Source organism: Cupressus sempervirens, chromosome 8 (assembly GCF_028749045.1).
Source record: "Cupressus sempervirens isolate cs-2001-9-10 chromosome 8, ASM2874904v1, whole genome shotgun sequence".
Taxonomy (NCBI): domain Eukaryota; kingdom Viridiplantae; phylum Streptophyta; class Pinopsida; order Cupressales; family Cupressaceae; genus Cupressus; species Cupressus sempervirens.
The window spans coordinates 147,736,106-147,808,194 of record NC_143125.1 but is presented as its reverse complement, the minus strand read 5'-3'; positions in this window follow the sequence as shown (position 1 = coordinate 147,808,194).

The window sequence follows — 72,089 nt, the reverse complement described above, 5'->3', positions numbered from 1 at the left end:
ACTTAGCTCCAACTAATTTTCTGCTTGGCTTGTACTAACTTTTCTTGGCACCTACTATCCACTTGGTCAAGCTTTGTAGACAAATTTTGTTTAACTTGTTCTTCTAAATTTTCTTAGTATAACCAACCTTTTTAACCTTAAGTAGGTTATCAATACATCATGTTATCATTGTCTTAGCTGATTCTTGTACTCCTTTCCATAACATAGCTCAACTTTTCCTCTAGGTTCTTTTGCTACATCTTGTGATCAAATCGTCTTCATCAATCAAATAAGTGATAGTACTTAAATCATATAAGTAGTTGTCTTACTATAAATTAGTAGGTTTGACATGAATAACAAAATAATGATGATTGAAACATATTGATCATACTTATATCAATCTATTCTAAATAGTCTCCTTCTTCAACAATCACCCTCAATCTATTCTCAACAATCTCCCTCTTTGGCATTGATGAAAAACCAAACCAGTCAACCAAATTGACTAGGTTAAAATAGTAAGACCAATAAAATAACAAAAGAAAATAATTCCTTGTATTGAAATCTCTCGCTCTATCAACAACTTTCATCTTCTGAATAGGTTACAAAATTTTGTTTTGTTATGTTCTGAACAATTAGACAATCAATCAATTCATCCTTATGACTCCCTATGAATTAATTCTTATATCTCCCTTTTATAGTAGCTCTCTCTTACTATATAGATCATTTCTCCCTCATACTGTATATTTGGATTTGACCTTCTTTGTTCAATAATCTCTTATATTTCTCTTGATCAATAATTGTCTCCCTCTTTCTTATATTTCCCTTGATCAATAACTATCTCCCTCTTTGACAACAATGCCAAAGACTTGTCATCTTAACATGTAGATATAAACTTTTTCAATTTCTCCTTCTTTCACCTTACTTGTGACTAATTTGTAGTTTCATCTCTTTGATTACTTTAGATAGTTCCTAAAGTAAGATCCATTACATCAATTTGTAAGATATGAAAATTAGCTTGCTTGATGTAGGGCACTCCTTTTGTTACTTAGATAGCCTTTGATAGGGGTATCACCCCTAGTTTACCTCTTAGATACTCACGAGCATCCTTAGGTAATGCTTTTGTGAAGATATCAACAATTGGTTCTTTTGTGTTGACATATTCCATCTTCACCTCTTTATCTTGAACTAATTCTCTCAAGTTATGATACTTGATTGTAATGTGCTTAGTCTTTGTGTACATCATGAGATTCTTTGATATATTTATAAATAAAGTGTAATTGGTTCTATGATCTCTTCCTTCATACCTTTAAGTAGTTGTTTGATCCATACAATGTTTATACAATTTACAGTAGCAGTAACATATTCTACTTCAGCAATAGATTGTGAAGTGTAGTTTTGTTTCTTGCTAGTCCATGTAACGAATCTCTTACCTAAGAAAAATGCTCCTCCACTGGTGCTCTTTCTGTCATCAATGTTTCCAACCCAATCAACATTAGTGTAGGATGTTAATTCAAAATTTTCATTTTTCTTGTAGTATAGACCATACTCTTCAGTTCCTTTTAGATATCTCATTATTCTTTTTATAGCCATCAGATGATTCTCCTTGGGATTAGTAAAGAATCTTGCAACTATCCCTACAGATAATGCAATGTCATGTCTACTATGTACTACATATTGTAATTTGCCAATCATAGACCTGCACAATGTTTGATAGACCTCAATTGAATCATCATTCTTTGACAATTTGTGTCATGTCACCATAAGTGTACTTATTGGTTTGGAATCTTCCAATCCAAAAGTTTTCAATATTTTCTTGACATACTTTGACTAAGTGATGTATATACCATATTTCATTTGATATACTTGCAAACCCACAAAAAATTTGATCTCTCCAAACATAGACATCTCAAATTCTAGCTTTATTTCATTTGCAAAAGCTTTAAATAAAGCTTCTTGACCTCCAAATATGATATGATGAACAAAAATAATAGATAACAAAATTCCTTTTCCTTTCTTTGCCTTCATGTATAGATTTTTGTTATCATCACTCCTTTCAAATCCAATCTTCAAAAGATACTTATGAAGTCTCCCATACCATGCTCCTGGTGCTTGTTTCAAACTATATAGAGCTTTATGTAATCTACATACCATGTTCTTATTGTGAACATCAACAAATCCTTCTGGCTATTCTATGTAAACTTCTTCCTCTAATATGTCATTCAGAAATGTAGATTTAACATCCATTTGATAAACTATGCAGAATAAGAAAGTAGAGTTCTTACTCTTTCCAATCTAGCAACAAGGCAAAATTTCTCTCCATACTCAATTCATTCTTCTTATGCATATCCTTTGCAAAATAATCTTGCCTTGTTCCTTATGACTTCACCATTTTCATCTAGCTTGTTTCTGAATACCCACTTGGTGCCAATCACATTTTTTCCCTTCTAGTCTAGGAACTAGAATGCATGTTTTATTTTTCTCAATTTGTTCAATATATTTTTCCATGACTTTACTCTAGTCCACATCTTCTAAGACATCTCTAACTGATTTATGTTCTTTCATGCTCAATAAACATGTATCATTTCTCAATTTGTTCCTTGTCATTGGTCTAGCATCTTTATCTCCAAGAATCTATGTAGCAGGATGATGTCTCTTGACATATTTTGACAATTTTGGTTCAGCTCTATTTTCTTCATTTGGTCTTTCAACTTCAAAGTTCTATGTACATCTCTTTCATGTATACTAATCTCAGAATTAGAATGCACTTCAACTTTATTCTGTAGCTTGATTCCTGAATGCAACTTGACATTCATAGTATGTGACTCAATAGTAACTGAAACTTGTTGGTTTGTAGCTTGATTTATAGCATCTTCCTTAGTAGGCATACTTTCATACAAGTATACAAATGATTTGTAATCTTCTGGCTCTTTCATAGGTTCAACCTCATATACTTTTGTATATTCATCAAAATTCACATTTACACTTTCCACTACTTTGTTAGTGTTAGTATTTAAACACTTATAAGCTTTACTTCTTATGGAATTTCTTAGGAATATACCTTCTTCACTTTTTGCATCTAGTTTACCATTTCTGAAGTCTTTGAGAATATAGCATTTGCTTCCAAATACTATAAAATATTTTACATTGGGTGATTATCCATACCATAGTTCAAAAGGTGTTGAATGAGTACCTTTCTTGACTTGTATATGGTTCAAGATATAGACAGTGGACATGTAGTTTTTCTTTCAAGTTGTTCTATGTCCTCATCATCTGTATCACTACCAGTGGACATGTACTTTTTCTTTTTCTTTTTCTTCTTCTCATCAGATTCCTTCAATGAAACCTTAGCTTTGAAAGCAGATTCAATATTCTCAAGTTTGTAATTATCAAAGTTAGATAGCTCAAAGGCAGTGAGCCTACCTACTAGTCCTTAGAGAGATAGATTATTCCCTAGTATGCGTTGCTAGTACCCTCTCTTATTGCATTAACAACTTCTTTTATCCTTGCAACATATTGACCAATATTTTCACCTTCCTCCATTCTCATATCATCAAACTTACCTCTAAGACTTTCAGCTTTGGCTCTTAAAACATTATTGTCTCCTCCATAGATGGTGGTTAGCGCATCCCACATTTTCTTCGCATTGTCAAGACTTTTGATATCATCAAATTTGACATAGCTTAGGGTAGAGGCAATCTCCAACATTTCCTGGTTGTGTTCTTTTTTATTTTTCATATCCTCAGCTATTGGGGCTCTAGCAGGATCAACATGCTCAATAATAATGGTAGATTGTACATGATCTCCAAGTCTTCCAAGGTGTAGCTTCATTAAAATTTTCCATGTAGGAAAGTTATCTCTATTAAGCTTGGCTACTTCTCTTTTTGACATCTTGATATTTGTCCTTCTAGTACCTTAAAACTAGTCCTCTTAGGTAGATGGCTCTAGATGGCTCTAATACCAATTTTTGGAATACTTTTAGAATAGCTGAGAGGGGGGGTGGGGGGGTGAATCAATTATCCAAGGTCTAAATGTTTATTGGGAATCTTTGTGCGAGATTTTTTATTTTTGTGTGAGGATCTAGAATCTTTGCACAAAGATTCTCTCCGGGTCATGTGAGAAATTTCCTGAGTGCGCAAAATTTTGTGCAGCACCTATTTCTTCATGTGGGCCATAAAACAATCTCGCGTGGGCTGCAAACAATTTTGCATAGCTTGAATAGACATTTTGCGCGAAATCCTATGATAGCAGTTTTAGTTTTTAGCATTATTTTTTGATCTTCAGCTTATGTGATTTTGCTAACGTACTTGTCTTAATCTGTTCTATGATTTCTTATAGCTTAATCATTGTTTGCAGGCGTATTGTCGAAGATTCCTTTTTAAAACCCACTTGAAAATAGACTGACAGTTTGCTTGCAAGACACTGTCAAAGATACGCTTGTCAAAGACAATATTTTCAAACCCACAAAACAATGTGTGTCTTCCTTTTCTATTTTCAAAATTAGTCTAATTAGGAGCTTGTGAACTTGCTAGGGTGAAAGACGGAAGAATAGGGGAATATGCTCTTCACTTCTTGGAGGTCATGACCAAGAGTGAATCAAAAACCTAGTTACTTTCGAAAGATGACATTCTGAAGAAGGCAAGCAGCTTGGTGGTTCTCCAACACTTATTCTCTTCTATGATAAGACAATGATTTCATTTTAGGGAATCAAAATCTTGAAGGAAGAATGAGTTTGGATTGATTAAGCCAAGTCGGTAATTAACTTGTCTTGTGTGTTTGGGTGAGGAAATAAGGTAGAGGATTATGGTCTTTCCCCTTGAGGAAAATCAGAAACTCGAACCCTTAGATCTAAACCACCAGTCCATGTCAATCCTTTAGAGGGCCTGTTGGAGTGATCCAACCTCCGAGAATGACCCAAGTGAGTACACTCCTTTCGTTAGAGATTCCAACTCACTATAATCAAGATGCTTTGTAGAGCGAAAGACTCCAAAGCCAGATTGATTTCTTCCCCTTAATTCTTGATATCACATATCAAGGGGAAGCTCTGTCTATGCACTGGTCAGCGCCGACCCCTAGCTTGTTAAGTAAGTAGTGTTTACTTTCAGATGTTGGTGTGGGCTGCTGGTCTCAACTCTACTTGTGAAGCCATTGGGAATAAATATGAACAGAAGCCAAGTTAAAACCTCCTAGTTAGAAGCTACCCGATTCACCTCCAAAAGGAGGCATAATCTTTGTGCAAGGAGGGAGAAGAATCTCTCCTGTAGAACTCACCATAGGCATGCTTCTAGACATTTGAAGGTGGTATACATGCTCATCCCCTACCACAAGGGCACTTGTTTAGTGTATACTATTGAGTCCTTTGAATATACTAAAAACACGGGCACCCTCTAGGAGGTGACACAATTGTGTGAGGTACACGCATGTGCATAAGATGTGGGATAAAGGTTTTTCCTTCTCTACCAATTTTTCTTTCTAGGGATAAAGCGTGTTTGTTATCGAGTCATCAACAAAGTCCAAACCATTTTACAACAAACAAACGTCAAGACTCCCCTATCCTGTTGATTTGCCTTGTCCTCGACAGGACTGCTTTCAACTATTGCTTGCTTCCCATTGTCTTCTTTGAACACTTTGCCTAAATTGCAAACTTAAAACTTTGTCCAAATGTCTTGCGAGGTCAATCTCACTGTCTGTCCAATTGAACTTGCCTCAAAAATCTGCCCAATCTGTCCAAAAAGTCTAAAAACCTTGTCAAAATCAGTTGCTATTGTAAAACTAGTCTGCCTTCTCGCACAAAATCATTTGGGTCTCATGCAAAATCATATGGTCCTCGCACAAAATTGTTTTGTTCTCACACGAAATTAAACTTCTGTCATGAGTCTTCGCATGACACTGTGAACTTTCTCACACGAAATTAAAACACTGTCATTGACCCTCGCACGATCCAGAAAACTTCTTCACGCGGCTTGTAAAACTTCTTTGCATGACCTGTAAAAGTTTCTCACGCGAGAATTTGTGTCAGCATTACCAATTTGGGTCTATTTTAGCTATCTGCAGCCTGCACACTATCTTTTTCTGTGTTTGTTTATTGCTCTCTATCTGCAAACAGTCCTAAAATAATGACACTTCACTTAGCTAAAGACTTGTGTCTTGTACTTTGACTGGTCTCGTCTCTTAAGTTACTTTTTGTCTTCGTTTCTTAATGCTTGTCACACTTTGTGTCGCATTTGTCATAATCTCTGGCTGTTCTAGCCTTTAAATCAGACCATTTGTGCCTTAGTGTACAACATTCTTGCTATTATCTTGTCCTTTTTGAGACTCAGTTTTAGTGTAGTCCTTGTCTAGGTTCTAGCTTCTTGTCCTTATCTATGACTATCACAACTAGAAGTGGCAATGTGTTTTATCCTCTTAGACTTAGACGTGGTTGTGCCAAGGGTCGTAATCATGACAAAGGTCACTTACCTTTCGTTACACAATCTATATCTAGTTTAGCTAGTGAGGCATCTTCACGATCCCCCTCACCTGCCAGGTCACCTCAAACTCAACAAACATTTTCCATAAACCTGCAACAAGTTAGAAATCCTTTGTACCAAGAGGATATCGAGACAGGAAGGGGTCCTGCATTACCAAACAAGATGTTTGATCTTTTTTTCAGAGGACCTTTTGAAACATGACACACTGAAACTAAACACATTCCTATAATGACTGATTGTGAACCTAAACATAGCAGTCATAGTCGACATCAAGAACCACCTAGGAATGACAAAGAGAAAGAGAAAGACTATGACACTGATGAGGAATAGGAAGAGGTGGAAATACTCCCTGAACACATAGCAAAATATCGAAGAGACAAAAGCTTCCAAAAGGTCATGGGAATCCTACTCAATGAAGAGAAAGAAAAGTACTTTCTCAAACTTGCCCAAGAGGGAGCAAAGTTACCTTCTCATTTCAATGTGGAAACCATTATCATGCCTAAAGAAGAAACTGAGACTTCTAAACTCCAAAAATAACTAAAAATTATGCAAGACCAATTGGCTCAGATTATGCATGAGAAAGAGAAACCCACAAAGACATACACATTGGATGCTCTTTGTCCATTTCCATTTGACAAAAGCATAAACATGTCACCTTTCCCACAACGTGTAGAATTACCCAAATATGACAAGTACTTTGGTACTACTGATCCCCAAGATTACTTGCAAGAATTTGGTGCTTTGTCTATGGATTTTATACACGATCAAACCTACCTCATGCATTTATTCCCTAGAAGCCTAGGTGGTCAAGCTTTGGAGTGGTTCTCACATTTACCTCCTGGTATCAAGACGTTTGATGAAATTGCCAATTTCTTTGTTTAGTAATATTCTCATAACATACAACACCCTGTCAATATTCGAGATCTATGCAACCTTAAATAGAAGGTTGGTGAACCTTTTCTCACATTCCTCCAAAGGTGGAGACAACTATACAGTAAGTATTCTTGTAAAATCCCAAAAACAAAGAAGCTTGACATTTTCACTGATAATCTCTTACCTAATTTTGGGTATAGAGTCCAACTTCAAGGTCCACGTACCTTTGAAGACATGATTACACAAGCTATCCATATCGAGGAATTTATGGTTAAGAAAGGTGAACTCACTCTTTAGAGAGACATAAAACATGGTTCCACTTCCAACAGGCATAAAACCAAACATGTCAATGAGAACCAAGAAATTGTACATGATGGAGTTGTTGACAATGTCACACCCAAACTTGCTAAAGCTGCATTTAATCTCACAGATGGCCTCAAAGTGGCCAAAAATGCTGAGAAACCTTCCCCTGACAATAAGATGTCTAGGAAAAAACCAAGAAACTCATGGGCAACATGCCCTAAGAGAGAACACACACCTTTGGGAGAACCCCTAGATGTGGTTTACAAAACATTGCTACAACACAAGCTTATTTCACCAATGGATAACCCTCATCCCTATGATCAACAACCATGTCCACCATGGTGGAATGAGACCTCATTCTATGAGTATCACCGAAACAAGGGACACAAAACTAGCAACTGTATAAACTTGCACCATAAAGTCCAATACATGATTGATGCTAGTGACCTTGTGGTAGATGGACATAGCAAAAACTCAGACCACAAGGAATTCAAAGAACCTTTTCCAGCTTATGAAAAAGGAGAGACTTCGCAACCACAACCCTACAACAAGGTCAACTATACATATCCAAATGATGACAATGTAATTCATATGGTTGAACCTATGGATTTTGAATATTGCAACGTTATTACCATTAAGGGGAAACAAGATAACGACAAACCCAAGACACCATTTGTCTTGAGGGGCCCTACTTCCAATGCAATGGATAATACACCCTTGCAACACTGTGCTAACATTGTTACTCGCTCTCGCACCAAGTTGGTGTTGAAAGGCCCTGCGCCTCCTACTTCAGATCCTGAACAACAAAAAAGACAAAGCCCTTGCCGGTTCATCCAGTAAAGGTGCAAAACCCACAACAAACTTGACCACAACCAGTTATAGTGTTCTCGATCAGCTAAAATGAACTAATGCTCAGATTTCCATCTTTGAGCTTCTTAAAATCTCACGTGTTCATAGGTAGATTCTCGACAAAGCCCTCGCTGAGGGAAATGTCCCTCAAGATCTTGATCTTAAGCAATTCCAATCCATGGTAGGTCACTTGACCTCACAATATCTTATGACCTTCTCCAAGGAGGATGACAACTCGCTGAATCACCCACCCAATCAACCTCTACACATTGAGGTTATGATCCACCAGACACATGTTCATCAGGTACTCATTAACAATGGCGTTAGCCTAAATATTATCTCTACTGCTCTTCTTAGAGAATTGAATTATTCTAAGGACTCTATTGATCCTCGACAAAAGATCACTATCAAAGCATATGATGAAGTGGAACGAAAGTCTCTAGGCCTTGTGGTTTTACCCATTCATGTCGGTCCTGTAGAGAGGGATGTCACCTGTCAGGTGCTTGACATTCCCTTGGCTTACAACATTTTGTTGGGATGGCCATGGATACATGAGATGTGCGCTGTGCCATCCACGTACCACCAATGCATGAAATTCCCATTTCATGGCTCCAAAGTTACTATTCCTGCCACTACTAGCTACACCTACAATATGCTCAAAGCTGCTAAAAATTTTGTCCCTGCTAACCGTGAGTCCATTGATTATCATGAAAATAAGCTAAAACAAATTGAGCAATCATTCAAAATAAAAGAAACTGGCATGGGAGAGTATCACATTGAACCAGTGTTGTCATTGACATCTCTCCCAAAGTCCCCTCGACATTATGGGAGACCTTTAGAGGTAAAGAAGCCATTCGTACTAACACCTTAGACCAAGTATAATGGCACTTTTTTCAAGGCTACAGTTCCCTTAGAAGATAAGAAGCCATTCGTACTAACACCTTAGACCAAGTATAATGGCACTTTTTTCAAGGCTACAGTTCCCTTAGAAGATGAAAATGAAAATAGAGCCATTGCTGCATGGCTTTACAAAGAAGAGGCTCCAGTGGACCTAATAGGACAAGCTCGAGAAATTACTCCTAAGAAGTATTGGCCTGGTCTTAGGCTTATGAAGCATTTTGGTTATAAGGGAACTGTCCCTATTGGGTGCAATAACAATGGTCTAATCGATCCTATCAAAGCAAAAGCTCGAAGCAATAGTGATACAATTGGCATGGGATTTAAGAAGGTTCCTTTTCATTTGGGATCAAACAAATTCATACCCATATCTGAGAATTCATCTGAAAATAAGTCACAAGTTGAATCAGATACTCAAGAGGAAATTCTTACCCTCATCCTATTCCTTTTGATCTCACTAAATTCTTTGCTAAGCCAGATGACTTTGTGCCACGTGTTAGTACTATAGATGATACTAGTGATTCTTCTGAGGACAATACTGAGCAACTCAAATATCATTCAAAAAAGGGAGAATCTAATCAGTCATGCTATGTTGAGTATTTGTGTAAGAACCCAGAGGATGAAGGTGACTATGTCCATATCACTGTTGGGGAGTTCTATAATCTCTCGCCATGTAGTACTGATTCTCATGAATATGAATTTGACTCTCTTATAGAAGCTACTACTGATAAAGACATTAACCAAGTGCATGTCTATGAAAACCAAATTGAAGTGGGTGAAACATCTAGGGTTAGGTCACGGGGGTCTGATCCAACTAGTGTCCTAGAGTTATCAATTGCTAATTTTTGTACTTCAAGGCATTTGAAAACACCTATGGACAAAGTCACTGTAGGTCTCCAATTGCTGGTCCATGCACTTAATGACTATACTATGAATGCAATTGAACCAGCCACTACTCTCTCACTCACACATCCCAAGTTTATAGACTGGAACCCCAATGCATCTAATGAAGTCCCCACATTCCAGAATGACTATGCTCTCGCCTGTTACCTAAACACTATCAAACCTGTAACATCTTCCACCAATGAGCAGAGCGTCAACATGATTGAGCTAACATCAAATATCTTAGTCACACAATTAAAAAGAAAAAATGTAAAAGGTCTGATGGTGAAAACCACATTGTGGCAGTGTCAGAACCCAAAAAAGTAAAAAAAAAAAACATGTATCCAAGGGTGAAAACCTCTCTGAGGCACCCATGGATGAGATATTTGATGTCCTTCCCAATCACTTTCAGGAGAGATCATTAGTGTTAATAGAGCCGACGCAGCCAATTAACCTGGGCACAGAAGAACATCCTCATATGATACATCTAGCGTAGTCACTGTCACCTAAAGAGAAGGAACAATTCATTGCCTTTTTCAAAGAAAAGAAAATAAATTTTTCTTGGACATACTCTGACGTGCCAGGATTGGATCCTGATCTTATTATGCATAATTTTTCCATAGCACCAAGCATCAAACTGGTTAAACAGAAGCTTCAAAAATTGCATCCTCATGTTGCATTGCTTGTCAAAGAAGAATTGGAAAAAATTCTAAAAGCTGGTTTCATTTGTGCAATTGATTATGCTGAATGGATATCCAATATTGTTCTAGTTTCCAAGCATGATAAATCTATCATGGTTTGTACAGACTTTCGTGATCTTAATTTGGCATGTGCTAAAGATGAATTTATGCTCCCTAATATTGATATGATTGTGGACATGATAGCTGGCTATGAGATGTACTCACTTATGGATGGTTTTTCTGGATACAATCAGATAAAAATTGCACCAGAAGATCAGGAGAAAACAACCTTCACATGTGCATGGCGAACCTTTTGTTGGAATGTGATGCCATTTCGTTTGAAGAATGCTGGTGCTACATATAAGCGGACAATTACTACAATTTTCCATGACATGATGCATAGAACCATGGAGGACTAAATCGATGATACCTTGGTCAAAAGCGTAAAATGCAATACTCATCTACAAGATTTGGGACCCATCCTAGATCATATGGAAAAATTCAATCTTCGGCTCAATCCTAACAAATGCGCATTTGGTGTCACATTATGGAAGTTGCTAGGATACATTGTTTCTGAAAAAGGAATTGAAGTAGATCTGAAGAAAGTAAGAGTGATAATGGACATGTCACCACCTTAGAACATCAGTCAGATGAGAGGACTACATGGAAGGCTTCAATCTATTCGTAGGTTTATTTCACGATTGGCAGATAGATCACAACCCTTCACAAAGACCTTACACAAGGGTGTGAAATTCAATTGGAGCCAGCATTGTGAGAAAAGCTTAACACAGATCAAACAACATCTTTTCAATCTTCCAATTCTTATGCCTCCTATTCATGGGAAAGCTTTTCTTTTATACATTTCAGCTATTGAAACATCTCTGGGAATCCTGTTGGCTCAAGAAGATAAAGACAACAAAGAAGGAGCTATTTACTACTTGAGCCAAACATTGGTTTCTTATGAGAAGAACTATAGCATTATTGAGAAAGCTTACTTGGCAGTTGTCTTTGCTTCCCAGAAGTTGAGACACTACATGCTTGCCCACACTACACAGCTTGTGGCTAAAATAGATCCACTAAAGTACTTGTTCAGTAAGGCAGCTCTCACAAGAAGATTGGCTAAATGGGTCATGATATTCAGTGAGTTTGACATCTAATATGTTGAATACAAGGCTATAAAGGAACATGCAATTATAGACCAGCTAGCCGAGGCACCCATACAGAGTCTTCTACCAATGAACATTGATTTCCTAGATGAGTCAATTCTGACACTCACGCACCATACATGGGTTATGTTCTTCAATTGGTCCTTCACACAACAAGGATCAGGTGCTGGATTACTCTTCATTACACCATAGAGATACTCACTGCAAAAAGCGTAACATTGCTGAATATGAGGCTTTGATCAATGGCATGAAAATTGCAGCTGAATGGAGATTGGATCAGTTAGACATCTTTGGTAACTCTCAACTTGTTATCAACCAGGTAATTGATGTGTATCAAACAAAGGATGAGAAACTAATTCCTTACAAGCACATGGTTGATGACTTGAAGAAGTATTTTGCACACATCACCTTCTAGGAAGTTCCACAAGTAGATAATAAAGTGGCTGATGCCATGGTCACTCTGGCCTCCTTGCTACAAATGCCAGAAAATGATCTCTGACATGAGTTCTTGGTGGAAGCGTTACACTACCCAGCCTATGACACCCCTGATTCTAAGATGATCTATTCTATTATAGGACAAGAATCATCCCGCTACCATCACATCTATTCTTACCTTCATAATCAAACCATTCCAGAAGGTCTAACCAATAATGAGAAACGTTACCTAATCTGTAATGCTTCACATTATATCATTATTGCTGATGATCTATATAGGAGAAGTCTCGACGAAACACTCCTTAGGTGTTTAGAACTCAAAGAGTCTAAACATGCACTAATTGATGTTCATGAGGGCATTTGTGGATCTCATTTTAATGGCCTGATACTAGCTCGCAAAATCCTTCATACTGGTTACTATTGGCCTAAAATGGAACAAGAAGCTATTAAGTATGCTAGGTCCTACAAGCAGTTTCATCTACACGGAAATCTCATTCACACTCCAGCTAAAGAGCTGATTCCCTCTACTACAACATGGCCATTTCAATAATGGGCCTTTGACTTGAAGGGGCAGAATCACCTAACCTCTTCTAATGGACATAAGTTCATCATCATAGCTTATTTCAAAAAATGGGTAGAGGCAGTCCCTCTCACAGTTGCTGATGGCAAAACTATAGCACTTTTTATTAAAAACTACATCATCTGTAGATATGGTGTACCATCCTCAATCATTACTGACAATGGAGGACAATTCAAGAACAAAGACCTCAAGGAACTGTGCAAGAAATTCAAGATCACACAACATTGGTCTTCCATTTATTACCCCCAGGGTAATGGCTAGGATGAGGCATCCAATAAGGCAATCCTCAAAATTCTTCATCACATAGTTAGTAAGTCAGGGAGAGATTGTCATCTCCAGATCAATCCAGCTCTGTGGGCATATAGGACAAGCATCAGAACTCCAACGGGCATGACTCCCTTTGTGTTGGTGTATGGGGTAGATGTTGTGCTTCTGATAGAGGTTGAGATTCCTAACTTGAGAATCTCTATGAAAGGCCTTATCACTGATGATGACTGCAAGATAACTTAGCTTCAAGAGCTTGTGTTACTAGATGAATGATGACAAGTGGCATGTGATCATCTGCAAGCATATCAACAACGAATGGCAAGAAGTTACAATCAAAGGGTCAGGCCACGTGACTTCTAGCTGAGTGATCTCATCCTGAGAGAGAACCCTAAGAATCAACAACAACGAGTGCAAAAGGAAAAGTTTGAACCAAATTGGCTTGGTCCTTATATCATTATTGCAATATATGGATTTGGTTCCTATCAGCTTTCCACAACCGAAGGAGAAGTGCTTAAAGAGCCTATCAACACTCTCCACCTGAAGTGGTTTTATAGTTGATTTAATCTGAGCAAGCTTTTTGTACATATCTATATGTTCTGAAAAAATCCAAAAAATTAGAAAAAGTCCTGAAAAAAATTGTTACCCTGGTGAAAACCTAGCAATAGGTGCCTTGGTAACACCAAAAAAAAAATGATTGAAAAATCTCAAAAATACAAAAAAATCAAAAAGAGAAAAAAAAAAAAATTGAAAAAAACAAGAAAAGTGCCATTGGTGAAAACTTGGAAACAGGCATCATGGCAGCAAAAAAAAAAAAAGATAATCCTACCAAGAAGGTGAAAACTTGGTAAATAGGCGCCTCTTGTTCCCAACGCTCCATCTTGCAGTGTACCTTTAGGCTTTTTGTATAGTCACTTTCATGCTTTTACTTTCTTGCTTTTCTTGCTTTTTGCTCATGTATCCATAGATTGAGTCTTGTCATAGCTCGGGGGCATTCCCCCTTAGTGTCACTCTTTTCGAGATTCTCCTCATAGAATCTCCTTCACAAAAGTCACCAGTGGTCCTCACTGTGTCTGCCTACTATTGCTAGTGTCACTCTTTTGAGATTCTCCTCATAGAATCTTCTTCACGACAATCACCAGTGGTCCTCACTACATCTAACTACTGTCGCTAGTGTCACTATTTTCTAGATTCTCCTCAGAGGATCTCCTTTGCAACAGTCACCAGTGGTCCTCACTGTGTTTGTCTACTATCGCTAGTGTCACTATTTTTGAGATTCTCCTCATAGAATCTCCTTCGCGACAATCACCAGTGGTCCTCACTACGTCTTCCTACTGTCGCTAGTGTCACTATTTTTGAGATTCTCCTCATAGGATCTCCTTCGTAATAGTCACTAGTGGTCCTCACTACATCTGCATACTGTCGCTAGTGTCACTATTTTCAAGATTCTTCTCATAGAATCTCCTTCATGATAGTCACCAATGGTCCTCACTGCATATGCCTATTGTCGCTAGTGTCACTATTTTTGAGATTCTCCTCATAGAAACTCCTTCGTGATAGTCACCAGTGGTCCTCACTGCATCTGCCTACTATCGCTAGTGTCACTATTTTTGAGATTCTTCTCATAGGATCTCCTTTGCGACAGTCACTAGTGGTCCTCACTGCGTCTGCCTACTGTCACTATTTTTGAGATTCTCCTCATAGAATCTCCTTCATGATAGTCACCAATGGTCCTCACTACGTCTGCCTACTATTGCTAGTGTCACTTTTTTCAAGATTCTCCTCATAGAATCTCTTTTGCAATAGTCACTAGTTGTTTCAGTTGTGTCTACCTACTGTTGCTAAAGTCATGTCTCCAGATTCCTTTTTGGAAAATCTCTCTTGTGTTGATCACCAATCATCCTGGCTATGTCTGTCTATTGTTGCTCAATCCTTGTTAGGTTCTTCATCATGAAGATTCCTTTTTGACCTCAATCACCAGTCGTTCTTACTGCATCTACCTACTATCATCACCTTACTGAAGAGATTTCTTTCAAATGTGTACTAGACACTGACACCTGACATCAATCCCAAAACATTGAACTCAACAATGATATAATTGTTTGGATATGCTGAGCATTTTTTTTGTTTGCTTTGTGTTGCTTTATCATATCTCCTCGAGAAACTCGATGATGTCATCTTTGACTAGAGAAGCAATGACTGGGGGCATGATCTTTTTCTTTGCTTTCTATTTGCAGTTTAGTTCCAATAAGTTGATCTATTCCTATAAAAGGGGTGTCCACTATAAGAGCCTCCATCTCATATTGGATGGCCATGTGTACCTCGACTCCTTTTATACGAATACATCAATATTGTTGGTTCTTCTCCTTATTTGTTGGAGTGAACTCTTCATGCTACAGTAAATACTGATACTTGTCCTGCTAAGTGAACGTACGGGTCACTGCGAGTATATCTAGCACACTTCTATCTCAAGTTATGAACGTAAGGGTCATTGCAGACAGAATGAATACTGAATACTTAGCATAAGAGGGATCTCCCATGTGTTTGGTGTGCCTGTCATGCAAGCAACATTTAGGTCATCCTAGCATTTATGATATGATGCTTATGTTAACTTGCTATATTAAAAGGGACAAATGTTCTGGTCATTCTGGCTTCTTATGCCTCAAATGCTTACATTCAAATCCCAACAAACCAATAACATGTGTTATATTTATATTTCCATGATTGCAATGTCAGTGGGAATTGTATGACCTACAAGCTTTGTTCTATATCCGGTGATGATTAAATATTGAGGCTTGGTAACCAGACCTAGGGTTGCATTTAACATAGTCTTGCATTGCATACTTCACTTGCATAAGCATGTGATTCAATTGCAAATCTACTTTCACCTTATGTGATGAGGGATTGCTGATCTCTTCAAAGTATCATGTTTCTTAATGACTGCACAAATAATCAATCAATCACCCTCTTGGCTACTTTGGTTGCTTTGAACCCATTTTTTGGGATCGAATTTGAAATCTGACACACTTAAGTGGCTCAAAAATGCATTTTAAATTTTTTTGTGCAATCCATATTTTTTTAATACTTTACGATTCTTAGAATCTTTTCAACTCAAACTTGGTCTTTTGGACCTCGAAATCACTTCGGATCAACTTCCAAATTTCTTCTGATCATTTTGATCTCTTCATATTTTTTCAGATCATTCTGATCTCTTCATATTTCTTCAGATCATTCTGATCCCTTCATATTTCTTCAGATTGTTGTAATCTCTTTACACTCTACGACATCTAAAATTTCTTCTCTATCTCTTTATATATTGCTTCACATTTATTTTTGGTGTGTCATCTTTTGATTTTGCTCCCGAGGGGGCAGGATGATTACATCATTGAATACTTATTGCTTGGGGTATCTCGTTCCCATCTTACGTCCTCATCACTTGGGGCATCTCATCACTCGGGGCATCTTGTTCTCTTCTATTTGGCATCTTTGCTATCTTATCTTTTCATCAATTGATCAACCCTATAACAACTCTTCTTAGAGTTTGATAGACAGGTATTGGGACAGTCTAAACCCTGACTCCTATGGATCAAGCCTTGTTCTAGGGATGATTCTACAACTCATTATTGGATCTTGTTGTCTTTTATCTCAGGTATCTAGGTGTTCTATCTGGATCCTTGAAGGTTAAGCTCCGTTTTGGAGATAATCTTCTAAATGCTTTCAATTTCAGGTATCTAGGTGTTCGATTTGGATCCTTGAAGGTTAAGCTCCATTCTGGAGATAATCTTCTAAATGCTTTCAATCTCAGGTATCTAGGTGTTCTATCTAGATCCTTAAAGGTTATGCTCCATTTTGGAGATAATATTTTAAATGCTTTCAATCTCAAGTATCTAGGTGTTCTATCTAGATCCTTAAAGGTTAAACTTCATTCTGAAGAAACCTTTTAAATGCTTATCAATTTCAGGTATCTAGACATTCTGTCTGGATCCTTAAAGATTATGCTCCATTTTGGAGATAATCTTTTAAATGCTATCAATCTTAGGTATCTAAGTGTTCTACTTGGATCCCTTAGGATTAAGCTCTGTTCTAGATATGGTCCTTAAAAGCTTATCAATTGGTCTTCATATCATCAACTTCGGAACCAATCTCATCTTCGCATCACGCTTTATGATTTTTTTTTGAATTGAACGTGTTGTTCGCACATTCATTCAAAGAGGGCCAACATGTAATACCCAAAAATTGGCTCATTTCCATGATACCAATTCTGGTCTATTTCTAATCAATCTTAAGTCCTATGTCACTAGGCAAATTCTTATTCTGCTACTCGCTACTTGACTTAATTGTTAGATGCAGAAAACCCTAATCTGCAGTCATCATGCTTATTATTTAATTCCTATAGTATTTACTCATATTAGTCACATTAAACCTATTGATTAATATTTAATTTAATTATTAAGTATTTATACTTTAATTAAATTAAATTATATCCTAAGGCTAATGTACTATGGAATTAAATTTAATAAATATGCTTATTTTAATTAATTAAATGAAATTATTTAATTAAATGGAGAACTTACTTCTAATTAATTAAAAAAAGTTATTTAATTAAATGGGAAGTCATTCCTAATTAATTAAATGAAGTTATTTAATTAAATAAGAAAAGTGCCTCTAATTAATTAAATAGAATTATTTAATTAAATGAAAAAGGTAATTATGAGAGCACATCTAATTTTATTAAATTAAATATCTCTCCAAAATCTCTCTTCAGTTCAAAAAAGGAAATTCCCAGTTCACTACTGATCAAATTAGAAGTGACCCAGATCACTTGCTTTTACACTGAAGTCTATCTGAGTTGACTGACTCTTACACTCAGATCTGAGCCAGTTAACCCCCTTTGATTTGGAAATCTTCCCTTATGACTGAACTTCATCTTCAATCCTGATCGTTGATTGAAATCGATCTTAACCGTCGATGGATCCTCGGAAAGTCTATTTAAGAGACCCTCATTTCCTCATTACAGAGGTTGAATTTTCATAGTAGTGAATTGCCGTCGAATTGAGCAGTCACCTTATTTTCTAAATTTCTACATTGCTATCATTTTTAGATTCTAATCTAGCTTAATAATGCATACATTTAGTTTAATGTCTTTTATTTCTTAGATTAATTGCTTGCACTTCATTTAGAGTAAATTTGCATTCATCTAGCTTAATTGCATTCATCAAACCCTTCATTCTTAGAGGGTCTGGTTGCTTACACCTCGAATCTAAGGATATTTAATAAGCAAAAAACTCTTTAGATAGGAGGCAATGGGTCGCACTGTCGGGTGTCTTGGGTAAACAATACCATGTTTATCCCAGGATGATTCCACAGGTAAGGACCACGTTGAAGTGTCTGTGAGGTTCAGAGGCCCACATTTCACAGGTACAACATGCTACTCTTTTTCACTCTTCTGAAGTGATGTCTTGTGAAAGGCCAACCCTATTAAAGGTTACAATACACATTTTTAAATGTGACCCTGTTAAAGGATTTCAATCACCCTATTAGGTGTGAGCCTTGTTAGAGGACTTTAGACCATTAACTTGGAATATCACCCAATTAAAGGATTTACAAATGACTGTTAAGTCAACCTTAATTCAAAGGATTTACCCTAGACTGATACAATTATTAGAGAGTAACATAAAGGTTTGATCTGATAACAGCTTACAACTTCATTTGTAGATTACAAATATTTGTTTCAGTCCTCCATTCTCCTTGTCCTCCACACATTTCAGCTCTGATAGCTTGTTTAGCCTTCAAACATTCATACTCTTAAGCCTTCTTGCTTAACATGCCAATGCAAACTCTTCTCTTAGGTCACTTGATGAAGCAATGCCCTAGACTTCTTGTCTTCCTTAGGTTCTCACACATGACAACCTTTGTGTTTGACTAGCCATCCCTATAAATAGGAAATTAAGATCTTTTTCTGTTTATTCTCCATTGTCCAATTTAGGATTATGACAGATTAGGTAGGATTCAATGAATCTACCCCTCATTTCATATCTCTTCTAGAAACTTCTCCTTGAATCCTCTTTGAATTCACCTAAAAATGGTTTACCTTGAATTATGTACCACCAACTCATCAATATTATCTTCCACCTAGTTCACATGATCCAAGAAAACAAACTTGTCATCTCAAATTCATCAAATTCACAATCTTTCAAATAATGCAGTCACTCAACATTAACTAGCTTTTGATGCTCTACACATATTGTGTTGCTTGGCATCCTCTGTAGAATCACTTGGCATGAACTAAAGTTTACTAGTACTCGACATCAACTAAACTTTACTTGGCATCCACTATTTTTCTTGGCATACAGTAGAATAAACATTTTACTCAGCTCCAATTGATTTTTTGCTTGGCTTGCAATGACTTTGCGCGACACCTACTATCCACTCGATCAAGCTTTGTAGACAAACTTTGTTTAACTTTTTCTTCTAAATTTTCTTAGTGTAACTAGCCTTTGTAACATTAAGTAGGTTATCAATACATCATGTTATCACTATCTTATCCAATTCTTGTATTCCTTTACATAACATAGCTCAACCTTTCCTCTAGGTGTTATTGCTACATCTTTTGATGAAATCCTCTTCATCAATCAAATAAGTGATATTACTTAAATCATATAAGCAGTTGTCTTACTAGAAAATAGTAGGTTTGAAATTAGTGACAAAACAATAATGATTGAAACATATTGATCATACTTATATCAATCTGTTATCAACAGTCTCCTTCTTCAACAATCTCCCTCAATCTATTCTCGACACTCACCTTTACTTTTTTTTCTTACCATTGCAACTATTGCAAGTCTCTAACAAGGCATACTTGTAGTAATTATTTGAAATCCTCTAACAAGCTATCTCTTAGAAAGGGATAAAAATCCTCTAATAAGATAGCCTTAACAAGTTGTTGTAATCCTAATTGATTATGTTAATTTCTAATAGGATGAGTTTTCTAAAGAAACTGATGTAAGCTTTTAACATGGCACCTGTTACTTACAAGTAAAAGCTAGTAGGTATATTACTCCCATCACGGTTTTGGCCCTCACACTGGGGGTTTCCACATAAAAATACATGTGCCATTGATGTATATTTTTTTATGTGTGATATTTTATGGTTCTAATGTATTGATTTTATAATTGTTTTACTTTCTAAATAAATGGTAATAAGGTTTTTGTTTTAACCAATAGAATTGTGCCCCACCCCCTTCCCCTCCCCTCCCCCCTCCCCCCCCCCCCTTTCCTTTTCTAGGTTAGATAAATACCTAATTAACATCAATATTTTGACCAAAATTTTCCCTTAGAGACATCCCTTCAAATTTAGGAAAATATAGCTAAGGGTGAATGGTTTCAAATAATTACTTGCCAATTGGTGGATTTTGGCCCTTTCTAGAACCGATAACAAATCTTTCATCTTTTTAAAGAAAATGTTGTTTATCTAAACAATTTGAAGAAATTAAATGGAAACATTTGAGAACATCTTTGTTAAGAAATTTAAGCTTGAGGAATCTTTGAGTCATCTTAATACCAAAATTATCACTGGAGGCATGGTGGACCATGATTTTATTCAAGAGAGGTTTCAAATCAAGAATGTGTTGAATTCTTGGCCAAGGAGGAGATCTAGATATTAAGAAAAGAATTGTATCTATGACTAATCATTCAAGTAATGTTTATTGTGACCCTAAACATATTAATAAGGTGACAATCAAATGTTTTAATTGGTCAGATTCTAAGATTATTCAAGCCTTAGGTCATGATCAAAATATTTGGAATGTTATCCCCAAGTGTGCTATGGAGGATCAAAACCAAATGTTATCCCCAACTGATAATGATGTTAATGTATGTGAAAGATTCATATCAATTGTTAAGTTGTCATTGATCCCAAGCCTTAATTGGTAGAGATTATGCTAATTGAGTAGTGTCATATCATTTGATCGATGAAAAGGATTTGTAGAAAGTATAATGACGATGTAAACATTGATAAGTGTATGGTATTCAATGGGAACTTGAATGAGTCAGACTTTGATAGTATAATGTTAGTTTGATTATTTTACATGATTTGATTAAGTGTTGAGACCATGTATAAGAAAGACAATTTGGTCAATGAGTGAAGAACCACAATATTTATCGAGGTACTAGAGTTGTCACCGAGCACCTGATGAAGAAGTGAAGAATGTCTAGTGTCAGCTGAGTAGTTTCAATGTTAACTAAATCGAGTTTTGAATGAGAAAAGATGTAATATTAACTGAGAATGAAAAGGAAGATCAGTTTAGGAAATATTTAATCTAAAGATCACATTTGATGAAAATTAGGATTGTTCTAGAAGTTTTGAAGATAAGCACAAAGTTAGTTATAAGATCAATGGCTAGAGAAATTCAAAGAAGATTTGATGAAGAAGATTTAACAATTTGAATTGGAGTACAAATTTCAAGATGGAAGTATATTTCCTCATTGTCTAGATTCAATGAATTTGAACTTGATGAAGATCTTACAATTGTTATTAAGTGGAAAAACTTGGAAGATTCGAGAGGAGCGACAAAAGTTTTCTATTTAAAATATGAACACAATGTTCATTTTTGTTGTTTTTTATTGATGTTTTTGAAGAAGTGACAAAAAAAAGGATAACTAAGAAGAATTGCATTGCAAATATCAAGAAAGTGAAGTGCTAAGTAGATGTGTGAGTGAGTGAATCAGCCAAAAGTTGAAGAAGGGATTATAATTTGAAAGAGGAATTAGATTGAGCAACATAGAGATATGAACAAGAAAGCTAGTGGTAAAACCTAAAAAAATCACTTCATTGTTACTCTCTAACCATTTTAGGAGAAAAATCTCTTAACCAAGTGGACCTAGTAGTCTTATTGAAATCCTATATGGTGACATTTTGTTGAATGGTTTTAAAGTCCTTTAGAGTAGGCCACTCTTTAGAAGTTTCAAGGAGTGAATAAGGTCTAGATGATCTTTGGTGAAAATATTGTAACAAGATCACATTAACAATGTGCATGTGACCTTTAACAATGTTGACTCCTAATAGAGCTCACTTTAGATGAGTGAAATTTTTGGGTTGCTGGTTTCCAAGTGGTTTTTCTCTTTATAGGATTTCCATATTAAATACTTGTGTCAAAATTGTGTGAATGCTTATTATGTTGCAAGTTTATTTCATTTTTACTATTTATTGATGCAACTTGGTATATGCTTAAATTTTACTTGAATAATCGATATATTAAGTTGACAATTTGATGCAAAATTTATCTCAATATATATTATGGTGTTAGATTTGGTTATCGAGCTAATAATTTGAGAATATAAAGTGTTTGAGTTGGTGAAAAGTGTTTTTATGGCCTGTAGGATAATTGACTATAATTGATTCACCTCCCCCCACCCTCAATTATAAAAAACTGAATTCTTATGGAGATAGGAAAGTTAGAGCAAGTTAAGATGACAATTTCCTATTTCAGAGATGATAAGGCTCCAGGCTTTGATGACTTCTTGGTATATTTATTTTTGAGATTTTGGAATGTATTTACTTCTAATTGGAAGTAGTAAGAGAACAAGAAGTTTTGGCTTTAATTTGAAAGGGTTTAAATAATACTTTTATCACCATAATTCCAAAATAGGGGGAAGTGTGTACTTTCATTGAATATTACCCAATTTCACTATGTAACATATTTTATTAATTTATTTCAAAGGTAATTACAAATAGATTGAAGGTTGCAATAAAATCTACTTTTTCAAAGGAGTAGAGTGGTTTTTGTCCACATTGATTCATTGTTGTACAAATCATGCTTTTACATGAAGCTATCCACTTTATTTGGATGGAATCTACTAAAAGAATATAGTAAATTTTGATATTTAGAAGTAGTGTGATTAAGAAACTATGGTTTTCTTATGCAAAGACTAAGAAATTTTGGTTTTGATGAGAAATGGGTGGATTAAATTAGGATTTGTATTAAATCTCGTAGATTTTTAGGCATGGATGATGAGATCCCTCAAGGTTTTCTTGAAGTACCAAAATGGATTAGATGAGGGAATTCTATTTCCCCTTTCTTCTTCTTCGTCATAGTTGGACCTTTGGAAAGGATGATTATGAAAAGGGGATGAGGGGCTTTGGAAAAGGATTAATGTGGTGCATGGAGTTGATCATAATTTTCATCTATAATTTTTTGATAGGAGATGATTATTTAAGAGAAGCACACATAATTAATGATATAATTGATAAGTATAGTAGGATGTCAATACAATGTGTAAACTAGAGAAAGTCTAAAATATTTTTCTTTAACATAACCAGTAGGAAACAAAAAGAAACTTGTAGGATTATGAAAATGAAACTAGGTACTCTACCTGGTAAATACCTTTGTATCGGGCCTCATTTGGGAAAACTTTTATAACACATCTTTGGAAGAAACTTTTGGACTACTTCTTGAAGAGAATGGATGGGTGGAAATGAAAATGGCTCACTTCATAGGGTAGAATTTTGATGCTATTTTTTTTTACTATTCTTGCCTACTTAATGATGTGCTTAAAAGTTCATCTAGAGGTGATTGAGTTGATTATAGAGAATATGTAGAATTTTTTTTGGAATGGTGTTAGGTAGCAAGACCAAATTTCATTACTAGCAAGAGAAAATATTTCCAAACTAAAATTTTATGGGGAGTAGGTTTGAGATATTGGTAGCTCATGAATGAAGTCATGAATGTGAAGTTAGTTTGGAGTATATGTTCTAGTTAGTTTGGAGTATATGTTCAAATAAAACTCAGCTATAGGTAAGGATCTTGAAATTTAAATGTCTATATCCTCTATTAGTAAAAAATGTCTCCTTCTCAGGATATATGCAACCCTACTAGACTTCCCATTCCTGTGTTTCACAAAAAATGTGTAACTCTATAAAAACTTAACCCATTTCAAATGCCTCTTATTCAAGTTTCCTCGACTATTCAAATATTGAAAATCTAGATCATTTGTAAATGAAAAAAGAAGTCCTTGGGTAAAAGATAATGTGTCCACTTCCTCAATGCCTGAACCATAGCATAAAACTCTTGATCAAAAACAAAAAAATCCTTTTTGTCATTATTCAACTTATCACTGAAATAAGAAGTGGGTTTACCTTCTTGACTAACAAAAACTCCAATGATATTACCACTAGCATCACATTCTACTTGAAACTCTTTACTAAAATATGGATGTGCTAAAACAAGTTGTTCTATAGGTTTTCTTGTCAATATTTCAAAACTCTTTCTACTTCTACATTCTACTCCAATTATTTCCAGTACCCTCTCAGCATTTTAGTCAAAGGTCCATAGAAATTATGAAAATTTATGATAAACTTTCTACAAAGGCTAGACAAACCATGACAAGATCTTACCTGAGTAGAACTCCTTGGAATCATTCATACAAGGATAGTATTCAACTTCTCTAGGTCCATTTTAAGAAACTCTACTTAAAAAAAAAAAAACAAATACATTAACTCCTTTTCAAAATTTCACTTCTTAATATTAATCAACAAATTTTCCTCCCTTAACTTCTCAAAGACCCTATGAATGTGCATTATATGTTCTTATAATCTCTCACTAAAGACCAAAATATCATCCAAGTAAATAATGACAAAATTACTCATAAACTCTTTTAGTACCTCATTCATGAGTTCATGAATGTTCTTGGTACATTAGCTATCCCAAAAGGTGTGAATAATCACTCATATGATTCCACCTTTGTCTTAAAGGTTGTCTTCAATTTATCTCCTTTGATCCATATTTGGTGTTATCCACTCTTCAAATATATTTGTGAAATATAAAGATCTACTCAAAAAATCCAAATATCATCCATCATTGAAAAGGGAAAATTGTACTTTATTTTTATCTTATTGATAGCTTAAGAATCTATACTCATCATCAATTCTTAATTTTTGTTTTCTGCTAATACTGCAAGTACAACACATGCACTCAAACTCTCTCAAATCAACCTCTTATACAACAACTTTTATAGTTATATTAAACTATTTTCTTTCTACTAGAGTCATTCTGTGGGATGCCTTATTTGGAATATTGGCTTCTGGAATCAAGTTCATCTAATGACTGGTGTTTCTCACTAATGGTAGTCCATAAAGTATATTATCAAATATAATATCCTGAAACTCATCCAATAAATATGTAACTTATGTAGGCATGTCTTCTACTTCCTCTTTACCAAATTTTGGAATTAAATTAAAACAAATACTCTCATGGTTCATACCTTCTAGAAACTTCCCTTCATCAATTATACATATTATAGCATTACTACATACCTTTCCTTTTCCTTCCTTCAATGATTTCATCTTGTGTCAAATTTCTCCTTTATCAAAGAATAAGTATTTGCATACCCATAAAATTCTACATGGAAATAAAATTCTTATGGCCTCCCTAGTAGAAAATGACAAACATCCATAGGCATAATATCACACAACACCTCATCATGATAATTCCCAATGTTAAATTTTACCATACATTGTTCATTAACCAAATTCTTATGATCATTTTGCAACCAAGAAATCTGATAGGGATTCATATGCTTCTTTCTCTCTAACTTCAACTTATGAACCATTTCCTCTAAAACAATATTATATGTGCTACCACTATCAATAATGGCATTTTATACTTTAACATTGCATTTACATCTTGTGCAATTTTTTGTTTTGTTTAGGTTAATACTCATCATTCAATAAGACTTTTTTGTAACTAGGGCTTCTCCTCTTTCAAGGTCTTCATAATGTGATGATTTGGCACCCTCATATATATGCACAACTTGTTCATTTCTCTCTATTCTTATATTGTTTCTCCTTGATTTTGAGGACACTTAGAACCCCTATGACCTTCTTCTTCACAATGAAACATGTCCCACAAAAACCTCCTCTTTTTGATCCTTGCCCTCTTCCTCTTCCTCTCCGATCCCTATTATTTTGATCACAAGAATGACTAACCCCTCTAATTATAAATGTTACTTGACTCTTAATTATTAATTTTAATCTTCATTTTGGCTTCCATAAGAATATTTAGTAGATTTTCCACCACAACCTTTTCCACCTTTCTTGCTTTGAAACTTCATCTTCAATTATTCTTCTACCCTTAAAGAAAACTGGTAGACCTCTTCAATACTATCCATTCTAAATAGACTCAAGTAATCCTAAATACTTTTCCTTAACCCATTAAGGTAACAAGAAATGTTTTTCTTTCTAGCTACTACACGACATGTTCTGCTAATGACTTAATATAACTCTTTTGTATATTCTTGAACAATTCTTCCCACTTGCTTCAACCCTTGCATTTTATTGAGAAGATAAAGCTCATAATCAATGGCAATGAAATGTCTCTTCAATATATCCACCATCTTGTCATATATCATGATATCCTACCACCAAAATTTTTGTATGTCCTTTAAGTTTGGCCTTTGTAAATTTGACTGTCTTAGTATTTGTGACATAATCATACTCAAAGTATTCATCAAGATCATTAATCCAAATGATAAATTCAGTTAATATTTAACAAGAATACGGGGACTTCAATATTGGGTCTCTTTCCAATCTAGGAAATAACCCTAAAAAACCTATCCTCCTCAAGATCCTTGGTTTCTTCTGGCACTTCATGTTCTTTTTTTCCTTTTTTAAATTCCTTCTATCATTCATCTCTTACTTGGGTATTAATTCCTCCATGTAGATCCTCTTGTAATGCTTGCACTTTTCCCTAGAGGTCTCTAAAATTTTCTCTTGTTACACCCCCAACTCTTTTGGCATGATTTCTTTGTGAAGGCATGTTTGTACTTGTAGCTCAAACCCACAACCACAATCCATGAAAATTATCTCATGTTTGATTATATGTCTACACAATTAGAAACTTATCTGATACCACTTGATAAATGGTACACCCCTTATTAGTACATTCATACAAAACACAACAAAGAAATAACAATAGATTGCAAGGAAGAGAAAATTTATTTCTATTATCTCCAATGCAATAGAATTATAATATTCATCAATATGACATGAAAATCCAAATGATAATTTTTCTTACAATAGTCTATAGGTTAGAGCTACCATATACATTCCCAAAAATGGCATTGATAATCATACAAGACTTCATTATATAGGAAATTTTTAGCCACCCAAGAAGCTTCTATAAATTTTGACCCTAAACTTTAAGGCCAACCATTCCTTGGATATTATTGTTCATATTTTATTACATTAGAATAGGCCCCAAACAACTTTTAGAACTTAAATGAATTTTTGAAGGAATTATTTTTTCTATTTCAAGTAGAAGATCATAGTTCATCATCAATTGATTTGATTGGATGTTATAACCCCATTTCAAAAATGGTGTGAAGTTATCTATAGTGCATAGATTGCACAAGCTCAAGTCAGCTAAGGTTTACCCTATTTTCAAGCCTCTAAAGCCTTCAAAATTGAGTTCAAACTTTATATACCCTAATGTCAATTCCTATTTCTTTAATATCTCCAAAACTAGACTTGATCTTTCAATAAACATTTACTAGTAGACTAATATATCCAAAGTAAACCTCTAGGAAATAAATTAGAACATTCTAAGCTCTAAGGACCAAGTTACCAAAAATAGTAACTTTCTAGATATAACAACTCTACACTAAGATAGCCCTAATTGACAAACCAAATAATATTTTTGGGTGATATAGGAATTCCCTTACACCTAGGATTCCTTGCATTAAAGGAAGAAAGAAAATTGGGAAGCATTTCTAGGTCTGTCTATGGGTGATGCACAACTCAACAACCTCCCTTTGTCTGTTGCAATGTAAGATGCTTGGTGAAGATGAATAAGATGAAGGAAATTATAAGGAATTATTTAAATTCCTCATTGAAGATTGGTCCTTTGTGTTTTATCAGTCATGTTGTGATCTTAATTCTTCCAACAAGGCTTTATGGAGATCTAACCCTATACTCCTTTAGGACTTTTCTATATATTATTACTATTATCATGTATGATTTTTTGGACTCTATTTGATTTTTCTCTAATTTTAGTTGTATTAGAAAGATTTTGATTAGGAAATTATCTTGTTTTCTTATGATTAGTACTACTTTATATTCTATCAATAACTTTCATGGTTATAGGTTACCAAATAATAGCCTAGGTTTATCTACTTTATAAAAGTTGTGGTAGGTTCCTTTTGATGTATATATATTAGTATTTTTTCTATGTATCACCTTCAAGAGTAGTCTTGTAAAGGTTAATAACCTAGCTTTTGTTGTTGATTAATATAAAAAATAAGATAAACACTTAAGTTTTTTTCCACATTCTAACTTGACGTCATCATTAATCACACATAACTTCTTCACTATTTAATCAAATAATTAATTAACAAAATAGGATATCATTCCTCTCACTACCAATTACTTACATAGATTATTTTAATAATTATATTTATAGAATATTTTATACCTTTTCATTAAAAAATCAATGACCTTTCTTGGTATTCTAAAAATCCTTACCATCTACTTAAACATTTTTAAAATACTAAAGCAAAGTCAATCTAGTTTTGCATCTTAGTCATCTATCAAAGTAAACAAAATCATGGCCATCCAAAAAGCTACCTATTTTTGTGGTTTCAAAATGCACACCCCATTTTTCCTAGAAATGGGGACCCCCTACTTTATTTTTTGGCTTTCCAGATCCCTAGTCTAGGGTCCAAGTCTTTTCAAAGGTTTTTATCTAGTGTTTTCATCAAGTATGGGTCAAGACTGGAAAGCCTAGTTTATGAAAGTTAGATTTCTAAGGGAAATAAGTCTTTTTCAAAGAAAAAAAGGCACACCAATGCACCTAACTAGGTGTGTTAATGTGTCAAAACACATAGAAAGCACTAACAAAAAGGCAAGTCATAGTAGCGCAGCAACGCACCAGCATTATTGTGCATTTGCACACGCCCTCACTTCTCCCCACTTCATCTTCTTCTTTGATCTCTGAGTGTAGTAGCGCACTAACCTAGGTTTGCATCCTTGCCTCCTGCAAACACTAAACCCTTATTAAGGTGTGTAGCTATAAACCTAATTAGGTCCCTAGCTGTGCACCTTCTAAATTTCAAAACCTAAAGCAAAAAACATAAGAACTTTGAATAAGACACAACATTTAAGTTGAGTAGTAGCACACCTAATTAGGTGTGCTACTATGCACCCCACCTTTTTAAATGGTAGAAGGCACACCGAGCTCACCTATCAAGTGCACCAGGTGCAACCCTTTTTGCACAAAAGAGTAAAATTAGGGTTTTCTGATGTTCTTAGACAACTAGGTTTTTTGGGTTTTGTTTGTGTCATAATTATGGTTTGTTTTAATTAATATTTTCAATTCTTTGAACTAATATTTACTTCTTTGTTTGGATAAAAAGGGCATCCTCAACTTGTCGGGGTCATAACTTTTGACCTAGAGCTTATAATTCAGAATCGTTTACACCGTTGGAAAGAACTAAAAATCTAATTTCAGTCCCTAAAATAGTGAGCCTTCAACTGTCCAGATTTAGGGACCAATGAAAGTTTCAACTTGAAATTTTGAGTAGAAGAAATCCGAAAAAGCCTGTTAAAAACACCTAGAAAATCTTGTGAAATGTTTCAAACATTTGATTATTTTGGATAATCTAGATCACCTAGTCTCTCACTAGGAAGGATAGGGCAATTAGAGAGAAGGAAAAGATCAAAGATACAGAGATTGGACACATAACTATAATAGATTCCTCATCTTACACAAATATTAATAACAAGATTCAACATAGGTTCCTTGAGATTTCAGATAAAAGAAGTAGAAGGAGTTCAAATGTATGAAATTTTTTTGGCTATAAAGAGGATAAATCATCAAAAGGGGGCAAAGTAAGTACACAAAAGTGATCTAAAACCGCATTTGAGTAAAACCCATAAACTATTTTCAAAACCAAGAACTTTGATTTTTTTGGTGAAAAGAGCACCTTGCACAAATTTTGTGCTGGTGCACAGGTGCATTGGTGCACCAAGTGCGCTTCTTCTTAGGTCCACTGGTGTTCTAGTGCACTTTTTCAATGGTGTTTTGAAAGATTTTGAAGGGTTCAAAGGTGCATTGCTATGCTAATTGCTCTTTTTGCAATAGTGTTTTAGAAGACTTTTGAAGAAGTTTTTAGTGATGAGGATATCAAAACAGGCATTTAGAACTAAAGAAGCTTTATTGGAGCTTGATGTAAAACTCAAAGATTTTGCATAAACTTGTATAGAAGTGGGAAATACAGGTAAAAAGTGAAAGACAAATATAATGCCTTAGATTTTCCATATGCTGCTCAAATCACTCAGATAATTGAGAAATTCAAGGGCAAATATCCAGATATATCTTTGGTATAAAGGGGAACAAAACCTAGAAGCTAGAATTTCAATTTTGACACTTGGTGAAATTTTACATTTTGTTGACTCTAAGGTGTGCTAGTGTGTTGTTGTGCTGGTGCAGTTTTTCAATGTTTTGGAAGATTTTGAAGAATTTAGAGGTGTGCTAGTGCGCTGCTACATTGGTGCTCTTTTTCAATGTTTTAGAAGAAGTTGAAGAATTTAGAGTTGCACTGGTGCAATTTTTCAATGGTGTTTTGGTAGATTTTGAAGGTTTTGGAGGTGCACTGGTGTGCTTTCTTTCAAGGTGCGCTGATAGTTAACTGCTAGTTCCAAAATTAGAGCTTTCCATGCACTACAGACACATTCTAACAATAGTTTGACTCCGACAAATGCCTAGTAAAGGTTGAAATTCTATTTTTGACACTTCCACATCGACTGAAGGCTCTCTTCTTCTTATTTTCTCATAATTTATTTGTTTTATGACATGTAAAGGCTCATGCATCCAATTAATGATATAAAAATGGATGGAATCCTATTAAGCACTAGTTAGATAGTTAGTTTATATATAACTAGTTTTTTAAATTAATTTAAAAGCATATGATTGCATAAAGAGATTTCTCACTCTCAACACAAATTGAGGACATGATTTATTATAAACATGGGATTGTAATATGTAATCAAGGCCCATTATTTTGCAATAATATTATGCTTTTGGTGCTTTCATTTGGAGTGTAGTGATTCTTGCCTGAATGTGTCATATTTTTATGAATTTTATGTTCGTGGAATTGTGATTGAGCCAAAAAGTTTTATTGTGTTATTTTTGGTTGTGCGATCTTTTAATTTTGGTGTTTACTATGGTTTTATGTATCCTGCTGATGTATCTAGTTCGAGAAGGGATCACCCATTTGTTGGAAATATTCAGGACTAACAAGGTTACTGAGAGGGGAGGGGTGAATTAGTAAACTTTAAAAATTTAAACCAATTCAACATAATAACAAATTCACCATTCATTCATCTACTTTATTGTATGCATGAAAAGATGAACACACTGATTTGGTGACCCAAAAACCTTTCAATTTGAAAGTAAAACTGGGGTGGGGATGATGCCCACGAAACTTCAATACTACAGTATAAAGTTGGCCGGTTAAGGCTTACAATGATCACTTCTGGTGATCTGCCCTGTTAGGAGAAAATAGGACTGCTAGATCCACCTTGTTAGAGGATTTACAAACATACAATGAAGTATGCACTCTGTTAGGAGATTTATAAAAGACTTTTAAGTCTACCCTATTAAAGGATTTACAAACTGATTCACTTGTTAGGATGAAGTAGTGGATCTGCTTGCAACTGGTTTACTGATTAGATCTTATGTACTGATCACTTGATGTGATGGATATATCTTTGCTGCTCCTTGATAACCTTGTTGAATGCTCTGCTACTAATTCTCTTTCAATTCGCTCAATTACATTCTTACTTAACTATATATTGCAAATGGCACAATACTTTACATATATACCATTCCAATATTTACAGCAACAAGGTCGGCTGAACACAAGTGGACAAAACATTTCTGAGTCGGCCAGATAGTAGAAAACTCAGGTTCCTCAAACTCACTCGGTGACCTTCTAACACTCGGCATCCACTATATTACACGACATCATCATGCACTCGGTAGAGGTAGGGACTCAGTCCATACTAATCACTCTGAGTAGCTTGGAACTTGGTAACCACTGGTGACTTGGTAAACATTGTGTCACTCGGTAGAAACTAACTCCTTCGATTCACTTGGTAAGTACTAAATACTTCTTTTACCTTTCTGTCTTGGTAATCACTGAAACCTTCATTTACCTTCCTGACTCGGTAAACACTAAATCCTTCAGTTACCTTCCTAACTCGGTAAATACTAAATCCTTCATTTACCTTCCTGACTCGGTAAACACTAAATCCTTCGGTTACCTTCTTGACTCGGTAAACACTAAATCCTTCGTTTACCTTCCTGACTCGGTAAACACTACTGAACATACTTGGTAACCAACGAATGCTCGGTATGAACTGTAAACTAAGTGATGAACTCGATAAGCATTTAGATTCAAATAAGTGTTGTAACTAATGAAAAATGTATCATTATTCCAACAATCTCCCCCTTTGGCATTAGTGACAAAAACACTTATGAGCCAAAATTTATATACAAGATCTGACAAAACTGACTTGATTCTGCTGTGCTGAATATACATGGGCTACCTTACATATAACTCCGCCATACATTATACACAAAGTTTTTACATGAGTTATATGTCTTTATTCATATTATCACCACTATCATTATTTCTTTATTACTTTATTACCTTCTCCCCTTTTGTGTCTGATTCTCCTCTATATATTACTTTCTCCCCCTTTTTGACAATAATGCCAAAGAATAAAGAATGTATTTACATGGAGACACCAAAATATGTGATAAAATCAGAATGTACCTGAAGAATTAGTTGCTGAGTTTTATCCCAATTGTCTTGCAGAATTTTACATGTGGAGAGAGCTACTTGAACTTCTGCAGAAAGTTCAATCACATGGTCTGCAATAGAGAAGTTATTGTCATGGATCAATATTTTTGAATATGCAATGTGTTTCTGCATTGTGTTCATGATGGGAAGGATCATGTTTTGAATTTCCAGCAGTGTAGACCTTATCTTTCCTTCCTCTTTGAGTAGCTCTGCCTGCTTCTCTACCAAAAATTTGATCCTGAGGTGATTAGATGAGCTTGAGCTAGGGTCAAGCTTCAGCGATTGGGCACTTATCTTCAGATCCTTATCTATCTTATTTAACTTTTCTCTTATTTCCTTTTTATACTCGGTAACATCACAAAGTTTTGCAAAAAGTGAGGTTACGTTATTAAATGAATTTTCAATGTTAGACAAAATTGAGGTTAATTCACCCTGTTTTATTGCTAAGTGCTGAGCAATGTGCTCAAGCACCTTATTTTCAAATTTCCTTTCTGCTTTCTCCATTAACTTTTCTTGTTCTGAGATATCCTCATTAAATTTATTCACCGCTTCTTCTAGCTGCAACAAAATGTGTTGAGATGAATCCACATCAACACTTATAGCCTCAGTTATTATGTTTTTAGCACTCTCAATTATGTTGAATTCTATCCCTTTCATTCCTTAGCTGCATTTGCTGTGCCTTTTGCTTTAGACGCTGACTAACCAATCTTAGTTCATTAATTGTAGCAGTTTCTAGATTTATCTTTGGAATGACAATTTCTTCATCCAAATCTATATCTCCATCTAATACTTTGCCTGTAAGCAGCAGTTTCAATGGTGTCTTTGGTTTATCTGCAGTACTTACCTCTTTTCCTTTTGAAGTAGATACAATGGTTGATGATGCAGGACTAGCAGTCAAGACTGGAATGGGACCAACTAAAGGTAAACTAAGAGAAGTGCTGGCTATATCAAATCTTGATATACTTCCCAAAAATGATGTACTACTCAAAAATGATGTACATACTAGTATATTTTCAATTGGAGAACTGACTGGAGCAAAAATTGGGGCCAATGTGGCTGAAGAAGACAAAATTGATAAGAAACTTGGAAAACTTACTGTACAAGCTGCAGGTGGAAGAGATATACTCGATGAAGTAACTACTGCAGTGGATGACTCGGTGGCTGATGATGTGCTTTGAAGCTTAGTAACTGAAGAAGTGACTGCCAGCTCGGTAGATGAAGTGCTTGGCACTTGCATTGCAGAAACCTAGAGCTGAGAGGAGACTGGAGGAAATTGAGCAATGGATGTCTCTATTGTGCTCACAATCTTGCTTGAAGATCCTATCTCCATAGTAGATTTTATAGTCTTTGGTGGAGAGTGAGGAAGGGAGGAAATGAAAGCTGTTGCAATTTTGACTGCATCATCCTCTTCCTTAACATTCTCTTCCTCCTTTTCTTCTTCTTCCTTCCTTTTTATTACCTGTTCAAGGTCTTCAACAGTTACTTCCATGGAAATGGTGTTGCCACCATCCATATCCTCTTCATCATCACCATTGTCATCATCATCCTTGATCTCTATGGGTTCCTTAGATGTCTTATGCAGTTTATATGAATCACTCCAGACATCAGTTGCATTTTTAACAACTGGCTCAATGCTTTTTAGCAATATGAGACATGTATTAAATCTCATATTCATTCTACCTTCATAATCCTTCAATGCCCTTTTGATTTTTGCATCTGTTGGGCTGGGGACCAGTTCTCTTAATTTTTGCTCAAAAATGTCTTTAACTGTTTGCTTGGTGATCTCCCATCTCACCTTTATTTTATCAAACAGTTCAACAGGAATTTGGGAAACAAATTGGTCTGGGGAGAATTTCCAGGTTCCCAACTTCTCCATTATCAGATCTTCAATTTCTTTTTGCTCAGCTGGAGTTTTGGTTTCATATTTCAATGCCTTGAAATTGTTGATTCCTACACCAATCCTTAGTTGTTTCATCCTTTCTTCAAGTGTTAGAGGTGGTTTGCTGAACACAACTTCTTTCTTGCCTCTCCTGGTTCTCCTTGTGAACACCGCCTGAGGTTTGGTAATGATTACCCTACCCTTTTTCTTTGCTGGCTCTGCTTCCTTTTCTGGCTCCTCTTCTTCTTCTTCCTTTTCTTCATCCTCACTGTTGCCCTTGGTATGCATAAGAGATCCAGTATCAGCTTTCAGCTTTTCTATCTTTCTCTTGCCTTTAGAGATTGCTTGAGGAAGCTTGATTTCAAGCTCTATTCTAACCTTTGCCTCTTCATAGGTTCCAAATGCAGGCAACTTGGGATCCACTGGTTCATTTACCAGTGCCTCAATGATATCTCTGGCATCATCAATATTTAGCTCATAGGGCAATGGTTTTACCCATGCCACTCGGGGTTTGACTGCCTAGATGTAGACTCTGTCACAGTCAACCATGAAACAGACATCATCCTTATAATCTTCAACAAGTTTCGAAGGCATCCTGAACCTGTTGTTCATCCTTTCCTTGAAATCTTCAAAATAATTATCCATTACCTTGTCAAAATTGATACCCATTTCTACTATGAACTCATTTATTTGATACAAAATTGGAGTATCTTTCCTCCATACAATTGTACCTTTAGATGGAAAGAATTTTTGTACATAGAAAAATAAACAAACTAGCAAAGAACCAAATTTACAGGGGTTTGTCTTTGCAGTCCTTATGCTATCCATATTTTTATTCAATTGTCTTAATAGCACATGAACTAGTTCAAACTCCATGTTTTTCTTCACAATCTTATATGCCAAATCTACAGCCTCATAGGGTACACTATTCAGCCTGCTGGAACTATATAGTTTGTATGCAATAACACAAATACCAAATTTTAGTTCTATATCTGAAACATTGTTAAGCTTTAAACCTCTGCCATCCCATACAGCTTGGGTTAATTTCTAAAGTTCATCTCGACCTAGAGTTTTGGTGGTTTTGGCTTTGGTCAACATTGGTAAACCCGTGATCTTGTGGATTATCTTCTTCGTTATGGGGATGGGTTGTTCTAACCACAATTGTCCATCATGCACACGGCTTAAGATATACCTTACCCATTTCACTTGGAAACTCCTTGGCAGATGTGGGATATGGGTTAAACCTTTGGTTTCCAAATGTTTAAACTCGAGTTTTAGGGTTCCATCCACGCATAACTCGGCTAGGGTACTATCCATATCTAGTGTCCCTATTTCTTGCATAGTACACTTGAATTGAGTATGAATATCATTGATAAGAGGTACCTTTGGAGGGATCTGCAATTGAGCTCCATGCGGGTCGAGTGATTCAGCGATGGTAGGAACAATTTTGAAATTGGGCGCCTTCCATTCGACTCCCTTCACAAGCATTTCAGAACCTTTCTTCGCCTTGCTGCCACTGGTGCTTGCGGATGCCATTGTTGCTCGGTGAGAGAATGATTTCGTAACACAAATTCTTCGTTGGAAAATCACTTCAAATCACTTGAAATCTCTTGGATGCACTTGAAAATATATTTGCTCTGTGAATTCTGAATTTGCGATGAAAAATGAGATCAAATTCTGCCTTTTTGATCGAAATCCTGTCATTAATGCTTAGGTACAAAGGTAGTTGATAATTAGGGTTTTACAAATAGTCTCTGACTTACTTGGTAAACCTTTCAACTCATTGAACACACAAAACCTTTCTTATTTTCTTGACCAAGCTCGGTAAAGTCTGAAAACCAACCTTACTCGGTAGATGCAACACTGTGAATTATGACTTGTATCTGCAATACTGATTTATCATTTCCACTCCTTCTTTTTGGAACTGCTTAGGATATGTCTTGAAGATGTAGTCCCTTATCCTTTTTGATAAGTCTAATTAGGAATGGTGGAGTCACCCACTTCTAGAGTGACATTTCCATCATTTGAATTTTCTTGCTCGATAGACTTAGGAATCCACTGTTGTTTCATTTTCTTTTGAATATTATCAGCTCTAGTTTTCTTTTCATCTTCAACTTTTCCTATATTCATGCAATTCTTGGCTATATGACCAAGTTCAGTACAAGTATAGCATCTTATGGTTGTATCTTTCTTCCTTAGGTGATGCCTTCTACAGTTTGTTCCTATGTGTCCATATTCTCCACAATAGTGACATCTGCACCAAGTATTGTAATCCCAACCAAATATTGCTTTGACAATTCGTTCTACTGGATTGAATGATTTTGATCTACATTCAGATGCCTTGTTCCTTGTTTCTTGCATTTGTGACATTCACCTTCAAACTTTGGTTTCTCCTTGCATTCATTGGCTTTGTGACCATGCTGATTGCAATTGAAACATTTGCCATTGAATTTACCTTTACCATTACTCCAAAATTTGTTATATGTATGACCTATCTTGCCACAATGATTACAAGTAGGTATTTGATTCCTTTGGGTACCTTGTTCAGAAGATTCACCTTCCTCCTTGTATCCAAGACTAGCTTTACCCTTTTGCTTATAAAAATTCTGCCCATTTTGCTAATTCAATTGATTCATGTCTGCTTGAGATTTCATCATCCTTTCATTGACTTGTTTTTCAAAATTTAGATCATTTTCCAAGCTTTCATTGATTTTCCTTTCAGATCTTAGGTCTCTTCTTAGACTTTCATTGATTTGTCTTTCAATATTTAATTCATTTCTCATTCTTTCACTTTGTGCTTTGAAAATCCTGATTTCTTCATTTGCATTGGATAGTTGATCTGCTAGATCTTCATGTTCAAGGGATTGATTTTGAGTTTCATTGTCCCTTCTTTCTATTTCTACTTGCATCATGTTTCTTTGCTCCATAATTTCACAAAATCATATTGATTGAGTTTCTTGTTCCAATCTTAGCATCCTTACTTCTTCTTGCAAAGATCCATTCTTTTGTAGAAGTTCTTTGATTGTCTTGTCTGCCTCATTAGCTTCATTTGAACTACTTGATGGGATGAGATCTTCAATTTTTGTTTCAGTATACTGATGATCATTCATTTATTTTGCAAGATCTTTCCTTCTTTTTAGGGATAAAGAAAGATGCTCTTTTGCCTTTTTGAGTTGTATCATGGCCATTTCCAAATCTAGCTTCTCATTCTCAATAGTTTTGTCAAGTCTGAATATCTCCATTGTCTTTGATCTTTGCTCAAGTTGTTTAAACTTTATCCTGAGAACCACAACGCTCTGATACCAATTGTTGGAAATATTCAGGACTAACAAGGTTATTGAGAGGGGAGGGGTGAATCAGTAAACTTTAAAAATTTAAACCAATTCAGCATAATAACAAATTCACCATTCATTCATCTACTTTACTGTATGCATGAAAAGATTAACACACTGATTTGGTGACCCAAAAACCTTTCAATTTGAAAGTAAAACTAGGGTGGGGATGATGCCCACGAAAATTTAATACTGCAGTATAAAGTTGGCCGGTTAAGGCTTACAATGATCACTTCTGGTGATCTGCCCTGTTAGGAGCAAATAGGACTGCTAGATCCACCTTGTTAGAGGATTTACAAACATACAATGAAGTATGCACTCTGTTAGGAGATTTATAAAAGACTTTTAAGTCTACCCTATTAAAGGATTTACAAACTGATTCACCTGTTAGGATGAAGCAGTGGATCTACTTGCAACTGGTTTGCTGATTAGATCTTATGTACTGATCACTTGATGTGATGGATATATCTTTGCTGCTCCTTGATAACCTTGCTGAATGCTTTGCTGCTGATTCTCTTTCAATTCGCTCAATTAATTTCTTACTTAACTATTTATTGCAAATGGCACAATACTTTACATATATACTATTCCAATATTTACAGCAACAAGGTCGGCTGAACACAAGTGGATAAAATATTACTGAGTCATCCAGATAGTAGAAAACTCAGGTTCCTCAAACTCACTCGGTGACCTTCTGACACTCGGAATCCACTATATTACATGGCATCATCATGCACTCGGTAGAGGTAGGGAATCAGTCCATACTAATCACTCTGAGTAGCTTGGAACTTGGTAACCACTGGTGACTCGGTAAACATTGTGTCACTCAGTAGAAACTAACTCCTTCAATTCACTTGGTAAGCACTGAATACTTCTTTTACCTTTCTATCTTGGTAATCACTGAAACCTTCATTTACCTTCCTGACTCGATAAACACTAAATCCTTCGGTTACCTTCCTAACTTGGTAAATACTAAATCCTTCGTTTACCTTCCTAACTCGGTAAACACTAAATCCTTCGTTTACCTTCCTGACTCGGTAAACACTAAATCCTTTGTTTACCTTCCTGACTCGGTAAACACTACTGAACATACTTGGTAACCAACGAATGCTCAGTATGAACTGTAAACTGAGTGATGAACTCGGTAAGCATTCAAATTCGAATAAGTGTTGTAACTAATGACAAATGTATCATTATTCCAACACCATTTTGTTCCTACATAGCTTTTTGTCTCGCATGAGTACACTTTTCGTGGCCTTGCGATTTGATGAAAAGTGAAATATCTTATAGTTGCTAAATTCCCATCGATGATTGCATTAGTGGAATTGAGGAAGCACTACTCCTATTTTCATTGGTTACCTACTCCTATTTTCATTGGTTACCTATCTTCATTATTTGCTTTACTAACCCTTGGTTAAATTAGGAATTCATATAGTTGCATTGTTAGATTGCATTCATCATAAAAACATAAAATATCAAAAAAAATAGCTCTTTTGCATGTTTATTTTGAAGTAGTGAACAAATTTCTACATCTCATCTGAAATCAAATGAACTAGAAAAGGCCTCTCGTGAACAAAATCATTTATCTTCAACTAAGCAGATTCTAGTAGGTTGTAAGATCACCTGGAACCTTGGAGTTGATCCTAGATTAACTTTTCAAGAGAGGAGTTCGAAAGGATTCCTGTCATTAAGCATCATGCAAAACAACAATTCAACACCTATCTCTCAATAATTCAATGGTAAGAACCAAGCTATATTCCACTTATGCTATATATATTAAAGTAAGTGTGACATTATCTAACTAGTGTCAAAAGTAAGGTCCTGACTACTTTATTCATTAAAATCTAAACTTGTGTCCTTTTTATATTTTATTAGATTAGACTAATAAAAGGTTAAGCTATCACTCATTATGATTTTGACACTTGACCCTAACTAATTTAATATTTATCAAGAGATTAGTTTAAGTTTTTATTCATCCTTCTATAAGTATTTATTTATTAGATTATTAATCTTTTGTGCATCAACACGATTCTCAAGTCGATGATGAAATTTGTCTTGCCTAATCCCCATTTTAAATAGTTCATTTTCTTAGAGATGATTCAAGGTATTATGGGTTTGAACAAATAATTACAACATCGAATTAGAGCTCTAGATTTACTGGGTTCTTGTTCAAATTTTAAGAGATCCAAACTTGATCAATTGTTTGGTGCACATTGGGTTCAACCTAGCCTCATAATTGTGTTTGGTAAGGCCCAAAACATAAAGATCAACTATCAACTTGTCAAAACTTGAGAACTTTAAAAAAAAATGCATATTCTTTTGGTTGTATAATCCTTGCATCATAATTCATTTCATTCTTGCTAAAATCTCAATTTGCATCCATAGGTTCGATGATTTTTTATTATTGGAATTTTAATTATTTACTGATAATTATTTTTTGGTTAATTTGTCTCTTATTTTTCCTAAAAAAGAAGAGACACAATAAGGCTTTTGAAGAACTCTCTAGTTTTTGTTTAATATTTCCAAGTAATCATTTTTTATTTTTCAAAACATTGGATTTTTTAAGAAGCCCCACACATGAGAAATAAATTTTCATGTGCCTCTAGGAAATATTTTTGAAAGCATTCACAAATTCAAAAAATATTTTTAATCACATGCAAGCATTCTTTTAAAGTCAAGATATATTACAACAAGGAAAATCATTTTTTATTAGGCTAGTTGAAATTTTAGGCACCCAAAATATTCTAGGAGTATTTTGTGATGACATTACCATCACAAGTGGCCTAACCCCCTTCTTCATGCCGAAAGGAGGCCCTTTTTGTTTTGGACATAACTTTTGGATATGGTGTTAAAATTGGGCAAACAAGATATCATTGGAAAGGAAATTCCAAGAACTTTTTAATGGTAGTGGTTTTATCTCTAGATCCTACTCCAACTTTTGACTACAAGCCTTTGAATTCAATTTTTTTGTACTTTTGGGCCATAATTTCACACATTGACTCCATTTTTTGGAAACTAGTAAGAATTGGAATGGTTGTTTTGTGTTTTATCAAAATTTACCCTTATTTTTTACATTTTGTACTAGGTACTTAAAGTCCAAATTGACTAAATTGATTAAGTGTAATTTTTATGGCCTTGTTTAAATAAAAAAAAACCAAACCTGAACTGTGAGTTTACACTCCTTTGGTGTAGGGACTGGATGAATAGATCCATTGGTTCAATTTCCATGCATATTTTAAAAATTCCCCTATTTCATCTTGATTCGTGCATTTCTCTTCAAGCTATGCTAGAAAATTTTAGGAGCTTTTTGGGGGTATTAATGAGTTCCATGCATATCAATTTGAGTTTGATTTGACATCTTTATACCTGATTTATTTTCCACTATGGAGTACATGAAGAAATTCAAATATATTAAAAAACCTTTATAGGGTTGTGGCAAAGAAAACACTAACAAGGAATGTATCTTTTTTACTCTTAGGTCTTTGTTTCCACATTTTATTCCACTATTGATACTTTGGGTGCCACCTTTATTGTGCCATCATTTGAGATTTTTTCTAAATATCATGCATGAGAACATGTCAATTTGACATAACTTGATTCACTTTCTATCTCTAGATAAAAAAATATGGTTGCACAATCGTGTATAGAAAAATGAAATAGGAAATAAGGGCACAAAGTATCATGATCTAATTGGTTCTCTATAAAGTCCTATGCATATGGTTAAGATTCTTCATCTAGGAAGAATAATCCCAAGTGTTCATATTGCACTAAGACATGACAAGATGCACATCATAGTAAAAGAATATAGACAAGTTGACAAACCTTCTACAAATGAATTATATATAAAAATGTAATCCAGTTCATCCTTTTCTACCACATCAAGGCCTAAAAATTTTGGGTCAACTTCTATGGCATGTGGCAAAGACAAGACAAAAGGCCACACCATTTTGGAATTGTCACACCTTCAATCTAGTATGTGGATTTTTTATTCAAAATCCTCTTATCACATGTCATCATCCTTTGGTGTGAATTCTTCTTTCAAGCATTATACTTTTACACTCATTGTAATGGGTCATAACACTTACACAAGTGTTGTTGGGAGTAGGTCTATCAAGTTCAATGACATTGATGCATTCAATAATGTTATTTGTGTCCCTTATTATCTTCCAACCTCCTTTCCACCTATGAGATTACTCATAATGGGAGAAAATATAATTTAGTTTACCCTTTATTTAGTTTCCATTAAAAAATTGCATAGTAGAGAGCTTATTGTAGTTGAGAGTACCAATAATGTCTCACAATTATATAAGTTCTCTCATTTTTCACTCAATGAGCATGTAGATCTATTGATCGGTCCTCTCTCTCATGCATATAGACTAGAACAAGTATATGAGAATGGGTTTTTTCACTTGAATTTATATGTGCTTTAGTTTCCATCTTGGTTCCTTAGACTTATATTGAGCATTATTTTCCATATTATTTCTTTAGAAATTAGTTCATTTCAATAGGATCATTGTTTTCTTTTAGTTTTAGTGTATCACAATGTTATATAATCCATCATATACTCCAAACATTGGAGATGTGATTGAGATAATTTATTTTCTCTTTAATGGTAGCTTGAGTGTTGCTATCATCTCATCTTCAACATTGTCTTTTAAGGTTGTTCATCAAATATCTTCATGACCATTTTATTTGGATTAGTTAATCTGACATATCTTGATTTAGTCATGTGGATAATTGAGAAGTCTTCCATGGTGTACATCACGAGGTGACTCCTTTTATATCTTTTAATGGAGTTTCTTTTACCTTCATCATATGCTACAAATAACATCTATTTATATGTAATGACCCCTAATAGGGTCTAACTTAAATTCTCATAATATTTATAATTAAAATTTGGATTATATTTGTTTCATACTTAGAGAATATTAAATATCTATCATTTAATATATTAGTAACACTAGATAAGGCTATTCTCCTTATGTGTCAAATTAAGTAATGGATGGTAGATTTATAGTTTCTTGAGTTTGGACATGCTCAACTTGGTGCTCTCTTCAATCTTATCCATACTGGAATTCTCTTCTCTCAACATGATCAATTTACTCCTCCCCTTGTGCACACTCCCTATCCATTATGCAGTGGGACACAAGTGGATCCTTATCTAGTGCACTAATGATTTTTTTCTTTAAGTTTATGAACAAAATAAATTTAGAATTTTTATACAAAATTTTATTATTACTTATCTAGATAAATAGATATACATACATACATACATATATACATACATATACATATACATATACATAAATATAGATATATACATATGCATGCATACATGCATATATACATACATACATACATATACATATGCGTGCGCGCGCGCGTGCGTGCGTGTGTGTATAAAGGAGTTTGGCAACATTTTTATATTTATTATTTATTATTTTGTTAAGACTTATCCATTATGTAATTATCTTATTAGTGTTTGTTTTAAAGGATATTATGTGCTCTGAGTGATATTTATATATATATATATATATATTATTAGTAATTTATATTTAAATGTATTCAACATTGAACTGAATAATATTAACTTAGTTATAAGCAATTATTTGAAATCAATAATAATTAATCAAACCATGAATTCTATCAAATGTATTTGATACATTATTGATTATAGTTTATTACTACATATTCAATTTATCTCAATGTATTTAATTTAATAATATTTAGTTAGTTAGTTATTTCTAACAACAATTCAAATATCAGATATATAAATATATTATAGTTATTATATTGATTCATGTTATTAAATGATATTCATTTATTCATTATATTCTTCTATACATTTATATTTATATTGATCATATGGGGTCATGATAGTCTACCCCTCCCAAATTTTATTGCCCTCAAACAATTATAATTTCTTATACAACATCTTGTAATATAACTTAGATAGCATCCCACCTTAAGGTCAACTAATTTATATGCCATAATCATTCTCAACAAATTCATGAAGTATGAACATGCCCCCAACTAGGAATATAGTGAGTGAATAAGATAATTGGCTAATCCCTTTTGTATTGAAATTTTTATAAATTAATATAAATTTCAGAAATATAAATCCCTTTAAATAGTGAATTAGACTTCATATGCAAACATTTATTTAAGTATACATCTATATAAATCATATAGGAAGGTCCATAACAAACATATGCATGAATATGTGAAGACGTGAAGTAGACACAAAGTAGGCACATCGATGCATAAATACATGAAGCATACATAAAGCATACACATATTACTATATTCCATTTTTCTTCTTCTTTAATCTTTTACCCTATAGGATGGCAAGATCACACTCTGATACCACTTGTGATGACCCCTAATAGGGTCTAACTTAAATTCTCATAATATTCCTAATTAAAATTTAGATTATATTTGTTTTACACTCAAAGAATATTAAATATCTACCATTTAATATATTAGTAACACTAGATAAAGCTATTCTTCTTATGTGTCAAATTATCTAATGGATGGTAGATTTATTGTTGCTCAAGTTTGGACACGTTCAACTTGAGGCTCCCTTGGACCTTATCCATATTAGGATTCTCTTGCCCCAATGTGACTAATTTACTCCTCCCCTATGCACACTCTTTATCCATTATGTAGTGGGACACAAGTGAATCCTTATCTAGTTCACTAACAATGTTATCTTTAATTTTATCCAAAAAAAAAAATTTAGATATGTTACACAAAATATTATTATTACTTATGTTTGTCCAAACATTTAGATATGACTATATTATATATTATAGTCTCCATATATATGTCATTATAAATTTATTAAATATTTATTATTTGTGTGCATCACCTTACCTTATCTATTTATCATGTTATAATTATATTTTAAAATTTAATAATAAATAAGAAAATATTACAATCATACCTCCACATGATGGATCACTACCTTATATAGCTCCCTCTTTTTTAATTTTTCTAAACATTAAATTGTATTAATTATGAGTTCCCCTCTTCACACCTTTTGGACTTTTCATTTTGGTGCATCACTTTGCATTTAATTGTTCTAATGATTTAATTACTTCTACATTCTTTAGTATCTAGTTTGACTCGTTGAAATTTAGCTAATCATATGACCTTTTCAAAGAATATATTTTGGACGTGGCTATCCTCCAAACAAAAGGAACCTTTTACATTTTTTCAAAATTACGAAAAGCACAATAGATTTTTAAGAAAATTTTAGTGTGATCTCAAGATGATTTCAATGGTAAATAGCAGAAAACGTCACAAAATCTCAAAAAATTTGCCGCATTTTCGCAGATCTAAAGATTTTTTATTTTTTTATTTTGACTATTTGGTGCATTTTGTTGGGAGGATAGCCCACACCATACTTTTTTTCCTCCTTGTTTTATCTTTTTTTAAATACTCTCTTTATTTTGGCTCGATGATTCACGTAATACATTAGTCTCCTATAAATAGGATGACATGGTCATGGACTCTCCTATCCCTTTGTACACACGTGACTTGTGGAAAGGTGTTTGGGGATATTTTATATTTTAATTTTAATTTTTGTGTTGAAGTTGATGAAATCTCAACCCCACAGCTCCTAAGAATCACTACATGCAAACACATGTTACAAAAATAGAGGAGCAAAGCTATTGAGGCTCAAATTCAAAGATCCAAAGAAGAAGAGATTTTCTTGATGTGCAAAAAATAATTACAAATTGTATTGAATGAATGAATAGATTTACATTTATCATCCTTATAAAAGGAGAAAGGTAAAACCTACAAGGTAGAAACCCTTAAGGGAAATATCCTAGGTTGCATGATAATGATTAATAAAAGAATTAATTATTATATGTCTAAAGTTTAGATTAAGTAAATGGGAGATAATAAGTGACTTAATAGTTAAAACAAAATGATTTAATTAATAAGAAAATAACTTATTTCTCTAACACCTCCCCTTAAGATAAACTTAAGTGGTAGCTAAAAACCTAAAAACTATTACTAAAAGTAAATTTGGGTCCCAACAACAAAACCTGATGAGGTACCCAAGCACAACCAAATCTCTGTAAAGAGGAGAAATAGAGAAAACCATATGGGAAAAACCCTACTCCAAGAAGAGATGGAAAGAATTATGAAATACTTGTAGAGGACTATAGAGGCCTCCAACTAGAGAATTTCATAGAATATAGGAACATAAGGATGATCATTTAGAACATCACTAAAGCATGTAGAAGTTACAGAGCTCTATCAAAAGTAACTGCTAATCTAGAGAACCTCCACTAAAATAAAACCCAAGCAGGTAGAGAAGACTTATAATCTTCATGATTTCTCTTAGAAGACACTACTCAAATTAGGAGACATACAAAGGAAAACAACTAAACTCGAAGATACAGATGGTGTGAAACACCAAATTCTGAAGAGTTAGATCAATCAAACATGGAAGGATGTAACCAAAGTAGGAACAAAAAGAAGAGCGTATCTATGGTAAATGACCCATCTCACCAAAATTCATAGATACCTATCCACTACATCCACCTAGTACATAGGAGCATATATTGAATACATAGCTAACTCCATTAAGCCAAGGAAGCATAGGAATTAATAGAAGAACCCCCAGTAATGCAAACAAGGGTGAGGTGACAAGAAATTGGAAAAGTAGGCCAAAAGAATTGTATGTGATACATACATGTGTATTGAGGTGATCCAATCTTAGACACGTCATGAGGCTAATTTCATGGAAGAAAAACTTACAAGACATGGGAAGATAGAAAATAAAGGAAAAGCATCGATCCCCCATGGTACTTTAGGTAGAGTAGTACATGTGCAATAAGGAACAATATATGGTGAATCCAAAGAATACAATAATTTGTATGAGTGTCCTCAGATGACACTTCGGAAGGCAAAAAAAGGCAAAAAAAATTAAATGAAAATATAGATACAATTGTTGATCCCTACATTTTGTTATATATTGTTGTGGTGTCCACAACACACACCCCATTCCTCATTAGGAATGGGGACCCCCTACTTTTTCTGACTCCCAGACTCACATTTGAAGAGTCAAGAGAATAAATTTTTTGAAGTTAGAATTTTAGAGTCAAATATTCAAAAAAAAAAAAAAAAAAAAGCACCGCGAAGGGCAACGCGTGCCATCGAAGGCCACGTGCATGCGTCACCACCCCCAAAGGCCACATGCCCAAAGCATGCATGCGTTACCAAAGGCCGCGTGCATGCATCACCAAGGGTAGCATTGTGCATGTGCCACCAAAGACCACACGTGGCACCACCAAGGGCCGCGCGCACGCCATCGAACACTCGTGTACGTTTGCACCGCCGTGCTCCCAAAGCATCATGTGCACTTGCCAAGCTACCCTTTCACCTCCAGTTTTGTCAGAGTAGCCATAAAAGGGGTTTAAAATATATTGTTTAAGTATAAGAATTCCTTATACTTAAGATATATTTCAATATATTTGACGAATCTTTTGAGATAGGTTTCAAACCTCCTCGAGATAAGGTAAAGAATTTAGGAAATTTTAGGGCTTCAGAAATCTAGACTTAGCTAAATTTTAGGGCTTCAGGATTTTAGACTCAACCAGATTTTAGGATTCACCTCCAATTTTGTTTGAGTAGCTAGTGTGTCTTTACTATGCATTGTTAACTCTACAGACTAATGTTTGCTTCTTTTGTAGGTAAAAATGGCATCCTCAACTTGTCGAAATCATAACTTTTGACTCGAGCCTCGAAATTCAGAACTGCTTACACCATTGGAAAGAAGAACTGAAGATCTAATTTCAGTCCCTAAAATAGTGAGCCTTTAGCTACCTAGTTTTAGGGACCAATGAAGGTTTTGACTTGAAATTTTGAGCAAAAGACCTCCAAAAAGGTCATTTAAAAAGGCCTATAAAAATGTGGAGATATCCATTCTGATCCGCTCGGGGTCGAGCTTGCAAAAAAATATGAAATGTTGCAAACATTTGACCATCTTGGATAATTTGGATCACTTGGTTTCTTGCCGAGAAGGATTGTACAGGTGGAGAGAAGACAAAGGTCAAAGATACAGAGGTTGGACACATAAAACAAATTAGGTTCCATATCTTATGTAGCTATTGGGGACAAGATTCAATGTAGGTGCCTTGAGATTTTTGATTGAAGAAGCGGAGGGAGTGCAAGTTTATGAAATTAAGTGGCTATAAAGAGGGTGTAAATCATCAAAAAAGGAAGGAATGTATACAAAAAATGATCTAAAAACCCATTAGAAAAAAACCTAGAAACAGTTTTCAAAATTGAGAACTTTGATTTTTTGGTGAATTGAGCTTTCGAGGTCCACAGCTCTGCAACTATGCAAGTCCACAGTTTCATAGGTATGCAGGTCTGCAGCTCCGTAGGTCCACATTTTTTGAGCTCCGTAGCTCTACAATTCAGAGGTTTGCTAACAATTGATTGCCAGTTCCAAAAATAGTGCTTTCCATGCATTCAGAGCGCATTTTGATGGCAAGTTAACTTTGACACACATCAAGTGAAGGGCCAACTTCTATTTTTTTGTGTCTCCATGCACTTCCACTTCGACTGATGGCTTCCTCCTACTTTCTCTCTCATGCTTTCATTATTTTTGACATGTAAAGGGCTCATGCATCCAATTAATGAATAAAATATGGATGGAATCCCTCTAAGCACTAGTTAGATTATCAGTTTGTATATATTTAGTTTGTTTAAATATTTTAAAAGCATTTTATTGCATCAAGATATCTCTCACTCTCAACACAAATTGAGGAGACAATTTTTTATAAATACTCCATTGTAAAATGTAACAAGGGTTGCCGTTATTATGCAATAAAATTATGCTTTTGGTGCTAGCATTCAGAGTGTAGTTATTCTTGCCTAAATGTGTCATTGTTTTGTGGATTTTATTAATGAGGTCGTGATTGAGCCAAAAGTTTATTGTGTTGTTTTTGGATGTGCGATCTTTTAGTTCTAGTGTTTTCTACAGATATATGAATTATGTTGACGTAACAAGCTTGAGAAGAGATCACCCGATTTGTGTCTACATAGCTTTTTGTCTTGCATGAGCGTACTTTCTATGGCCTTGCAATTTGATGAAGAGTGAAACATCATTTGATTTGTTAAAGGTTCTCACTGACGATTGCATTAGTGGATTCTAGGAAGCGCTGCTCCTATTTTCATTGGTTTCCTACCGATTTCTTTCAAGGTTTAACTCGCAGCGTGTTGTGTTCTGTAGCTTATGTCCATTTAGGAATTTCAATTTCAAGTCATTTGATTTCATGTTATTTGCTTATAATTTCATTATTTTCTTTGCTAACCCCCTGTCAGAATAGGACCTCATAGTAGCTGCATTGTTAGAATTGCATTCATTTAAAAAATAGAATAATACACAAATATTGTTCTTTTGGTGTGATATTTTGAGACAATGAACAGATTTTACTTCACTTACAAGATAAAAGGGTTTTAGAACCAGAAAAGGCCTCCTTGTGAATGCTCACATTTATCTTCTACTAAGTAGATTTTGTTAAGTCACAAGACAAACATTGAACCTTGGAGCGGATCCTTAAAAAGATTTGCTTTTCAAGAGAGGAATTACACTATGGATTCCTGCCGTTGACCTCGTGCAAAACAAACACCCAACATATATTAGTGTCAAATAGTAAGTCATTCAAATGGAGGAGTTGATTGATCATCATTGTGACTAAAAATCCTACTAAGGCTGAGCAATGTATTTAGACTTGTTCATATTTTAGTAAAAGCTGAGCAATTTTTATTGTTGAGAAATTCTATGGTCACTGAGTACTCCTATATATTCTGAGTGAATAAGAAGCCTATGCATGTTGAGTGAGACAAAGGATAATTAGAATTGAGTTATACAAGGTTAATTCATGTTGAGTTATATAGTGAGTGTCAAGAATTTTGAAGTTGAGGGACAAGATGAATATTAGTCATGACCAAGTGTCAGATTTTTCATGTGTCAAGTAAACTAGTTTGATATATTTGTTTGGAATTGTTCAAATATTGACATAAACTAGTTTTGGCTGGCTTAATGCATGCTTTAATGTACAAGGAGTAATTTAAGGAGATGATTATGCATTTTGGCATGAATCATTAATCCATATGCATGGTTTTTAACCAATCATAAAAATGGAAGGTTTAAGTGGCAAAATGGAGAAACCTAGATTGTTGATTTTGATCTAGAACCTTGTCTAGTTGGTTATAAAAGGATAAATATCATATTTTCATAAGTGTGTATGTCTGTGTGTGTGTGTTTGGATGCTTGAAGAAAAGTTATGAAAGAGAACCAGACAAAGCAATTGAGAAGAGAATTGAAGTGTAGAGTAGAGTTATATCAAATCAGATAGAGGATCAAAGATTGGAAAGAGGAGATCTACAATCAAGAATTAGAGTGCTAACTAAAAGATTAGGTACTGATACATTCTAGAAAAGTGAATCAAGGTAAATCTCTTAATAGAGTGGTCCTAACAAGCCTATGTAAATCTCCTAATAGAGTTCTTACTTTGTTATAATTTTTAAATCCTTTGATCAAGGTAGATTGAATAAGTCATGTAGCTCTTACCAGGGAAGATCTCTCATAGGGTAGATCATCAGAAGTGGTCAAAATTGTAGCCCTGACAAGAAAACTTTATTGTTGCATTAGTGAAGATTTGTGGGTGTCATCCCCACCCTAGTTTTACCTTCACCTGTGAGGGTTTCAGGGTTACCAAATCATCGTGTTATGTGTTGATCTTTTACTATCATGTTTATGGTTGTGGTTAGTAGATTAAAAATGATACATCATTGTAGTATATGTTTATATGGTTTGAGATATTATTGAGATAAGGATAAGTGGAGACATTTATCAGTTTGATAATTGTTTCTAAGGTTAAAATTTTTATAGATCCTGATTTACCACCCCCCCCCCCCCCCCCCCGCCCACACACACACCCCAATATCTTTCTTTCCTAATAGACTTCCAATAATTGGTATCAGAGTGTTGTTCTCTTAGAATAAATCTAACCACTTGAGAGTCAAGATCTTAGAGATGGAGGTTTATAAGTTGGGAGAGATCATTGAAAACTAGATGCCTTATATATAGCTTACACTGCATCAGCTTGAAGTAGCAAGAGAGGAATTCAAGAAATTCTTAAAGAAAAGGAAGGAATTGGAAATCCAATAGAATGACACTCAATATCAAGAAGAAGACACTAAAGGACTACTTCATGGTGGAAATTCTAGTTAAAGTGATGCAACAATAGAAGAGTTACATGAAAGGAACAAAACTCTAAATGATGAGATAAGAGGACTGAAGAGAAAAAACATGAAATCCAATTAGTAAGACTGTGTGAAGTGATTGAATAGAAAAATAAAGTTGAGGAAGACAAGACAATGGCTGATGAAGACAAGAGACAAATGACCACAAGACTTGATGAAAGAATATCTAATGTACAAAAATTGACACATAAGTAAGTTAATATGCTCAATCAATTGCTAAGTGAAAATCAAGAACTCAATAGGAAAGATGTGGAGATCGCAAATCTAAAATTTGAGAATGATCATCTAAGGAATGACTTGAGATCTGAGAAGTAATTCATTGAAAGGTTGAAAAAACCTAAAGAAGTTTTGAGATACTATGAAGAGTTGACAAGATCATAGAGAAGACCCCAATATACATGTAGACTAGGCTATGCCAAGAACCTGTCATCTACCAAGGAAGGAGAATCATCAAAGAGTGGAAAATAGAGGAATGCAAATCCAAAGAACAAAAAACCTACATGTTATCATTGTGGGAAACTAGGTCATACAAAAAATGTTTGCAGAAGTAAGACTAGTAAGAAAAATCCTAAGCCTAAATTTGATGGATACTATTTTAGTTGTAAGAAGCAAGGACATCAAGCTCAAGAGTGCCGATCCAAATCCAACAATACACTAGTTGAACCAAGATTTGAAGGTCATTTCTACAATTGTCAAAAGTATGGACATAGAGCTCAAGAATGCAGATCAATAACAAAACCTAATTGGACAACCAAGAATCAAGGAAATGCATACAATTAAGATTACAACACATGGTACAATTGTCATTACTATGGCAAATATGGTCATATTATAGAAAATTGTATGAGGACACAATTCTAAGGCAAATCCAAGAGTTAGATGAATTCTAGTATAGTTTTTTATAGTTGTCATAACATTGGATATTTGAGAAGAAATTGTAGGACACAAATACCAACACCAAGCATTGAACCAAAAAAAAAGAAAAGGAAAAGTTGATGTAGAACAAATAATAAATGAGATGAATCAAACATGGAGAAAGAAGAATGAAGGAAATAACAGTGGAAATAGTGAAGGTGAGATCACCCAATCCAATAGATTAGGTGATCACACTACCTCAAACTAAGAAAAGAATTTATGTGAGGAGCTATATTTCAAATGATTTATCATACATCAGTTCCTAACATGAGCTATAGTGAAGTCCATATCTGCATAAGATGAGATGCATTGGGATAGATATGAAGTGTGAGTAGAGTAAAGAAAATAGATATCAAGCTGGAGAATAGTTGATGTTTAACATCAATATAGATGCTAGTTGTGACCAAGTCACAAAGTGAACTAAGCTCCTATGTTGATTGAGATGTGATTGAGAATAGATTTGATGTTGTGACAGAGTTGGTGTCGTGATGGAGTATGAACACCAAATTATTTTATGAATGCTGAGACATATGTCATGCATTTTGAATCTACCTATTATAAGTACACAACATTAAATGCAAGGGTATTTCAATAGTTTGAAGGTATATAGTAAATATTGAGCTCATTTCTTTATTCACCTAGAGATTTGAGAGTTTGGAGAGCGATTCAAAGGTGATTCCAAAGTCATTTGTGTGAAGTTTGAAGAGATCTAGTGTATGTCATTGGCAAAATTAAGTAAGTTAGAAAAGTTTATTGGAATTGAGTTTATTTAATTTGTGAAATCATTTGAAGTTTAGAAACCCTAGTTCACAATCGCATCTTTTGCATATGGAAGTGGAAAGGAGGCATAGAAGCATAGTGATGTCCAAATTGTGTCAAATGATGCATGCCTCCTTTCAAAATTTAAGGCTTATCCTAAGATCACAATGCCCAGAGATGAGTCTGGAGTGTTGTTATATATCTCTCCATAAGTCATTATGGTATACGATGTGTGATCTTGTTACATGTGTAAGATTGGAAAAATTGGAGATTTTGAGGTGAGGAATGCATACAAGAAGTTATGTGAAAATAAAGTGATGAAGGAAGAAAATAAAGTATTTATTGAGAAAGGGCTTATCCATCCCCTAGCATTTCCTAAGTTTTTCAAGGTCAAGTAGATTAAGATCATTTTGAGTAGGGTGTACAACATGAAGTTGTGGCTGGAAAATGGGCCAATGAAGATCACCAAATCAATCATCCACCAAGTCACTAGTTACCCTACCCTAGACTAAGTGAAGACTATGTGATGCCAAGAAAAAAATGTGATTGAAGAACTTAGCAAGGAGAAATAGAATGGTTGAGGGATGTCAATTGATGTAATTGATGATCTTGTGATTAATTTTACAATCTAAGTGATTTCTTATAAATTCTATTTGTTGATCCAACTAAATAGTGTGCCTTGCATAGTAGTAGACTTGGAATATAAGATTGTCAACTAAAAGGACCATAACTATGACTTGGCCAAGTTACAGTTGATCCTATTAGAAATGTTTTAGAATAATTGGAGGGGGGGGGGGTGAATCAATTATTCAAGGTCTAAATGTCCTATTCAAACTTTTCACTAAGTATAATGAGCTTGAGCCCATTCAACCATTCATTCATCCAAGATTTAACTTATCTAACTAGCAAGTTACTATAAAAAAACATACAAGCATAACACACAAGATATCAACACATAACACAGTGATCTACGTTGAAACCCAATTTGGGAAAAACCACCAGTAACATGCTACTCAATTCTCACTCTTCTGAAGTGATGCCCTATGAAAGGCTTGCCCTATTAAAGGCTTACAACACACTGTTAAATGTGACCTTGTTTGAGGATTTAACCACCTTATTAGAAGTGGGTCTAGTTAAAGGACTTTAGAATATTCACTTGGAATGCCACCCTATTAAAGGATTTACAAATGGCTATTAAACCAACCTAAGTCAATTGGATTTAGATCTAATACAATTTCTAGAGTATTAGAAAATCTTGACCTAATTACAACATACACCTTATCTTGCAAATCTCATATCACTTCTCAACTCATACCCTTGTCTAGCCTTCAATCATTGAAACTCTTGACAACTTGCCCTCCTTTCAAGCTTAGTCTCCTTGAGTCTCCATGCTTAATGTACCAGTGTAATCATCTCTTCATGACCACTTGTAGAAGTAGAGCCTCTATTCTCTTTCTTCTCCTAGATGTCTCCTTTTTGACACTCTTCCAACCACTTCATAGATTTGGCTCTTCAACAACAACAATATCAGTAGATCTTTGCTTCTTGGTCTATGACTCCTTAAATAGAAGTCCTGGAGTTCTTTTCCCACTCAATTCTTCCATTCTTTAATTTCAATTCGTATGGATTTGGTAGGATTCATTGCATCTAACCCATATTCTATTTCCTCTAGAAACTTCTTGAATAATCCTTTAGAATTTTCCCAAAAATAGTTTACAGAGATTTCTATGCCACTAGCTCATCATCCTTATCTTCCAAATCATTCACAAAATTCAACGCAACCACTTTGTTGGCTCAAATTTGGCGAATCTTTTTCATTAGAAATATTGCAACAACTTGGCACTATTGAAATACTGGTGCTCGACAAATACTGTGTTACACGATATCAACTATATTTTTCCTGATGCTCAACACGTAAACTTCACTCAGCACTTGAAGATTAGTTAGCACACACTAGAGTTTTCTATTACTTGGCTCCAACTGAGAATTTACTCGGCTTTAACTAACTTGCTCGGCACCCACTAAAGATCCTAGTTTAAGCTTTGCATTCAACCTTATTACAACTTCTTCCTCCAATGTTTCTAAGTTTGACCAACCTCTATATCTTTGAGTATTCTATCAATACATCATTTAACCATTGTCTTAATTGATCCTTGCACTTCATTACAACATCATAACTCAACCTTTCCCTTAGGTAATCTTGTTACATCTTGTTGATCAAATCCTTTTCATCAATCAACTAAGTGATAGTACTTGGATCTTATAAGCAAATGTCATTCCTACAGATAGCAGGTTTGACATCGATGATAAAACAATGATTGAAAACAACAATCTTCTTTCTTTGCAACAATATCCCTCTTTGATTTTCAACAATGAGCTTTTTAATCAGATTTCCAACAATCTCCCTCTTTGGAATTGATGGCAAACCAAAATGATCAACCATCAGACTAAACTATTCAACCACAAACTTACTAGGTTAGAACAATAAGTCAAATGCCAAAAACTAAATTGTAACTTCACATCTCCTTCTACTATTCTCATTGCTTCATTTTTGCTTCTCCATCTATGCTATTGTATCCTTGTTCTTTATCTTTCTCCCTTTGTATTGCTCATCTTTTGTTGTTCTAATCAACCTCTGATTATTTCTGTCAACTTCTTCTATTGATCAATTTCCTCTTCTTTATCTCCCTCTTTGACAACAATGCCAAAGACATATTAGCATCTTAATATGCAAGTGTAGCTTTGCAGGTTCATTCAATTTCTCCCTCTGTCACCTTGTTTGTGACTGACTTGGAACTTCAACACTTCTACTACTTTAGGCATAAATCCTAAAGTAAACATCCTCTACATCAATGTGTAAAATCTTCATAATTCAACCTTTTGATGCAGGGAATTCTCATTTTTTTCTTCAAGTAGCCTTGGCTAGGGGTATCACCCCTAACTTACCTCTAAGATACTCAAAAGCATCTTTAGGTAGTGCTTTTGTGAAGATGTCAGCAATCTATTCCTTTGAGCTAACATATTCCATCTTCACTTGTTTTTCTTCCACCAACTCTCTTACATAGTGATACTTGATTGAAATATGCTTGGTCTTAGCATGCATTACAGGGTTCTTTGATATGTTGATAGCACTTGTATTATCACAATAAAGTATGATAGGCTTAGTTACCTCTTCCTTCATACCTTGCAACAAATGTTTGATCCATACAATATTGGTGCAATTTATAGTAGCTACCACATATTCAACTTTAGTAGTGGATTGTGAGGTACAACTTTTCTTTTTGTTGGTCCATGTAATCAACCTTTTTCCCAAGAAAAGTGCTCCCCCACTGGTGCTTTTTCTATCATCAATATTACATCCCCAATCTGCATCAGTGTAGGCTCTTGTAGTACAAGCCAAAGTCATTAGTTCCTTGCAGGTACTTTAATATTCTCTTCACTGTCATTAAGTGATTTTCTCTTAGATTTGCAGAAAATCTTGCCACTATTCCAATAACCAATGCAATGTCTAGTCCCAAAATTTTCACTCCTCTTGTAGTACAAGCCAAAGTCATTAGTTCCTTTCAGGTACATTAATATTCTCTTCATTTTCATTAAGTGATTTTCTCCTTGATTTGCAAAAAATCTTGCGACTATTCCAACATCTAATGCAATGTCTGGTCTACTATGTACAACATATTGCAGCTTTCCAATCATTGACCTATATAATGTCTAATTTACTTTAGCAGACTCATCATTCTTAGATAACTTATGTCCAGGTACCATTGGTGTGGTAATTTGTTTTGAGTCTTCTAATCCAACTATTTTGAGTATCTCCTTGATGTATTTGGATTGGGTCACAAATATGCCATGCTTCAATTTATGTACTTGTAATCCAACAAAGAATTTGATCTCTCCAAACATTGACATCTCAAATTCATGCTTCATTTGATCAGAAAAATCTTTCCAAAGAATATCTTTTCCTTCAAATATTATATCATCCACAAAGATTTCGGATATCAAAATGTCTTTACCTTTTTCAGCTTTGATGTACAAGTTGTTGTTGTCATATGTTTTGTCAAATCCTATCTTTACAAGGTATTTGTGCAATCTCTCATACCATGCTCTAGGTGCTTGCTTCAATCCATAAAGTGCTTTGTTCAATTTGTAGACCATGTCCTTGTTCTTCTCATCTACAAATCCTTCTAGTTGTTCTATGTAGACTTTCTCTTCCAATACACCATTCAAAAAAGTAGACTTCACATCCATTTGGTAGACTTTGAAACCTTTGTATGTAGCATATGCAAGTAATGTTCTTAATCCTTCCATTTTTGCAAAAGGGGCAAATGTTTCCCCATAATCAAGTCCTTCTTCTTGTGTATAGCCTTTGCAAACTAGTCTAGCTTTGTTTTTTGTTATCTCACCATTCTCATCAAGTTTGTTTCTAAACACCCATTTGGTACCAATCACATTCTTATCAGTTGATCTAGGAACTAGAGACCATGTTTTTTTCTTCTCAATCTAATCTATTTCCTCTTCCATGGCTTTGTACTAGTCATCATCTTGTAGTGCATCTTTGACTATTTTAGGTTCAACCTTTCTCAGTAGACATGATTCATTCCTGAGTCTATTCTTTGTCATTGGTCTGGCATCCTTGTCACCAATTATTTGATCTACAGGGTGATGTCTTCTCACATACTTGGATAACCTTGGTTTTGTCCTTCTTTCCATGTTTGATCCCTAGCTTCAAAGTCATTTTTTTCTTCTTCATCTAGCACTTCATCATTCCTCTCATGTATACTATTTTTAGAACTAGAATGTGCATTTTCTAAATTTTGGAGCTCAGCTTCTGAATGCAGCTCGACATTCACAAGCCGAGACTCGACAGATACCAAAATTTGTTGTTGAGTCCCAACTTAATTTGCATCATTGTCTTCAATAGTCATTCATTCATAAAAGTATACAAAGGATCTATAATCCTCTGATTGCTTGGACTCATCAACTTGGAATTTTGCAAGCTCATCAAAATTTACATTTGCACTCTCCACAATTTTGTTAGTTTTAGTGTTCAAACACTTATATTCTTTACTTCTAGTGGAGTATCTAAGGAATATGCCTTCATCACTTTTTGCATCAAAATTGTCATTTCTAGTATCTTTAAGAATATAGCATTTACAACCAAATACTTTGAAATATTTGACATTAGGTGAGTGACCATACCATAATTCAAAAGGTGTTGCATTTTTACCTTTCTTGACTTGAACTCTATTCAGTGTGTAGACTGCAGTACTTATAGCTTCTCTCTAGTACTTCAGTGCAACATTTTTCTCCATCATCAAGGTTCTAGCATAGTCAATCACTGACCTATTCCTTCTTTTAGTAATACCATTCTTTGGTAGAGTTCTTGGTGTTGATGTTTGCCTTTTGATACCTTTGTCATTGCAAAATATTTCAAATTCTTTTGATGCGAACTCACCTCCTCTATCTGACCTTAGGCACTTCAGATTCTTTCCTATTTCCTTCTCAACTCTGGCCAAATACCACTTAAACATTTGAAATGCATCATACTTTTTCTTTAAAAATATAGTAGTCATCATCCTGGAATAGTCATCTACAAATAACATTATGTATCTAGCTCCTATGTAGCTTTGTAATTCTATTAGACCATATAAGTCTATATGTACTAACTCTAGTGCTTCATTGGAAGTGTATGTTTTTCTTTTGAAACTAGACTTAGTCATCGTCCCTAGTTGACATTGTTTGCACATTGTATTTTCAGGTTTCTTCAACTTTGGCAATCCTCTGACTTTGTTCTTTTTGCTAATGCTGACCAAATTATCAAAGTTAACATGAGACAACCTTTTATGCTGCAACCACACATCGTCAAGTCTAACAACAAGACATGTTACATATTTCATATCAAGATAAAATAGGTTACTCCTAGTTTTTTCTCCTTTTCTTATAGATTTCCATTAGTGTCATAGATCTTGGCAGTTTTGTTTCAAAATTTAACTTTACAACCTACATTGCCTAACTATGATACAATCAACAAGTTGTAGTTCAATCCTTCAACATAGTATGCATTATCACATGAATTTTTTTCTATGAGCTTAATAGAGCCTTTTCCTTTGATTTGACATGGAGCATCGTTACCAAATCTAACACTATTTCCATCATATTGAGTAAAGGTAATGAACTTACTTTGTGTCCTATCATGTAATGTGAACATCCACTGTCTATGATCCACTTGTCATTCTTGTTCACATAGGTAACCAATGTTGTTGCTTCATCTTAATCTTTATTTGATTCATCCTTCATGGCCACATAAACTACTTTATCATCATTCTCATCAGAATCTTTTTCAACAATGTAACATCTTTTGTGTTTCTTCATGTAGTCTTTGCTATCATCTTCTCTTTTGTTCATGTACTTGTTTTCTTCTTTGTAGTTCTTCTTCTATGTACATCTTGTAGCAATATGACCTACTTCATTGCAATTGAAACATATGATAGGGAGCTTACCTTTTAATTTACCTTTGCCTCTATGGAATCTCTTAAACAGTAGTGCTTTTAACTATTCCACATCTTCCTCATCTGTGCTGCTATCACTAGATACATCTTTTCTTTTCTTCTGTTCTTGCTAGATGTCTCCTCCTCAGTGTCTTTTATTGTCATCTTGGCCTTGAAAGTAGATTCAAGGTTCTCAGGTTTGTAGTTGTCAAAATTGGACAATTCAAATTCAATCAGTCTTCCCACTATTCCTTCAAAGGTTAGTGTGTTCCCTTATACACATCTTAGCTCTTGGATGGTTGAAACTCTAATAGCATAGATAGCAAGCAGAGTTCTTATGTATTTTCTGATGGAAATTTCTTCTTCCAGTTGACCACCTAGACTTCTTATTGCACTTACCACTTCTTTCATTCTTGTAACATATTTAGCAGCACTTTCACCTTCCTCCATTTTCATGTCATCAAACTTTCCTCTTAGGCTTTCTCTCTTTTCTCTTTGGACATTCTAATCTCGTCCATAGATATCTGATAAGGCTTTCGACATCTTGAATGCAGTGTCACAATCTTTGATTTTATCATATTCTGCATAATTAAGTGCAGAGGCAATCTCCAACATTGCTTGATTGTGCTCCTTCTTTTTCTTCAAATCATCTGCAGTAAAAGGTCCTGCTAGATTTACATGTTCTATTCCAATTGAGGTTTTTGCATAGTCACCTATTGATCTAAGGTGCAATTTCATCAAACTCTACCATGCATCATTGTTCTATTTGTTGATCTTGGGAACTTCTCTCTTGGACATCTTGATCTTCTTTCTTCTAGTAACTTGAAACTAAATCAGCAAATGGCTCTGATATCAATTTTTAGAAATGTTTTAGAATAACTGAGAGGGGGGGGGGGGGGGGGGGGGGTGGGGTGAATTAGTTATTCAAGGTCTAAATGTCCTATTCAAAATTTTCACTAAGTATAGTGAGCCCATTCAACCATTCATTCATCCAAGCTTTAACTTATCTAACTAGCAAGTCATTGTAAATCAACATGCAAGTGTAACACACAAGAGATCAACACATAACATAGTGATTTTTGTGGAAACCTAATTTGGGAAAAACCACCAGTAACATGCTACTCAATTCTCACTCTTCTGAAGTGATGCTCTGTGAAAGGCCTTCCCTGTTAAAGGCTTACAACACATTATTAAATGTGACCTTGTTAGAGGATTTAACCACCCTATTAGAAGTGGGCCTCGTTAAAGGACTTTAGAACATTCACTTGGAATGCCACCTTGTTAAAGGATTTACAAATGGCTATTAAACCAACCTAAGTACATAGGATTTTTAGATCTAATACAATTGCTAGAGACTATTAAAAAATCTTGACCTGATTACAACATACTACTTATCTTACAGATCTCAGATCACTTCTCAGCTCATACCCTTGCCTGACCTTAAATCACTGCAACTCTTGACAACTTTCCCTCCTTTCAAGCTTAGTTTCCTTGAGTCTCCATGCTCAATGTACTAGTGCAATCATCTCTTCATGACCACTTGTAGAAGTAGAGCCTCTATGATCTTCCTTGTCCTAGGTGTCTCCTCCTTAACACCCTTCCAACCACTTTGTAGATTTGGCTCTTCAAAAACAACAGTATCAGTAGCTCTCTACTTCTTGTTCTATGACTCCTTAAATAGAAGTCCTAGAGTTCTTTTCCTGCTCAATTCTTTGATTCTTTAATTTTAATTCATATGGATTAGGTAGGATTCATTACATCTAACCCATATTTTGTTTCCTCTAGAAGCTTCTTGAATAATCCTTTAGAATTTTCCCAAAAATGGTTTACATATATTTTTGTGCCACTAGCTTATCATCCTTATCTTCCAACTCATTCACAAAATTCAAGGCAACAACTTTGTTGGCTCAAATTTGGCAAATCTTCGTCATGAGAAATAATGCAGCAACTTGGCACTATTGAAATACTAGTGCTTGACACATACTATGTTACTCGGCATCAACTGTATTCTTCTTGATGCTTAGCACTTGAACTTCACTCGGCACTTGAAGATTACTCAGCACACACTAGAGTTTTTTTTTACTCAACTCTGTTGGGTGATGCGATGCGCTTCCCTGCCCATAGGTGGTTAATTATGTGGTGTTCCATGTTCACTAATAGTCATGGCTTTTGGTGCAATGGCAAATGGGCCCTACAATTGGTATCAGAGCTTGGTTTTGGCCTGGTCATGGGTTCAAATCTCCTTGGTGCCTTCCCAACCTGCCTAAGCACCTGGTATAATGGAAAATGGGCCCAAAAATTGGTATCAGAGCTTGGTTTTGGCCTGGTCATGGGTTCAAATCTCCTCGGTGCCTTCCCGACCTGCATAAGCACTTGGTATGCACGTCGAGGGGGAGATTGTTGGGTGATGCGATGCGCTCCCCTGTCCACAGGTGGTTAATTATGTGGTGTTCCATGTTCACTAACAGTCATGGCTTTTGGTGCAACGACAAATGGGCCCAACAAGCTCCAACTGAGAATTTGTTCAGCTTCAACTAACTTGCTCAACACTCACTAAAGATCTTAGTTTAAGCTTTGCATTCAACCTTGTTACAAATTATTCCTCCAATGTTTCTAAGTGTGACCAACCTCTGTATGTTTCAGTATGCTATCAAGACATCATTTAACCATTGTCTTAACTGATCCTTGCACTTCATTACAACATCATAACTCAACCTTTCCCTTAGGTAATCTTGTTACATCTTGTTGATAAAATCCTCTTCATCAATCAACTAAGTGATAGTACTTGGATCTTATAAGAAAATGTCATTCCTACAAATAGCAGGTTTGACATCAATGACAAAAAAATGATTGAAAACAACAATCTTCTTTCTTTGCAAAAATATCCCTCTTTGATCTTCAATAATGAGCTTTTCAATTGGATTTCCAACAAATCCAACTAGCTAAGAATCTAAGAGCTATCAAAGAAGAAAAGAATACTTCATGTAAGTTTGGCTCACTCATATTGCGAATATTCTTTTATAAACAAAATTTATTTTCTACTATTGGAGATATTGTGTGGGATAAGAATAAACCAATAACTGAGTAGATAAATGGTTACATTGAGTAATTAGGAGAGAATTTTAAGACAATTTTGGATGGGTATTTTGATGAATTTAAAAGAAAAATAGTAAAGTAGGTTGAGAATCCCTAAGTCATTTTTTGACCATTATTATGACCACATATGCTTAATGGTGGATACCACCTACACTTATGTTCAAGTTGTTAAGCTAAAGGTTACATGGTTGAGGCCAATGCATTATAAAGTTAAGGTTGATGAAGTGTCTAGGAGTTACTGCATTATTATCAGAGGAAATTGACAAGAATGATGAGCCATTTGGCACATATGAAACAACAAAGATTAAGATGTCAATCTAGACAAAGATGCCAAAGATGGATAGGAAGAGAAAAAAATGATACAAGATTTAAAAGGTAAACTTGGAGAGGCCCCCCTACAAATCACTAAAGGAAAAGGGGAAGCTCATGAGAGTGGTGATGAAGATGATGAAGAAGATGAATCTAGAGGGAAAGAGTTAGTTTTTTCCAAGCCTCATGCACCAAAAGGCAAGAAGATTGTGGTTGTTGATATGAAGGTCAAGAAGAGTCTAAAGAAAGTGGTTACACCACCTACTTATATATCCCAAAGAAGAGTTACTAAACAAGGATCCAAGGAAGCTGCTCCTACAACAACCAAGCCAAAGAAAGGTATAGTAAAGATTACTAGGCCAACAAAGGGAAAGTCTCCCAAGAAGAGGAAGTTAGAGGCTAAGGAGACCAAACAAGGTTAGAAGAAGAGGCTAAGAAGGAAACTCATTGTCAAGCCTGATGAAGGAAAGAGGACAAAATTAGATGATCAAAGTTTATTTCAAATAGTGCTAAGGCATTCTACTCAGGACATAGAAAAAGTATGTAAAAACATTAGAAGTTCAATAGGCCTTACTAGATTTAAGATTGTTAAATATGATTCATTAGATATATGAGATAAAGAAAAAGTTGAGTAGGTAGTTTTGGATATGATGGTAAACTTTAAATATACACTTATAGAATTAGGAAAAGCATTACCTAAGGAATTATATAATAAAATGGATGCAATGTGGAAATGGGCATTGTCTACTAAAAGACAAATAAGGGAAACAACTTTAGCACAAATAATGCTAGATTTAGGCAAGAATTGTATGTTTATAGCCTTAAGAGATTTTGCAAAGAAATTTGTACCAAAAACTAGGGCTTACAAAATTTTGAGGAAGTATAACAAGAGAGCATGTCGGTGTGGAAGAAATCATTTGGATTTATACTACCAATAGTGAAAGAGGAAAAGGAAGATAAAGCACTTGAACTAGATAATACAGAGAATCTATATAATGATGTAGAAAACCTAGTAGAGATTGTAGAGAAGATGGCTCAAGAAAAGGAAAAATAGAAAAAGATAGTCATTATTAAGGATAAAATCATTGACAATACATTGCCCAATATGACTCCAATGTTAATTGAGCCAAAAAATATAGTGTATGTCGAGGAAAAAAGGGAGAGAAAGCTCCAAAATATTTTAAAGACACTTTCATAAATACATCCAATCTAGTAATTGTTCAAACCATGGAATATCCAAATATTTGAGAGTAAGGTGTAGAGCAATATGTAATTGCATCAATAACTGAAACACCTATTATTATTATTGACTTCAATGAACAATTACAACAAATGCAATAAAAAACTTCAGTCAGAGATGTCGAGGAATATAGTGGATTGATTGTTAAAGAGAAGAGAGATAAAGAGCCTACTAAGGAAGATCATACCACAAAGGATCAAATTCATGGGATGAATGCACAAGTAGATAGTTCTACTATTAGTGAAACTGATGCAGGAGCATCTAGAGGTATAAGGGCAATCCTGTGTCACACAAACAAATGTACTTAGATTTAGTTTCTATTTTATGTGTTTTCAATTTTGGATACCCATTTGGGTCAAATAAAGGTTCCAACTCTCAGAGTTTCACTATCAGTGTTTTGGGTTAGAGTCTTTAATCACCTTGGAATACATGTAAATGCCGAAAAAATAGGAGTATGTAATTGAGCCATTATTTTGGTGAAATAGAAGGTGTAAATTGGTTAGATGATTTTAATTGTAATTTATAATATTTTAAAAAAAGAATCAGGTCAAAAGGCCCCACAGTTTGAAAGTTATTGCAATTTTTTGGTTTTTGGAGACCTCCTAAGAATGCTTTAAAGTCAGGTTAGGGGCATTAAATGACCTTGAATAGGGCCAAAAAATGGTGGATGAGTGACGCTGGTCCATAGGGCTATAAAGTGCTTCAAGATCTTTCTAGAAATGTAAATGGTTCGTCAATCGGAGCTACAGTTCAAAAGTAATGCCTCTCGAAAGTTTGGCTACCATTTTTAGAATCTTCTAATTTTGCGTTGACTTCTAGTGCAGCTTCTGGAGCCTTCTATTTGGGCGGTGAGTGCCAACTAGCACTTTTTAGAATGTATTCCTAATCCTTAACCCTTCAAGATCTATTTAAGAACATTTTTGGCATTGTAAAAGGCAATTTGAAGTGGAGTTTGAGAGAAGGTACTGAAAGGAGAAATTATCTCCAAATTTATACTATTGGAAGCCCATAGGGCATGTTTTGGATTTTGTTTCTCTGCACTAAGTGTACTAGCATATTTTCATAGTTAATAAAATTTTCCCTTTCTTATTGTGTCCATTCTATGCTTGGGTTGTGTCCCCATCAAGTGGTATCAGAAACTAGTTTTCCTAAGTGTGTAGATAGAGTGCCAATTGTGAGGCAATTTGCACTAGGACTGTGTGGTTGTGGGTTCAAGTTAAGAAGGTGTCTCCATGAAGAGAACATGGTGGACGGGTCAGAGCTATTAATCCTGAGGAGGTTAGAGCCCTCCAAAGGCAGGTTCAAGCATTGCAGGAGGAGCTCTGTAGGAGAACAAATGTTGTTGCAGGTGACAAAAGTGAGGACGACAATGAAGAAGAAGAAATTGGACCAAAAGGGGAAGTTGATAGGAAACTTCTGAATTAGGTAGAGGAAAGGCTTTTTAGGGCCATTACTAAGTTTGGGAAAATACCTACAATTGATGTGGATATATTTTCAGGAAATATGAAACCAGATGAGTTGATCGATTGGATCAATGAACTGGAAGAGTACTTTGAGTATGAGGATATCAGGGATCTAGATAGGGTTAAGTTTGCAAAGGCCAAACTGAAAGGCCATGCCAAAATCTGGTGGCAAGAGGTTCAATTGGAAAGAAATAAAAGAGGAAAGGAGAAGATCACAAGGTGGGATCATATGGTGGACAAATTGAAGAAGCAGTTCATTCCTATTGACTACGAGCTTGATTTGTTTAAGAAGATGCATGGGTTAAAGCAAGCAGGAAAATCAGTCCAGGAATATACAGACGAGTTTTATCGACTTTTAATTAGAGTAGGTCATGCAGAAGCAAATAAGGATAAAGTTGTTTTTTATATCAGTGGGTTGCGACCTAGCATCCAGGAGGAATTAAGTTTGGTAAGAATGACCACTTTTGAAGAGGATTACCAGTTTGGCTTACGAGTTGAAGAGAAGCTAAATAAAAGGTTTGAAGGGAGACAAAGAGGGTGCAGTCAAGGAGTAAGGGTCAGTGGTAGGTCATCTAGAGGCTAAAATGAAACCCAAACAAAAAATAAAGATGTGGGTACTAGCAGGAACTAGAGGAATGAGGGTTTCAACTGCTCCCATGATCAAGACTTTAGAAATTAGAGAGGAAGAGGTAGAGGGTGTGGACAAGGAAGAGGAGGCTTTCATGGTACCTATTTCCATTGCAATGAAGAAGGTCATCATGCTTTTGAATGCCCTCAATGACAAGGAAGGACAGATAGGAGAGTTGAGGGTCAAGCTAGGGTTGCTCATGTGGATGAGGATGCACAATCATCACATTCAAAGGATGCAGAAAGAGGAGAGACTTTAGTAAATGAAAGGGTCCTACTAAGTGGTGAGATTGAACTGGGACAAAGGAGGAGTTTATTCTATACCAGGTGCAAGTGTGAGGATAAATGTTGTGATGTGATCATTGATGGTGGTAGCATTGATAACTTGGTATCAAAGGAGATGGTCTCTAAGCTGAAGCTCAAGAGGGAGAAACACCCCCAACCCTATCGGATTGCTTGGATGAAAGATGATCATAAGGTCCTAGTAAGTGAACAATGTTTAGTGAAGTTCAAAATTGGGAGTTACCATGATGAAGTTCTCTGTGATGTTATTCCAATGGATGTTTTCCATCTATTGTTGGGTAGACCGTGGCAGTTTGATAGGCATGCAGTACATGATGGTCATGCAAACACATACTCTCTAGCAAAATATGGAGTTCACCACAAACTGAAGCCCATGAAAAAGGAAGGTGAAAAGGTATGTAGCAGTGCTAGGATTTCTCTTGTTGATGGAAGGAAGTTTTTAGATGGCATGAAACATCAGCATATGTGCTATGCTTTGATTCCTAGGAAAGATAAAGAAGGTAGTAGTGAATACCACTTGAAGTTTTAGATTTATTAAGTGAGTTTGGAGATATCATCTCTGATAATGTTCCAAAAGGATTACCACCAATAAGGTAAATCAATCATCACATAGATTTAATCCTAGGAGCTAGTTTGCCTAACAAGGCTGCTCATAGGATGACTCCTACTGAAACTAAGGAGCCAAATAGACAAGTTCAGGAGTTATTGAGGAAGGGTTTGATTCAGGAGAGCCTAAGTCCATGTGCAATACCTGCAATACTAGCACAAAAGAAGGATGGAGAGTGGAGAATGTGTACAAACTCTCGAGATATCAATAGGATAACCATCAAGTATCAGTTTCATTTTGCCAAGAATGGATGATCTTATGAATTGTTTGAGTGGAGCTCAGTACTTCACAAAGATAGATCTCAAAAGTGGCTATCACCAGATACAGATACAAGAAGGAGATGAGTGTAAAACTACCTTCAAGACCAAGGAGGGTCTTTATGAGTGGTTAGTCATGCCCTTTGGATTGACGAACACCCCAAGCACCTTCATGCGGCTTATGAATGAGGTACTTAAGAAGTTCTTGGGAAAATTTGTTATTGTCTATTTGGATGATATTTTAATTTTCAGCAAGAATTCTAAAGAAAATTTATTGCATATTCATAGTGTCCTTGAAAGGTTGAGGGAAGAGAGATTTTGTTAATTAATCTGAAGAAGTGTATCTTTGCGAAAAGGGAATTAGTCTACTTGGGGTTTGTTATATCACCTTAAGGTCTCAAAATGGATCCAGAGAATGTAAAAGCCATCTTGGAATGACCTACTCCAAGGTTTGGTACTGAGTTAAGATCATTTCATGGTTTGGTTAGTTTTTATAGGAAGTTCATTAAGAATTTTAGTGGAATATGTGCACTCCTAACTAACACAATAAGAGGGGATAGAAAAGAGTTCAAATGGACTATGGCAGTTGCGAGAAGTTTTGAAATGCTGAAGAAGAAGGTGATAGAACAACCTGTGTTGGCACTTCCAAATTTTAGAAAGGTGTTCTAGGTGGATTGTGATGCTAGTGGTAGTGCTATTGGAGCTGTATTGAGCCAAGAAGGTAAGCCTATTGCATATTTTAGTGAAAAATTGAATGATGTGAAAAAGAAGTATTCTGTTTATGATCAAGAGTTCTATGTAGTAGTTCAGGCCTTAAAGAAATGGAGGCATTATTTGTTTCCAAAGGAATTTGTTTTGTATACTGATCATCAGGCATTATAGTACCTAAATAGCAAAGGTAAATTGAATCAGAGGCATATGAAGTGGGTAGAGTTCTTGCAGAGCTATACATTTGTGTTGAAGCATAGAAGTGAAAAATCTAACAGGGTTGCAGATGCACTAAATAGGAGACAGTTGTTTCTTACAGTAATGCAGGTTGAAGTAGTTGGGTTTGATGAACTCAAGAATCTATAACCTAAGGATCCTGATTGTCCTGAAGCATGGAAAGCTTGTAAAGAGCTTGTTGCTGTAGATAGAACCAAGTGGCTAGACTATTTGATTTAGGATGGTATGTTGTTCAAGGGTAGTCAATTGTGCATTCCAAGGAGTTCCATGAGGGAAAATTTGATTAAGGAGAAACACAGTGGAGGGATGGCAGGACATTTTGGTCAAGATAATACCATTTACATTCTCAAAGAACATTATTTTTGGCCTCAAATGTCACATGATGTGAAGAACTTTGTATAGAGTTGCCAAGTTTGTCAAGTGGCCAAGGGATTTAGTCACAATACTAGACTATATCAGCCATTTCCTATTCCATCAAAGACATGGGAGGACATAAGTATGGATTTTGTTCTTGGATTGCCAAGGACACAAAGGGGTAATGACTTAGTATTTGTGGTGGTTAATAGGTTCTCCAAAATGGCACATTTCATTCCATGCCACAAAACTCATGATGTTATCCATATTGCAGACTTGTTTTTCAAAGAGGTGGTAAGACTACATGGTCTCCCAAGGAGTATAATTTCTAATAGAGATACTAAATTTGTGTGGTATTTCTAAAGAACATTGTGGAAGAAGTTGAGAACAGACTTGAAGTTTAGTTCTATACATCACCCACAAACTGACGGACTGACTGAAGTGGTAAATAGAAGTTTGGGCAATTTGTTGAGATGTTTAGTTGGGGATAAGACCAAGGGATGAGATTTGATTCTATCACAAGAAGAATTTTCTTACAATAACTCAATAAATAGGAGTATAGGTAAGTTACCATTCCAAATTATATATGGAAGTAGCCCAAGGACTGCACCAGAATTGAGGAAGATAGAGCAAGGGGAGAGGACAAGTGTTGAAGCAGAAGAATTTGCTGAACATATCAAGCATCTACATGAGGAGGTCCAGGCACACATTACCAAGATGAACCAATAGTATAAAGCTAGGTATGATCAAAGGAGAAGACATAAGGAATTCCAAGTAGGGGATCTAGTCATGGTACACTTAAGAAAAGAAAGATTTCTAGCCGATACTTACAACAAGCTGAAAAATGAAGAAATTTGGCCCCTGTAAAATTTTGAAGAAACATGACTCAGGAAATGCATATGAAGTGGAGTTGCTAGATGGAATTCACATTTATCCTATTTTCAACATTGCAAACTTAACAGAGTATCATGATGATGGTGCAGATGAGGGTTTGATGCTTGAGCCATGTCCAATTCGTACTTCTAAGAAAGAGGAGATAGAAGAAATTTTGGATAGTCGTGTGGGCAGGAGTACTAGAAATAGGAAGTATGAAGAGTACCTAGTTAAATGGAAAGGATGGCCAATAGAGGACTCAACTTGGATATTAGTAGCCGAGGTTTCCCATTTGGGATTTCCTCTACCATTCATAAAGTGACAGGGTCACTTTTCAATCTACCTTGGGTGTCTGATGCAGGAGCATCCAGAGGTATAAGGGCAATCCTTTGTCATGCAAAAAAATGTACTTAGATTTAGTTTCTATTTCACGTGTTTTCATTTCTAGATACCCATTTGGGTCAAATAAATTTCTCAACTCTCACAGTTCCACTATCAGTGTTCTGGGTTAGAGTTTTTAATCATCTTGGAATACGTGTAAATGTTAGAAAAATAGGAGTATGTAATTGAGCCATCATTTTGGTGAACTAGAAGGTGTAAATTGGTTGAATGGTTGTAATTTTAATTTAGAATATTCTAGAAAAAGAATTAGGTCAAAAGGCCCCACAGTTTGAAAGTTATCGCAATTTTTTAGTTTTTGGAGACCTCCTAAGAATGCTTCAAAGTCAAGTTAGGAGCATTAAATGACCTTCAATAGGACCAAAAAATGGGGGAAGAGTGAAGCTGGTCTGTAGGGATATAGAGCATTTCAAGAGCTTTTCGAAAATGTAAACAATTCGTCAATCGGAGCTACAGTTCAAAAGTTATGCCTTTCGAAAGTTTGGCTACCATCTTTGGAATCTTCTAATTTTGTGCCAACTTCTAATGCGGCTTTGAGAGCCTTCTATTTGGGCAGTGGGTGCCAACGAGCACTTCTAGAATGTATTCCTAATCCTTAACCCTTCGAGATCTATTTAAGAACATTTCTAGCATTGTAAATGGTAGTTCGAAGTGGAGTTTGAGAGGAGGTACTGAAAGGAGAAATTATCTCCAAATTTATACTATTGTAAGCCCATAGGGCATGTTTTGCAGTTTATTTCTCTGCACTAAGTGTACTAGCATATTTTCACAGTTAATAAATTTTTCTCTTTCCTATTGTGTCCATTATGTGCTTGGGTTGTGTCCCCATCAGAAACACAAGCACCAATCTTAGGACTTCTTATAGAGGGAATTAAGGAGATAGAGACACCAAGTGATGCAGTGATCGAGGAACAAGGTCAAGAGAAGAATGAAACATAGATAAGACCGAGTGTAGAACCTTCTATACAATCTAAAGCTGAGATAAGTAGCACATCTAAATAGTATGTGATTTTAACTTATAAGTAGTCAACTTTAGCAAGTATTGAAGCTAGTGGAATACAAGAGGTGTAGAGACCAAGTGTTGATGTTTCATCACACTCATTTTAGCTAGCACTGTTAAACAACATCACACCAAAGAAGAAAATGTTGAAGAAGGGAACATCACCTAAAAAGCCTGTATCATTAGAAAAATTTATAGTGATCCCTAACTATGACAATGATAACTTTACATATGATCAAATGCAAAATTTACAAGATCTTGTGGCCAAGAAATCTAGACAGGAGAAATTGAGAAGGGAACATCAATAGAGATAGGTACCTGGAAGAGATTAAAGACATTTTTGTTGATGCATATGATGTTAAAGATGTAGAGGGAAAGCCCCAATTATAGACAAATTAGTGCATTTTTTAGACAAGATCAATAGTGATGATATGAATGCCAATGAGAAATTATCATATTAGTTTGAAAAGAAATTTGAGAAGCATATTTTGGAGAAAGTATCAACAGAAATTGCTATAAGGAAAGTTGAACTTTATAACCTTGTAAATAATATAGGAGTAATGAAGAATATTCAAATTTTGTATAAGACATTTTGTAGTGTATCTGTTGATCTTAGATTGGTTTTGACAATTGAGTGTCTATACACTTAAGTCATTTACTTAGTTCATGTCGAACAAGTAATATTTTCTATGCAAAACATGTATAAGTGAGACCAT